At 39.6% G+C, this 70,070-nt stretch overlaps 6 protein-coding genes across 11 annotated transcripts in view; 4 read left to right on the top strand and 2 right to left on the bottom strand.

Moving 5' to 3' along the window:
- The first annotated feature begins 3,468 nt into the window (after nucleotides 1–3,468).
- bnip1b (BCL2 interacting protein 1b) lies at nucleotides 3,469–7,602 on the top strand. Of its 2 annotated transcripts, XM_068332081.1 has the most exons (6): nucleotides 3,469–3,552; nucleotides 4,805–4,897; nucleotides 4,997–5,088; nucleotides 5,460–5,567; nucleotides 6,121–6,239; nucleotides 6,380–7,597. In XM_068332081.1, the coding sequence occupies exons 1-6, from the start codon at nucleotides 3,469–3,471 to the stop codon at nucleotides 6,574–6,576; spliced, it is 693 nt and encodes a 230-aa protein (XP_068188182.1). In that variant the 3' UTR covers nucleotides 6,577–7,597. The 2 variants fall into 2 exon arrangements, with proteins under 2 accessions (XP_068188182.1, XP_068188181.1); XM_068332080.1 differs by having other exon boundaries at nucleotides 4,805–5,088; nucleotides 6,380–7,602.
- A 404-nt stretch (nucleotides 7,603–8,006) lies between these two features.
- LOC137605719 (uncharacterized) lies at nucleotides 8,007–20,732 on the bottom strand. The gene is made up of 8 exons (XM_068330425.1): nucleotides 20,436–20,732; nucleotides 20,086–20,210; nucleotides 19,364–19,571; nucleotides 19,220–19,320; nucleotides 15,534–15,736; nucleotides 14,166–14,308; nucleotides 11,923–12,134; nucleotides 8,007–8,414 (listed from the first exon to the last, which is right to left on the bottom strand). Exons 1-8 carry the CDS (start codon nucleotides 20,580–20,582, stop codon nucleotides 8,117–8,119), a joined length of 1,437 nt encoding a protein of 478 aa, XP_068186526.1. The 5' UTR covers nucleotides 20,583–20,732; the 3' UTR covers nucleotides 8,007–8,116.
- Nucleotides 20,733–20,841: 109 nt separating this feature from the next.
- On the top strand, nucleotides 20,842–25,490 carry htatsf1 (HIV-1 Tat specific factor 1). Its single transcript, XM_068332079.1, has 10 exons — nucleotides 20,842–20,999; nucleotides 21,394–21,558; nucleotides 22,713–22,947; nucleotides 23,194–23,241; nucleotides 23,345–23,499; nucleotides 23,723–23,886; nucleotides 24,059–24,155; nucleotides 24,262–24,351; nucleotides 24,431–24,568; nucleotides 24,985–25,490. The coding sequence occupies exons 2-10, from the start codon at nucleotides 21,394–21,396 to the stop codon at nucleotides 25,219–25,221; spliced, it is 1,329 nt and encodes a 442-aa protein (XP_068188180.1). The 5' UTR covers nucleotides 20,842–20,999; the 3' UTR covers nucleotides 25,222–25,490.
- Nucleotides 25,491–25,904: 414 nt separating this feature from the next.
- Nucleotides 25,905–42,819, bottom strand: nf2b (NF2, moesin-ezrin-radixin like (MERLIN) tumor suppressor b). Of its 2 annotated transcripts, none has more exons than XM_068332076.1 (17): nucleotides 42,535–42,819; nucleotides 42,193–42,295; nucleotides 41,282–41,407; nucleotides 40,821–40,943; nucleotides 40,420–40,503; nucleotides 39,840–39,908; nucleotides 39,604–39,686; nucleotides 39,398–39,473; nucleotides 37,748–37,885; nucleotides 37,257–37,331; nucleotides 37,048–37,161; nucleotides 36,816–36,938; nucleotides 35,774–35,991; nucleotides 30,511–30,613; nucleotides 29,211–29,350; nucleotides 28,957–29,125; nucleotides 25,905–28,185 (listed from the first exon to the last, which is right to left on the bottom strand). In XM_068332076.1, the coding sequence occupies exons 2-17, from the start codon at nucleotides 42,280–42,282 to the stop codon at nucleotides 28,138–28,140; spliced, it is 1,779 nt and encodes a 592-aa protein (XP_068188177.1). In that variant the 5' UTR covers nucleotides 42,283–42,295; nucleotides 42,535–42,819; the 3' UTR covers nucleotides 25,905–28,137. The 2 variants fall into 2 exon arrangements, with proteins under 2 accessions (XP_068188177.1, XP_068188179.1); XM_068332078.1 differs by having other exon boundaries at nucleotides 42,523–42,819.
- Nucleotides 42,820–42,863: 44 nt separating this feature from the next.
- LOC137605880 (methyltransferase-like protein 27) lies at nucleotides 42,864–51,220 on the top strand. Of its 3 annotated transcripts, none has more exons than XM_068330766.1 (8): nucleotides 42,865–42,990; nucleotides 43,138–43,201; nucleotides 43,285–43,389; nucleotides 48,287–48,412; nucleotides 48,702–48,830; nucleotides 49,902–50,037; nucleotides 50,117–50,209; nucleotides 50,948–51,220. In XM_068330766.1, the coding sequence occupies exons 4-8, from the start codon at nucleotides 48,296–48,298 to the stop codon at nucleotides 51,148–51,150; spliced, it is 678 nt and encodes a 225-aa protein (XP_068186867.1). In that variant the 5' UTR covers nucleotides 42,865–42,990; nucleotides 43,138–43,201; nucleotides 43,285–43,389; nucleotides 48,287–48,295; the 3' UTR covers nucleotides 51,151–51,220. The 3 variants fall into 3 exon arrangements, with proteins under 3 accessions (XP_068186868.1, XP_068186867.1, XP_068186869.1); XM_068330768.1 differs by having other exon boundaries at nucleotides 43,138–43,184; XM_068330767.1 differs by lacking the exons at nucleotides 43,138–43,201; nucleotides 43,285–43,389 and having other exon boundaries at nucleotides 42,864–42,990.
- A 12,481-nt stretch (nucleotides 51,221–63,701) lies between these two features.
- Nucleotides 63,702–70,070, top strand: part of LOC137605878 (methyltransferase-like protein 27) — a 13,736-nt gene continuing 7,367 nt past the window's right edge. The window contains exons 1-5 of one of the 2 annotated variants that reach the window (XM_068330764.1): nucleotides 63,702–63,793; nucleotides 63,919–64,046; nucleotides 65,513–65,641; nucleotides 66,510–66,645; nucleotides 67,362–67,457. In XM_068330764.1, the coding sequence (XP_068186865.1) occupies nucleotides 63,927–64,046; nucleotides 65,513–65,641; nucleotides 66,510–66,645; nucleotides 67,362–67,457 (481 nt within the window). In that variant the 5' untranslated portion in view covers nucleotides 63,702–63,793; nucleotides 63,919–63,926. Of the gene's footprint in view, nucleotides 63,825–63,918; nucleotides 64,047–65,512; nucleotides 65,642–66,509; nucleotides 66,646–67,361; nucleotides 67,458–70,070 lie in introns of both variants that reach the window. The other variant, XM_068330763.1, reaches the window with a different exon arrangement.

Genomic DNA, 70,070 nt, shown 5'->3' on the forward strand with positions numbered 1-70,070 from the left:
CAATTAGTTTTCACGTAGCTTTTCCACTGAGGCAGGCTTTATTATGAATCAAAGACTTCACAGGCATGAATCATGACTCACAAAGCAATTTAAACTCTATATTTGAATACTTCATTATATACATGTTTTTGACAATTACATACTGTAATTCCAAAATGTATTGTCTTCTGTCTTTACATAAAAAAGATTTTCCTTATTGCTATTTCATCATGTACCATATATTATATTTGTATATAATTGTGCAATTCCACAGAGACAATCATTAATTCAACAAACAGTAAGACATCCATCAAAAGTAGTCCAGATGTGTAATGATTTACTTTCACTACAGGAAGACAATAAATGAGATAAACCCAGTAAATCTGCATAAAAACCAACTAAATAGATAAATAAACGGATGCATTAAAAGAGACAAACATTTCAAATCAATCACAAAACCCACTGTCCAGTTAAAGCAAAATGACTGTGACATTGTTAATAAAGTCAAAGAAGGAATCAATATTTTGATTGACTAATTATTCCCTAAGTACTTCATTTTCAGAAGAAACAATTTTCATTTGTTTTACCCATTTTATTAGCTAATGTGTAGTGAGACTCATCAAAGATATTGTATATGCCGACACTTGACAGTATAAACAATGAGTTTCTCCCCACATTCAAGGAACATTTCTTTCATGAGAGTCAGATGAGGAAACTGATTACGTTTCTTATCTGTCAAGTAAATATAGCCTCTGTTGAGTTTGGCTAAGCACACAGATTCAATTAGTAGCTTGGTTCTTTCCAAAGATAAAATCATCCTCTGACCACCATGTTTTACGTTGAGTGGTCAATATTTTACATTTTAGATTCATAGGTTGAAAAATTTAAATGTGGCAACATCATATTTTGCAGGGATTACATGACCGACCAGTTATTTGGCACAGAGCGGGGACTTCCTGTTCCAGCTGAGGCTGGAAACACATTTTCACTCATACTCAGTCTTTCCTTTAGTTAGAAGATAAGATGGAAATTTACTCTAACATAAACAAGTTTATAGAAAAAAACTTATAGAATATCAGAATAATTTAAAAATACAACAAAAAGTAGTTCCGGTTGTTAACCATCCTGTTTTGTAATGTCCCGTAACATTATATTTTCTTTGCTTTATGTTCTGCGTTAAAGCAAGTCAACAGACAGAAGCTTTTGTCAGAGATTCATTTTCATTGTGATTTGATTAATTATTGTCTGTGAAGCCATTGAAATATTATGTTGCAGTCAGGCGGGGCGGCAATGCCCTTTAACCAGGGTTTCAAAGAAAACTTCACTGTGACACAACTTTTCTTTTGTCACAACTCTGGACTGAGGATCAGGAGCTCCACGGCCTTGGAGCTCAGGTTAGGAATCGGCTCCCCTGCTCTCTGTAACTGTGGTGGGGGACAGTTTGTCAAATCTGATCAGTTCTCTGGGAAAACTTCACTTGCACGAGATATTTGTTTTTTTTTTCCAGAGGGCTTTGGTTCATGGTTGTCTCGTCAGGGAGCTGCTAAGATTAGCCAGGCTGGTGGGCAGAGACCACTCACCCTCCCTTGCAATGAAAGATGAGGGGAGGTTCATTTCCTCTTCTGCAGACTGATCTTGTTAAAGCAAATGACAACAACCCCAGATGACGAGAACAAACCCCTCTTTCCATAACCACACGTATCAGCATTCTAAAATGCAATGATTTACATCCATCCTCCAGATTTTCCAAAATGCCTGGAGCAGGAGACATTTAACTAAAATTAAATCTATCCTATAACATCTCCTCTGTTTGTTTTTTATGTTTTGATTAAAAAAAAAAAAAAAAACAGACAGCAAGAAGATTTTATAGGAAATCCATGCAAATCCAAACATGTAGAGGATGTGGAAGGAATCGGTCATCCTGAGCTCCACAGCTACATGCCATTGTTATGATGCTTCTGGTATTGTATGGTAACTTATTTGATTAGATCAACAGCATGGGATCTTTCTGTAGTTAGTCCTGTGTGTGTTCCTCTCCCCAGTCTCAGTAGGAAGGCTATACTTCATTGCTCTATAAGTGCTCTAAAATAGATCTTTTGACGGAGTACAATTTCATAAAGAAGCAAAACCTGCAGAACGTGTATCCTGCTGAAACTAACTTGATCCTCTCTTTAGCAATGACGTCTATATTTGTAGTTCACATATATGCCTGTTCAAATACAATATATTGACAGTTGTTATATTTATGTTGTGTAATAAATGTCGTGCTGGGTTTGTACTTTTGTTTTATCTTATTGTTTTTGTTTCACATTGTATTTTTTTTTTCATGGAGGCACAGTGAGTGGCTTTATGCACAGGCATGGAAATGTAAAAGTTTCTGTTTGGTTTGTTCTATAGTGACTCACTCAGTTTTAGAGTTTCTGACAGATTTAGTCTCTGGCTGCTCAACATCCTGGCAAAACCTGCCCCAAATCTCTCTTGTGTTATTGTGCCTCTTTCTTTTTCTTTATTATGTTTTTTAAATCATTTTTTTCTCTGTCGTATCAGCCAGGAGTTGGTACCACAGTTCTGCTTGTAACCACAAGAATAGTCAGATCATGTTTATTGATTTTAATATCAAATAATAAAACCATTAGAACCTGACAGTGACTGATGTTGATTTATTTTTACGTGAGCTGTGGAATTATTAAAATGAAAATCATTTGCATAATAAAGAGGATACATCCTGATGGTTCGTAGTTTAAAAAAAACCCAAGACACAGGACAAGGTGTTGACCTGGAAATGCATAAAACATGGATTATAAAGTTGTAGCACAAGCCACAGCAACACGTACTATGTGGTATACATGTGCATGTAAAAACTGGTAAGTAAATAATGCATATTTTACAAGGTATGAACTAATAAGCTATGAAAATGACCTTCAGAATATTTTTAGGTGAAGTTCAGCATTAAATTATTGTCACAGAAATGCAATAAAAAAAGTTAACGATAGATTTTCCATCGTTCCTCGTCTTTAATTTGTAAAAGACAGCATGTACACTTAATAAGATGTGCGTGAAATATTGTTACAATCCCCTGGTAAATGAATACCGTACAAAATACAAAATATTATTTATGAATTTATTTTAAAAACACATTTTGTGTGATCACAAATGCATTGTAAAATCTGTCGTTGTAACTTGATGGCATTTAAGTAAGAAGACAAAGAATCAGTGTTCAGACATTATTCAGTCAATACAATAAAACAAATCAACAGACAGACACACACACACACACACACACACACAGAGTCAATATTTTACATTTTATTTTCGAAAAAATATTTTGTTAAATTATCGCGCGTTAATTTAATAATTATGCTAACTGATGAGGGTTTTAACTACTTTAATGTTTTTTTCTGCAGTATGATGGAAACACCGTCTCACTGTTGCTTCGCCTTTTCTCGCTCGATACTTTCTGGACCTCCGGGCTTCCATACAAAAACAAACATGGCGTCTTCCGCCGAGGTACATGTCCGAATTTGTGGACAAGAAATCATAAAATATGATTTAGAAATCAAGGCTCTAATCCAGGTAAGAACCGAAACGTTATTTTTCTATGTCTAAAGATTTATTTTTAGTTAACGCTGGTGTTGATTTAATTAGGGTTAGGGTCAGAGAGGTGTCCGTTAAGGCAGAGCAAGTTGCTCGATGTGAACATACTTAAGATTAAGATTTAAAAAGAAAATACAGTTAAATGAAGTGATGCTAAATATTAAGATTAGTTTTCGTACAATTTATTTATAATTTATTTATAATTTAAATCATTATTTGCTAAAAAAAAATGTTGAAGTTTGAAGCTATACGTGTACCAGACTCATGTATTTTTTTGAACAAAAATACTTGATAGAACAAAAACAGGAAGTAAAACTTAACAAAGTTTGGTGAAAAAGTAATTTGAGTTTTTAATTGAGATGAAAAAAAGGTGTTTGCTGTAATCTGTCAATTATGGAAAAAATAAGCTATTTTTAAAAATTTCTGTAAAACAAAAACGAATCAGTGATCCGACTTGAGGTTTGGACAGTTTAATGGAAATTGTACAATTGATTTAAAAAAAAAAATTGGCAGATATCTACATCAAGACACTTTGTATGTAAGTTATAGCTTTAACATTAATTGTGATTTATCATGCTTTATAGAATTTACCTGACACTTTAAAGTACTTTGTGGATAAATAGGTAACAAATATATTTCAAAGAAAGTAATTAAACAATGTGTGTTTTGCAAATAGCTGATTATAGTTTAATTTTAATAAAAATTATGCCAAATATTTTTGAATTAATGGAGAATGAGGGCGGCACGGTGGCGCAGTGGTTAGCGCTGCTGCCTCACAACACTGCGGACCCGGGTTCGAGTCCCGCTCTGTGCGGAGTTCGCATGCTCTCCCCGTGTCTGCGTGGGTTCTCTCCGGGTTCTCCGGCTTCCTCCCACCTCCAAAAGCATGCGCTTCAGGTTGATTGGCCGGTCCCAAATTGACCATAGGAGGGAGTGTGTGTGTATGTTTGTTTCTATGTGGCTCCGCGGTACACTGGCGTCGTGCCCGGAGTGTCCCCTGCCTCACGCCCTGAGACTGCCGGGATAGGCACCGGCTCCCCGCGACCTGCGCTAGCGGATTAAGCGGGTTGGAAGATGAATGAATGAATAATGGAGAATGTATGCTTTAAGAGTCTGTTAAGACTGTTAAGACCGTACATTAGTTTGGTTGAGTAATTGTCTTACATTTTTCTTTTACTATTTATAATTATGTTTATAATTGTGTGTGTGCGCTTGTGTGTTTTACTCGTAGGACATCAGGGACTGCCCTGGACCTCAGTCAACTCTCTTGGAGCTCAACTGCCAGGTCAAACAGAAATTCAGTAAACTCAGACTGAGAATACAGGTCAGACTCACATCCCATGCATATGACCAAAACATAGCTTGTCTTAAGTCCAAACCATTTTATGAGGTTGTGGTGTGTTGTTATTGTTGTTGTTGTCAGGATTTGGAGCAGATGGCCAGAGAGCAGGACAGAGAGACGGATAGATTGGCCATCCAGGCAGAAGCAGAGAGTCAGCGAAAGCAAATGCTGAGGTGTGTGTAAAAACACGCATAAAACTGTATAATAGCTTGTCTGAAAACATTTGTGTTAGTACTCCCTAGTACCATTGAGTTCATCAAGATTATCAATTCCATGTAAATACCAGCATTCGTTCTTAATGTTTTAGTGAGTGAATCCCTCTCATGTCATCAAAATCAGCACTTCCTTTGGTTTGAATGCTTCTTTGGCTTTTCTTACAGACTATTTTAGTCATCCTATACAACAACAGCACAGCATGTCCATATATGAAGTTTGTAAGATGCAAGCCATAAATTAAAATTGATGGGGTTAAACACAATGTACTTGTGTGAGATACAGACACAAGACACCAGATGTTTTGTTTATTTTTTTCTGTGGTTTCCAGCAACCAGACAGTGTGGAGAAAAGCTAACCTTGCTTGTAAGCTAACCATAGACAACATGGAGAAGGACGAACTGCTGTGTGGTGGAGAAAACCAGAGCACCAGACAGAGGTCAGTGCAATTCTACTGAGGCTCTACTTTGTGTTAAAATATTGAGAAGAGATTTCCTTGAGTAAAGGGACTTGATGTTTACTTGTAAAAAGTAAACCCATTATAATTTCCTTTAAGAAAGGGATGTTGTCATGGGGTCAGCCCGTAACATCAAGTCAACTCAAACATGGAAAAAGTAAAGATATTTTCAGGCTAAGAGTGCAGCTCAGCAGACAAGCTGCAGTAAAATCAGGTGATTCTGACTGTAGTAACAAACACATATCATGTGCTGCTTTCATTTTCATTTACGTTAGAAAGAAAGAAAGAAATTCTATTGTCCCCAACTGGGAAATTATGTTTTCACTCAGACTGTACATACTGTACATACATACATATATATGTGTTAGACATGTATACATACAATGTTGTGTACAGGCCCCTAAAACAAACATAACACTCTTAGGGTCTGTAAGCGTGCGATCAGTACAGTAAACAGTACACGTAGAGGCAGAGTGACGGGCAGCAACTTCACAGTGTGCCCAAATGAGCAGCTGGTTTGCTTTATTTTCCTCAGGAAAGTGACCAAAGAAAGTCTGGTGGAAAACAGCAGCAACATCACAGAGAGTCTGATGTCCATCAGCAGGATGATGGCTGAGCAGGTGAAGCAGACGGAGGACACCATTGGCATGCTGGGTAAGTATGATTGTTCAGGTGTTTTTGTAGTGTTTGTGAGTTCTGAGTTTTCATTTTCCATGAACATTTCCAACCCACACTGTTTCTACTCTACACTTTAATTCTCATAATCCTGCTCCTGCTGCTGCTCCTCACTGCAGCCACCTCCTCCAGGACGGTACAGGAAACCAACGAGGAGTTTAAAAACATGACGGGGACCATCCACCTGGGAAGGAAGCTCATCCTCAAGTACAACCGACGGGAGCTGACAGACAAGCTACTAATCTTCCTGGCTGTGGCCCTCTTCCTCGCCACTGTCCTCTACATCCTCAAGAAACGTCTCTTCCCATTCATTTAGCCGCCTCTGTTGACTTTTGTTTGCAATTCCTCAAAGAGGCACTTATTTATTCTTTGGGAAGAATATTGTCTAGTGTTGTTACAGACTACAGCTGCCAGGAGTGGTAGGTGTGGAGATAGAAGCAGAACTGTGACTATTGCACATAGAAGCGGTGTTTAAAACATTCTTGTTTAGCACCCTTGTTTTAGGATTACAGTATATGTATTAAATATGTGGGTTTACAAAATGGTATGAAGGGTTCTTTAAAATCACCTTCTACTGACAAAGGTGAATATACCTCTCATTGCGAAGGTTTTATACAACAGCACTGATGCATAAAAAGCTTCAGCCTGCTTCAAACAAACAAATGTGCTTTTCAACCAGGTGTAAAACGCCTGCAGCAGGAGTCTCCTGTTTAACATGTGAGTGACTTTGCAGAAGCAGGATAGCTATGCACGCTTTCAGACACTGGCTCGTCAATGAACCGGACAGCAGAAGCAGGAGAGCTCTTTTGAGTAGGTTTGTAAAGACCCACTGACTTTCACGCTATTTTGAAAAGCGTAATGAGGCCTTAATACAGCATCTGGGATTCAGGCCAAACCAGATTCCAAGTCAAGGTGACAGTGAAAGTGAGTATGTTCATGTTAGAATGTGTTCTTTTTAGCCTGCTTCGTGAAGCTCTTCCAAAGAAGCCGTCCTAACAGAGTTCACCGTCTGCTGGCCCTTTCAGTTGGACATCACGGCTACTGAACTGGATAGCTTATTTCCAAACCAAATTAAGTCTGACTGTAAATGTTAGTACAGGATGCCTGTTATTAGTTTGTTTAATCCTATTGTTGGACAATTGAGTAGCTAGAAAATTAACCAGCATTAATTCACCATCAGACATTGAGAGTTTGTGTGAAGAATAATTTTATGGGATAGAAGTGACTTAATTCACTCTCTTCTCTCTGCCCAGGGACATTATGGTTTATTTTATTTCCATCACAATGCTTACAAATGTTCTTTTAGATTTGTTTAAATAAAAACTTACAAAACATAGCTTGAAATCTGGGGTTTGTATGAAATATGTTTGTTCAAGTTGAATGTTAAAAAAAAAACCCAAAACAAAACACACAACACATCGTAACCAGAGTGCTTCCCTTCCTGCAGACGACACCCTGACAGCCTACAAGATAATGGTTGATAGTGTCAACTGTATATAAAAAAAACAATTTTCATAAATAAAAAACAGATTTAAATAGATAAAATACTGACTTTGAGCAATGAACTTCAGCTTGATGCATATACAGTAATGTTGGCTCATGTCTGTCCATGCACTTTGCTGGAGATTACAGCTACTATAGTTCACCGTGATGAAGTGAGGTAGATAAGTTTTCATCCTTATACAAAGTCAAAGTTAAGAATATAACCTACAGATTAAATAGACTGCATTATATTGTGTTGATTTCATCAGTGATGCTATAATGAAAATATTTGTTCTACTTCTTTTCTAGTCATAAGTGCATGATCTTTGTGTTTCTGTGGATCCTGTCCGTCTATGAAGCAGCAACGCTGTTTGTCAGACGTGTAGAGGACCAGATTCAGTAGTGTTGCCAATCTTCGTCTTGCTCTCTGGTTGGTTTGTCGTGGTTGGCTGCTGCTGCTGCAGCCCCTGAGCTGTGATTAGTAAGGTCCTGGCAGATGGTGGGGCGGTGGTCGGCTGTGGAGTGACTGACTGGTTGAGGGAGCAGCCGCCGTCGAAGCTGCCGCACAACAGCCCCCAGTGTTGCTCACACTGCCAGCGCAGCCGGCGGCTGACCCACAATCTGACCTCGTCTCCACAACTCAGCAGGAAGTTCATGAGCTCCACATACGGTCTGGTAATATAATAATAAATATATGAATATAATGTGCATTGAGCAATCAAATACTGTTTGATTCACACATCAATCAAGTCATCCCTTTTCACATTTAACACTACTAATTTCATATTTGATGCCTTCTGACAAAAAGACCAATGAGAACGTGCAGAAAGAACGCAACCCTCCACCAACAGCACGGTCACTAAAACCTGAATAATCAAAAACAACTTAATGAGACAATCAGCATTTTCCGTCTGCATTGAGGTGTCTGTAAGAAACTGTCCTTATCCATTTCATTTCCTACCATTGTACACACAATATAGCAGTGGTTGGCAGTCAGGGCCAGAAAGGTACATAACCAGAAATCATGATAATATTTATGATGAAGTAAATTATATTTTAATGCATTTTCCTTAAATAAATGTATTCAAATATATGTATAAATATATACTTATACATTGGGATATAATATTGCACCACTGGGTCAGCGTTCTATTTTTAGGTTAGAGAGGTTTTATCCAATCAGAATTCAGCTAGCTTGTGTTGCCAGGTTGAATGAAATCTGCCCAGGACCTTCAGACTCTAGAATGCAGGTCTCCCTGCACTGTGAGTGACGGTAACATACAGAAAGATATGATAGCCAATCAGATCACAAGTTGGCCTCCTAGGACCTGCTGGCTGGCCCGTGTCCTGTGATTGGATACTCACTCTAAAAAGGCGGCGCTATGCAGATGCTATGCAGATGCTATGCAGACGCTATACAGACGCACATTTGAAGAGAAGCTCTAATGAGACGAGGGTCCGATCCCTGAACTAGCTAACCTGTTCTAGCTAACGGAGTGTTCTTGAGGAAAGCTGGGCTTGCGCTAGCTGATCGCCACTACGCCATAGGTGAAGTAAATTCCATAGTGGCTATGAGGTTTTTTAGCCTGTGTAGCCACAGTGGGGTTATTTTTAGGAAAAAAAGGCTAAAACTTACAACTTTTTTGGACTCACGAAGATCGAAAGAAAATGAGAATAGAGTGTTTTATAGTAGATTATGTGTTAAAATTCTAATTGAACAACAAATGGTGAATGCTGAGAGGGGGTACGAATGGTGACAGACTGATCAGAAGGCAAATGAAAGATATTATCAATACTTTTTTTGTAGTCTTAGACTTTTGATCACTATGACCGGCAGGAATAACCAGCGATGTATGTAAATGTGTATTTACCTCGCTTGCTATTTTTCCTTTTTAAATTGAAATGAAAAATCATATTATCGAGTTTAAAAAACCCCAAACTAAACTATGGTATACCAATGGTGTTGTTGTTGTTGGTGGTGGTGGTGGTGGGGTGTTCCACGGCAGGATACCCCCCCCACACACACACACACACAAACACAGAAAATCATACTATCGAATATTGAGAAAAGAAATATTAGGACAAAACTGAAATCAAAGTGTCTAAATCAAAGTTAAATGTCTTCTAGTCTAAGTAAAACTTACAAGTAAACATTGAGTAATATTTTGTATGACTGTATCTTCACATAGTGAATGGAAGTTTTCAGTTGCTGAATCTCACATTTATATCTGCATAAAGTAGAATAGAAATAAAGATAGTTCAGCTTGAACTGTTCACTTTAGTGTATTTTTGTAGGTAAACTGAACGGAAGATTTTGCCCTCAGAATGTAACAAAACAACCCCATTGTCTAAAAAATTTCCCGGGGGAGGCCACGTTGGCGCGGCGCGGCGCGCTGCTGTCTTTGTCACCGAATGTGGCTATTTGTGGCTTATTCAATTCTTTTACACTGAGCCACAGTGGCTTAGTCATACTACCTCCTAGTGCAAGCCCAGGAAAGAAAGGAGAATGGATTTTGAGTTTAAATAAGACATTGGAACAACTGTTTCGGCGAGTACAAGCATTTCATTTATCTAAGTTTTCATATTTAATGTTCTTGTAATTCAATTTCATTTCTATCAAATCAATTATAACAAAATAAAATGGCAAATATATTAAAAATGGAAAAAAATAATTCTTGCTCTTCTGCAACGTGTGTAAATTATGTGGCACACTTGCTCAGCTGTGTAATTGTAGTGGGAATACACAGAGACTTGTGTCCCTAATGGAAAATAGCCCGTTTTGTACTTGACAGAGGTGATGCAACATCTAGTAGTGTGTTAGTGTATGTCTGTATTTCACTTCTCTAGCAGGTGGTGTCATAAATGATGGTCATTTCAATGGGTTTTGTTCTGTGACGTAGTTGTGTGACGTCTATAAAAGGTGCGGCCGCGGAGTTCCTCTGTGCCAGTATCACTAAAAAGGGTGGGGCTGATGTCGGTTTTTGTCCCATTCGAGAGAAGTTATAACCACCTCAGTCCTGAACGCTCCATTGGTGGTAGCGTTGGGAGCTCCTTACAGTATTATGGGATGTGTTTATTCACATTTGACGAAGGAGAATATTACTGAAGGCCTAGGTGTGAAATGCACGGCCCGCCGGTGCACCACAGTGATGTCAGCATTATGACTTCACTTGGATGGATAAATGAAATCCATTGGAGTGAAACTGTTCAACCACGTTAAACTGTTTCCACCTGTCTCCATGACTGCGTTGTAATATATAAATTCTTCCCAAAACTTAGACTAGGTGGAGTCATAGAGCATCATGAAATCAGCAGATCGACGAAACAATCATCTCGTAAATTCATGTCCTTTCTTCAAGTGTTTTCTCAAATTTGACAAACGTCATCACCAAAGTCAAATCCTGCACATGGCAAAACAATATTTGCTGCTTCGATTCTTTTCATTGAGTGTGTTGCATGTGTGACCATGCCTTAACCTCCAGGTAGACTGTATACAACTGATTTGCAAAAAACTGTGAACAGTAAACATGCCTTAATCCACGTAAGATGATCAACCGCTGTTCATGAGTGTCACGTCACCCACCCACCACAGACAGGCAATTCATGTGTAATGGGTCTTCATTGTGACAACTACATCTTTTTTACTTTAATGTAAAGGAAGATCTATTTTATTATTGTGAAGCTAAAGCACTGAGTTCTGCATGTTTCACTGATGTACAGGCAGTCCTCAACATACAAACACAATCAGTTCTGAGAGATTTGGGGGTAATTTAAAGGCCATTACTACTCTAAATACAAATGTACTATTCCCTAAGACTTACCAGAAGCAGGACAAAAAATACATAAAAGAATAGAATACCTTTGCTTTATCATCCATGATAAACAGTAAAGTATCCAAAGTACAAAGCCTGGCGGGTTAAGATGCTCACAGAGACAACGACAAACATCAAGATGGAGAGTTGAGTGTTGGAGCTGCGTGATCGCAGCGGTGCTGCTCAGTGGGGGTTGTGGCAGAAAGGGGAACTACAAGACAATAGTTGGATATGGTGGCGCAAGTTTATTCATATCTCTGAATGTTCATAAGTTGAATGTTTGTAAGTTGAGGACTGTCTGTATTTTTTGTCAAGACTTTTCCTGAGTGTGTTACTAAAAGCTTGGTGACTCAGAGTGGGTGTCTCACCCTGGGGGAAACATCAAGTGGAACTGGATCAGGTTGGCCAGCGTGTCCATGTGATCTCTGAGTGCCAGACAGAGCTGGTGTTTGGAGTAGCACTCTCTCTGGAGTGAGAACACCATCTCTTTTATGGCCGAGCACCGTCTGCTCACACAGCTGAAGCGCTGCCGCAATCCCAGCGCCATGCATCGCAATGCATCCTTCACAAATGATTTGCCCTGGGAGAAAAAGCGGGATGAGAACAAGAAGAGGAAGAGGAGGAGGACAGTAGCACAGTACACAGTTTTAATATCAATCAATCAATAAATAAATCAAGTTTTATTATTCACGGCAAAAGGCATTTAAATGCGCTTTAACAGACAGAAAAACAGAACCCTCTAGAGCAAGCAAAAGCGATCACCATTCACTGATTTTATAGGACATGGAATATGGATTTTTTGTAAGTTTGTGGAACTCAACGTGAAATTACTTTTGCTCTAATAAGCAACAGCTGCTGAAAAGGAGTGATAACAGCAACCACAACTTTGTGTCTATGGTACATAAGTACCGGATTGTAATTCAATAAATATCTATCCTTGAATGTCATTGGATTATTTTTGGCCATATGGGGGCAGAAGAACCTTAGTATTCCATATGGTCCAAGGTTGCATTGCAGCAGATACTGTAGAACAAATCAAAAACATGGTTTGATTGCTTGAAATGAGATTTTTTATTTCAGATGTAAATATTTTGATGGAGCCCGGGATACATTAGGATGATGGAAGCCGAACTAGTTTCACTGTATGACCCTGGACTCCTGGACTGTGTTTGTGTGACTTTAAAGTGGGGAACACATAACATTAATAAGGCTAGCATAGATCCTGACTGATCCTGTCAGGACGTCAGCATTTTCAACCAACTTATGATGCTGAGTTTCCTTCTGTTTTGTACACAAAACATTATCAACTATAAAATACCATTATTTACACTTGAATAAAAAACTTTTTTAAGGTACAGCGGATTGAGTTACATAACTTTGGAAACTTTTAACTACAAAATGGTTGCACATGGAATTTAAATGTACAGTATTTAATGTTTTCGCCCATTTGGCAGACCATGGAAATAAGTTGTGAACAGTGGGGTATTGTTGATATGACAAATTATTGGCAGGCTGAATATTTACACATCCAGCAGTATCAAATGCTTGATATTAAAATACATTTGAAATCACATAATCCCAATATTCCTTCTCATTTCACTCTTTTTATCATCTCCACCCAGCCTTAAGCTGCTGACTGCTGCATTGTACAACATTACCAGCTGTTCACCAACTGAATCTCTCTGCTGTTTGGTGCACAGCAGGTAGTGTTCAGAGGGTTGGCGAGAAACAGCTGCCTGCTGCGGCTGAAGACACCCCTACAAGTGCAGTGATGAACCAGATAAGTTCCTTTGTGGGTTGGACAACTAAAAAATGAGCTGACAACCCTAATCAAGTTCTGTAAAGCCTAAGGGGGCTGCAAGGCAGTGCAAAATTTCCGTACGATCATAACTTCTTTCATAATTTTGTGTTGTAGCTGCTGGTGCTACTTATGGTGACTCAAAGGAAGTAAATTTAACACAAGCTCCAGAGCAAGCAGAGAGATCTACTTTACATGTTCATGATGTTTGCATTTTAATATTTTTATACTGCAGTATATCATAATGTTTGTTGCTAAATGGGGGGTACTATGTATATATACAGTATATATACTGTATATAGTGATTCCCTCTATATATATGTGTGTGTGTGTGTGTGTGTGTGTGTGTGTGTGTGTGTGTGTGTGTGTGTGTGTGTGTGTGTGTGTGTGTGTGTGTGTGTGTGTGTGTATATATATATATACATTATATATATATTAACTGCAAAGAACGAGGGCGCACTGTATATCCAGTTCCTCACATACTGAACATCATCTCCTGTGCCCGTCCCTGCAGGAGATCAGCTTTCTCATTGAGGAGACAAGCTGATCCCTCTCTCATTGCCCTCAGTTTGTTCTGTAACTGTACTCTACTCCTTTACAAAAAACATTTCTCACAAATGACTGCAACAGATGGGATTAAAATGAATTAAAGCATATTTCCAAATACATCTTCCCTAATTCTACCCCTTTGGCACCCTTGGACATAGACTAACACTGTGCAGGTTTGTTAGTGCAAAAGCGACCACACAGTAAATTACTTCAAGTTGTCATCTGAGCGTATGAAATGACATCAGATCATCTGCTCCTCCCCACCTGTGAGTCGTAACGCCCAGCGTTGTGCAGCAGGGTTAGGCAGATGTGGTGAAGCCCCTGGATTTCACAGGAGTTGTTGTTGAAACACTGAAACATCCCGCAGCCAACATCCCCTGAACCCACCACACAGCTCTGGATCTCAGCTGAGGGACATAAAGAGACAAAAATACCAGCTTTAAGTGATGCACAGAAGCAACTGTCTCCCTAATCATATGCCTTGAATTCTGTTGTACATATAGACATTAAAATGACATCACATGTTGGTATGACCTGGAGGACATTCACACATGTCATGACGTTGCATCAATTTTGCAGAAATAAACATGCAATAATTTAATAATAATTTGGTGTTTAATGCTCTGAGTAAATACGGTAAATTCTAGGTGTGTGTATGGATAAGTGGATGGATAATCACACTTGGATTTCTGTAGATCAGTTTAGGATCATTGCCAACAAGCATGAATATAGAGCACAACTTTACACGCAGCCAGTCTGAGACCTTTTTCAGGGTTGAAACCTTTGGTTTGCTAGGAATTAAATAATTCAAATGTGTTGATCTTAGCGTCGTAGTGTCAGTCAAGGCTAAACAATTTAGCCAACAACTAGTTTAACCTATTTACCAGTTAACAAACTGGCTTGATATTTGTTCAGGCGGACATTTGGCAACACGAGGAGATAGAAAACCCCAGCTTACAGCCCTATGGAAACGATGACTCTGATTAAATAGAGAAATAAGTAATATTTCATTTGCCATAATGTTATCGCACAACTCTCTGCTATGTTTGTTTTTACCCTACCTCACACAGTCACAACAAAATTCTTCACACACAAATATTTGTCCTCACTCTGGGGGCTAGGGGCCCCTCAAAGGTCGGAGCCTCAAACATCTCCTGAGACATGAAGGTCCTGATGTTCCTCCGTCTGCAGGAGGGGAACATGTTGAAGACGTGGACGTCCCGGGATTTGAATCCCAGATTTGAATCAGAGCAGCAGGAGAGGCATCAGTGCTGCTCTTCCAGGACAGACTGTGATGTACCAGTTTAAAATAGTATAACCTCACTCGGACTTATTACCCTGTGATAAACCAGTAATAGCACCATGACGTCATGAGGCCCGTGTACAGTTTGAGTAGTTCTATGTTTGAGCGTCTCATGTCAAAGCTGGACCCAAAGGTGGCAGAAAGACCAACTGCTGATTGGTCCATTCCCATCCTGACACCTGTCAGCGCGCGCTCCACGTGTGCTGCGTTCAAACCACGGACACGTGACCCGACACCCTGTCAGGTGTGAGCATCCGCGGATAAAAACCCATAAATTAGTGGATCCGGTGGGTGACGGATGACAGCGCGCACCTGCCGTGGGGTCTCACCTGTGTTCTGCGGGGAGAGGCGTCTTTTGGCCTGGCTCACTGGTTTCTCCTGGACGTCCAGCGGCTCCGCGGTCAGAACCTGTTGACGCACCAGGAGCACAAAAATCCCCAGGAGCACGGCGGACGGGTGGGCCTGCATGCTGCAGACTGGTCGGGGCTTCGTGACGGGCCTTGCGTTGTGTTGTGGTGGAGGGGATGCGTCGCTTCACAAACGAGGTTCTACCATATGGTTCATCCGCCGCACGAAGGCTGACATATATAAAGCTGCACGTGAGCTGCGCGCGCTCGACGGCCTGAGTTTGAGTCTTAACCAATCAGAGCGCAGCCCCGTGAACACGCGCCCAAAGTTTATCATTGATGAGGCGAAGAGGCGCTCTGCAAAGTGTGTGTGTGTGTGTGTGTGTGTGTGTGTGTGTGTGTGTGTGTGTGTGTGTGTGTGTGTGTGTGTGTGTTAACAGCTGTTTTCTTGGCAGGGAGCCGCTGCATTAAATGTTTCAGAAGCACCCAGACTAGAGACAGACGGAGGGTTTGGTTTCAAAATCTGCTGCATTTCAGAACAAATAAAACAAGTATTTGTCTGACACCCTGATTCAGACAACTCTCTAGTATTATTGGTTACAATCTTAATGCAAATTTAATATAATCTAAATGTGAGATGGCCAGAAAGAAGAGCAGTACCATGTGGAGGGTCAGGTGTGCATCAGGTAAACTGTCTTCACACCTGAAAGGATTAGAGTTTATGTTTCTGTCAAGGAGGTTTTGTTTTGACCTGTGTCCATTTGTGTGACAGTCAGGTTGTTTGTTGGTCAGCAGGATTACACACAAAAAATTGCTAAACTGGTTTCCAAGAAACGTGGTAGGAGGGTGGAGCCAGAACAGATTTATTAAGAATTTGTTGGGGATCTGACCTGCCCCCCCCCCCCCCCCACACACACACACACTTTTGTATCATTAATTGGTCTTTTTCAACATTTTTTAAATTGCTTTGAAAATTGAAACGTCTCTCAGAAGACATCTGCCAAGCTCCAACAGGCTCTTTAATTCAACAAGATTTATCCAAAGTAAACTCCTAGCCCTTTAAACATATTTTAAACAAAGGATAACTTTATGACCTTTTCAGATTTCCAGTTGATCAATTTAACTTGTTTTAAACCAGCACTTGACCTGACCTCACACAAGAGGACACAGACTTATTTGTGCTTTGAGGTCAGTAATGAGACAAGAGCTGTGCTCAGATCTCACCCCTTCTTGTTGTTGTTGTTGTTACATGCTTTGGTTCGTGTCGGTGGTAACCTCTGACCTTTGACCTGCACAAAGGGAGAAGCTGCAGTCACCTGACATGAAGACACCAGTCTGAAAAAAACACCTCAAACTTCTGGTCCTCGGTCTCCTGCATCTTCTGGTTTAACTACGCTTATCCAAAAGGCCTTCTGTGAACATGATTGACACAAGTGTGTGTGTGTTGCTGTGGGAGGTCAAGGTGTGTTTATGTGTGTGTCCATACTGGGGCCCAGTTGGGGACGACATACTCTTATGAGGGGTAATGTTTGGACTTTTGTCGGAGGGCTTCTTTCCCTGACCTTCTCTGCTCGTTCCATCTCATCCGGCTTCAAAACAACATTGGTCACCTGATGACCACCCACACACTGACCCTTCACCCTGACACTGAACACACACTTCTAAAATGGCCCACGAAAGCACATAGTGCACACATGCATATGTCCATACTCTAAACATGCGTCTACACTGTGTTTACTGAACTGAGGAGAAAGCATTGGCACAACCTTTGGGTTTAGGAACTATTTCCCCAACACACTCACAACACTCCAGTGTGCAGACACAAGTTTTCACGCTCTGAGGTTTGGATATATTTGTCTTTAGCATAGTTTTTGAGGTCATTCATTGTAATCCAATGAGAAATACATATTTTTGAGACTAAATATGATTTTCACATCAGTACAACTTCTGGAAGTTACACAGTACCTTTAAGTTGTGTCCAGTGCCTGAAACAATACACGCTTTTTTCGTTTTTTTTTCGTTTAAATAAATTTGATGTTTTATTGTGCAAATCTTTCTCTTTTTTCCCCCCATCAAAATACTGTACCACCAAACACGTAAAAGAAATGAAAAGTTTGTTTCTGAATTGTTAAAATAGCAACCAATAACAATTCATTGATGTTTATAGTGGAAACAATTCACTGATCATTTCAGTTCAGTGCAACAATCAAAGTTTATCTGCCCTCATAAAGATTAATGGTACAAACACTCCCAAGAAGAGCAGATTTACAGACACACACACACACACACACACACACACACACACACACACACACACACACACAGAAATACACCAAACAAGTAGTCCAAAAACAAGTGGTTAAATCAATAGTTACGCAAGCTGTGATGACACGTAGACAAACAGACATAACAGGCAGACTGATGTTTAAGTTTGCTTTCATCACAGCTGAGTGATAGGGTTCCATTCTTATTGCTAGTTGTAAGTGTACTAGTTGGACACCAGCTGTAATTTATTGTTACAAGGCTTTTTTTAGTACATTATTCAAGAATTTATCATATGAATTTTACAATACAGGATGAACACAAATAGCTTGTGTGTACTTGTATTACTTATTGTCATCTTCTGGAAAGTTTCCCCTGCTGCTCTCTGGTTCAACTTTTCAGAAAACTTCTTTAAAAACTGTTAAAATCTTAATGAGATGCACGGTGCATCTACAGTGTGGCACCAGAAAACCCTCAGTAATTCTACCTCCTCCTCCAGTCTATGATATGAATGAAATCCATGAACATGTAAACAGTTTGTTACAAATGTCTTACTTCCCAGTGCTGGTAGATTTGATGTGTCACCATAACTGCACATTGAAACACATCACTTTAAACTCTTATTAAAAAATAGCTTAGTGAAGATTGGACCGTGGATGGCAGAGTTATAACAACTTCCTGTTTCATGGAGGGTAATCAATTTATGCGATCCTCCATGATCTCCTGTTGGAGAATACTATATTAATTTATCTATGAATCTTTCATTGAAATGTATTCAGAACTTTTTCATTCATCCTGCGTACAAAAACAGATCACATCACCTTCTTTAAACGTCACTGATAGAGGAAAAAGGAAGACACAGAGGGTTGTGATGTCATGATGTTTACTGATTCAGATCAATCAATGTATCAAAGGAAACTTGACATGGTGCAATGAAAAAAACAAAAAAACAAAAATGACCTCAACATCCTGAATCTACTTATACACGTCTTTTATAGTCCAAAGAGATACTTCCTAAGATCCTGAAGACAAACTGTTCACCTGGTAAAAAGTCTAGGATATTCTTCCTCTTCTCCTCCTCCTCACGGCACTCAACTCGTTCACCTCTTCCTGAATCAGTGTAGACACAATTTAAAGTTTGATGCATTTTCTATTAAAAAAAAAAATCAACTCAGGATGAATTCCTTTTCCAAAATACAAACAGATTTGTCTGATTTCATACAAAAGAGTAAAAAATAATCATCCAGGTTCGTGTCAGGTTTGTAGAAAAACACGGAGCTTAGAGAGCTCCACTCTGCATCGTCTGACATCTTCAGCAGTAGCTTTGTTCAGAACAGACCAACAATAGAACATCTGAACACAGTAAAAGATCTGTTAGTCAGAGCCACCAGGAAAGAAAAAATCACTCTGCATCCTTGTCCCCATCTTGTCTGACACTGCTTCTCTCAAAAGGCAAAGACAGTCGTACATTATGTGTAGACTTCCAGTAACTGGCCAGCATTTGTTCCTGCAGCAAGAGAAAGAAATACACATTTCCTAAATGCACTTCAAGGGGTTTTGGGGCCAGAGGCAGACGGGGCCTCCTGCGTTTCTGCCTGTTCTGCTGGTGCAGAGTTACTCAAAGTGTTCTCCTCCTTCCTTTCACCGGACAAGAAATCATGGATGGCCGTTTCTATGTGTGGCCGGAACGTGTGGTTCATCTTGGGGTCCACGACCTGAGTGATGATCCTGTCCACACCAGACTCAAGCATACCCGATCTAAAAAGCAAAACTAGAGTTACGCCTGCACGAAATGGAGCGCTGATGTAGAGAAAAAAAAACAAATCAATTCTATTATTTTAATGACATTCCTTCAGCACATGGTGAAGCTGACATGAATCCAGGTGATGACAACAAACTAGGGAGATAACAAATTCCATCAGTCCTCAAATGAAGAGGAAATGAATAATCCATATTATTTACATCACAAAGTTTAAAGCCATCATCTGTGATCTGAATAATACTCACGACGTGTACTTACGACACACGGGTTTTGGATGAATGAATATTGTCCTTTAAATGTCATTTTCAAACACTTACTGAGTTGTTGAAAGAAAAGGCGATACCACACGACATAAAGAGGAATATTCAAACATTCAAATTTAGAATGGGTGTTCATCTCTTACACACCATTAGAAAACCATTGCTAATGGTTTACATCATGTCAAACTTGAAATTGTGATTCTACTCTAAATGATGAAGGTGTGACTTTGCAGTGGAAGGGGAGACTCACTGGACGACACTCTGCCTCAGGCCATTCCTCATCTGGTTCTTGTTGATGGACGGGTTCCAGTCTTGTGTGCTCAGTTGCGACGTGACAAAGTTGTCAACTTTCTGTCGCAGGTTCTGATAAGCAGGCTGGCAGCAAACAAGAGTGATGTCAACACGGTTACACACACACAGCAGGAGCATTAAGTCACAAGGGACAGGTGCACAGCAGTTACACCGCACTCTAGATGGAACAGTTTAGCACCGATCTCACCGGACAGCAAAGCCCAGCGGGGGCTTGATGAACACTGATCAACAGCAGCGGTCACTTTTGAATCGATCCTCCGGGATAGCATGTGTAGCGGCAATATTTACCTTCGTATCCACGTCGGCCAAACAGTCTCTACGGAACTCGTCAAAAAGCCCGCGGTTCTTGAGATGCTCCACAATCATACCGATAAGTTGCGGGTCTCCCGGAGGAAGGCTGGGGGGGCCCACGTTAATATTACTACTCTCTGCCATGCCAAACGGAGGTTAAACCTTAGCTAAATTACTTACTAATCGATAGCAACATTTAATGCTAGCTAGTTCAACTGGTGGCGCTCGATTTAGTGAAACACAGAGGGCGGAGTTATCTTTCGCTTTGGTGTTATGGCAGCTGCCACGGTGAAGAAGGAGGTGTAGCACAAATCAAGCGCTTCTTCAACAGTTGTCGCGCATGCGCAGTAGGAATATGACACAGGAAGTAGTTCCTGGCGGGCTGCGATTGAGAATCGTTTTATTGTAAAATATATTTTTATCATCTGTTTACCGTAAATTAAGCGTTGAAATACAGACGCCTGGTGTGTTCTGTGAATGGGCCTCAAGACGGAGGGGATGTTCATTAACCTTCACATCGAACTACCAGAGTTGAGTTTGCCAGAACTGTCGCTTTAAAAGGTAACGTTATGTTGTTGCTAGCAGGTTTGGCTAACATGAGCTATTGTTATCTACATGTGTACCACCAGGCACTGAGGCGCAGATCATACTAAATATTCATCATATATTAAACTGGTGGGACATGAGATACAAGATTGATTTGAAAACAAATGTTTTTTTATGGCTGAATTATTTTTACTTGCATTGAGTAAAGGTGTTAGTTTCTCATTTATTTTCTGGCAACCAATACAGTATGTCACAAAAATCACGTCACAATAAATGTTTGCAAGATGGAACGTTTCATAATGCTACAAATCTGAATTATTGAATAGGAGTTTGTGACTGCTCAGTTTAAGAGGGCTTTCTCATATGGAATATAATAATCATTAAGTTAATATCTTGCTCTCTGTTGCAGATGAGTGGTGAAAAAGATGGAAACAAGGAGTTTATGGAGCAGCTGCGGATGCAGGAACTCTATGGTCAGAGAAATGAAGATGGCTCAGACCCCCTCACCTACACCGACCCCGAGGATGGGACCGTGTATGACTGGGACCACGACAAGAAGGCCTGGTTCCCAAAAGTATGAATCTTTCTTGGCATTTCTGCTTTTATTTCCTTACATCATATTTTATCTTTAAAGACACCTAACTTCACAAGACATGTACCACTTAATAGCTGGTGTTCTGTATTTCCAGCAGACCTTCACGTATTTACATGCAAGTTGAGCTACTTAAGATGATCTAATAGTATAATAACTTGAATACAGTAGAAAAACCTTCAAGTCCTTCAAATCTAATATAAATAACGATCAGAAAATGAAAAAAATATAACTAGTACCTTAAGATAGAAGTTTTATTTTTTTTCATGACTGAGCTTGAAAGGCAAACAACTCTCAGCTCTCTGGTCTCAGCTGATGTTGTATCCATCCGCCAATAAGCAACTCGAATCTCGTATTTTCGCTTGTACGTCAAAAAGACCCATAATCCAACATGTAACTGGTGCATTCTATTTGTCATGAGGTTTCAGAGACGTGTACCTAAAAAGGTTGTGATCAAATTTTCATTCCCTGACATATGGTCTTACTCACACAGGCCTTCTCCCTCATCTTTCTATCTTATCCGGTTCCTGATCGTACAAAAGTTGAAATTTGACCTTGACTTAGTTTTCTCAAGGTAAAGGTTATCATTTCATTTTCATCCCTTTTGCGGGCCGAGTAATGTGCTTTTTGTTTCATCTTTCTATCTTCAACGGTTGTGAAGATATTTGGCAGACGGACCAACACACGAACACTGACAATTACAATATTACAATACATCACTGCTTCGCGGTATGTAAATATGGACAGAGCAACCACTCGTATCCCGAAAAACTTATATGTCGAACAGCTCGTATCTCAAGGTACTACTGTACAATTTGAAAATTGAAAACACTTTGATAGGAGTCTTTTTGATAGTAAACCATTAAAAGCATCGTAATAATCAGTGGATGAAAGTAAGTAAATGTGAGTGAGTAAATGAAATGTCCTAAATTATGGAAGTCTCCATTACAATGCTTGTACTTGCCTTTGACACAACAACAACAACAAAACATCATCATTGATCCAAATGCAGATTCAGTTCTTCAGCGCGGAGACAGTAGCTAGTTAAATTTGAGCAAGATTGCCTGTAAGGTATGTAAAGATTGGTCACAGCACTGTCTGTGTTAATGTTAAGTAGGTTTGTTTTGTTTCTCTAGATAACAGAAGACTTCATTGCGGCCTACCAGGCCAACTATGGCTTCAGAGAGGATGGAGAACCAGATGCAAACAATGCTGCAGTGAGCAACACTGACTCACCAGCACCAGAACCAGACAGCCAACCTCCAGAAATTAAGAAACCAGGAGACGCCACCCAGAAGCTGAACCCAGAACAGCATGAGACTCCAGCTAAAGACGCGAAACAGAAAGGAGAAAAGAGGAAAACAGAGCCAGGTAAGTTGACATCCGATGTCAGAAAGAAGAGAGCGTAGTGTTATTGCAATAAGGAACGTGCAAGTGGCCATCAACAAATAGTGGTATTGGTTTCTGTTTTATAGAGCTGTCATTACTAATTGATACATGTTTTCACCCTCTGATCATTATCTTTTTTCACACATGGATTGATATGGAAAAGATGTGACTTTAGGTTTGTGCAACAAATCTGTTACTCGATTCTTTTTCTTCCTTTTGTGTCCACAGGATGGTTTGATATTGATGAGGATAAAAACACTAACATCTATGTGTCAGGTTGGTGCCAACAGCGTTTTCTACTTAGGGATTTGCTGTCTATACGTTTCTAATTCTTTATGCTATTTCTTTGTCATTTCTTATCATTGCCATGTTCTGTCAGGCTTACCTCCCGACATCAGCACTGAGGAGTTTGTGGAGTTGATGTCCAAGTGTGGCATCGTGATGCGGGACCCTGTCACTGAAGAGTACAAGGTCAAACTCTACAAGGACAAGGACGGAAATCTGAAGGGAGATGGCCTCTGCTGCTATCTCAAAGTAAATCTGCCCTTCTGTTTCCACATTACCTGCAAAATTTGCAGTCAGCACTTATTGTGCAAACAAATGAACGTTAGGCTGTATGCATCTTAATTCAGTCACATTTACAGGTTTCAGCTGCATATTGAAAATTATATTTTGTGCACTTGCCTTATGACCTTAATAAAAAAATAGTATTACCTTGTGCTCCAGTCAAGTGATATATTTTTATGATTATCTGCAGAAAGAGTCGGTGACATTGGCAATGCGTCTGATTGATGAATCTGAGCTCAGAGGCTACAGAATCCACGTGGAAGCAGCACGATTTGAGCTGAAGGGCCAGTATGATGCCAGCAAGAAGAGGAAGAAGAGCAAAGACTACAGAAAGAAGATGCAGGCACAACAGAAGTAAATCCTATCTTCCATTTTTTTTCACCGAACCGCCCATAAATCCCATTGCATCTCTAGGGATAAATTAAAATCCCTGAAATGATGCTGGAATTAAGAAAAAGCAATTAATAGAATATTTGTTTTTAACACACCATTTGGTTTTCTATTAATTTTGTCTTCCTCTGTGTAGACAGCTGGATTGGAGGCCTGAAAAGCAAGCAGAAGTGAGGAAGAGGCATGAAAAAGTTGTCATCATAAGGAATATGTTTCATCCAAGTGACTTTGAGGTGCGGAGAGACACACACACACACACACACACACACACACACACACACACACACACACACAGCTCAATGAGAGTATTCATCTCAGCTGTCTTTTTTGACATTCTAGGAAGATCCACTGGTGCTGAATGAGTATCGTGATGATTTGAGGTCAGAGTGTGAAAAGTTCGGGGATGTCAAGAAGGTCATTCTCTTTGATGTGAGTTCATTGTCATTTTTGCTGGGTTTATTTTTATGTTAGAAGTGTGTGTAAAGCGCTGGTGTGTCTGTGTGTGCAGAGGCACCCGGATGGTGTGGCATCAGTCTCCTTCAAGGAGCCTGAGCAGGCTGATGCCTGCATCCTGTCGTTCAACGGTCGCTGGTTTGGAGGAAGGCAGCTGTCTGCTCAGCTTTGGGATGGATCGACCGACTATCAGGTAAAGCAAATAAAATTTTATCTAAACCCTTGACATTCAAAGGCCACATTTGTCTTTGTACACGTTCATGAACGCTGAGGTGAGGCAAAACATGTGCATCTGAGGAGACAATGAAATCAAGGGACTCTAAAAGAAGGTTCTGAATTCTGAAATGTTTTTTTCCTGCTGCTATGGCTCACATCAATGCAGTCATCACTATTACTGACACAGAAATATGATCGTACATTCGCTGGTGCTGAAGATTTATGTAAAATACCTGACAAGTTACTGTAATGAATAAATGAGAACAGGCCAAAAGAGCAGTTACTCTCCTTAAAAATAGGTCGTATGGTAGTCGTAGAACTGTGATGTTTTGCACTATTTTAGAAACTACGTCTGGTAACAATTTGCATCCTTCCTGTGAATCCTCTGTGCAGGTGGAAGAGACAACACGCGAGCGGGAGGAGCGGCTGAAGGGTTGGTCGACTTTCCTGGACGGAGGCAAAGAAGGTGAGCATAACTCTGCCAAGCCAGCAGAGGGCGGTAAAACAGCTGAACACACGGAAGCCCCCAGCACCAAGGAGCCTGAGCAGCACCCTGAAACACAACCACAGGAACAAGACGCGGACTCCACAGACAGCAGCCTTGCAGGAAGTGATGATGAGGAAGCATAGAAATTTAAAGGCACATTTGGTCCCCATGGCAGCCAAAGAAGAGAGTTTGGCTTCAAAATGAACTACAGCAAAGCCCCATGTTGAGTATTTGAGGTCAGGGTTTGAATAGTTTTGTAATGTAGAAAAATAAAATGAGATTTACCATTTCATTAGTTTGGGTTACATGGTGATTAATCCTGTACTTAACGGATTGGTAATCTACAGCCTCTCCCTCATTTCAGTGTGGCAGTTGGTGTACAATCATGTTGATAATGAAATACAAAAGCTGAGACTGAAACTGTGTTGTGTTTGATTCAGATAGAAGAAAAAACAGGTAATTGTTTATTTTCTACCTTCTAGCCAAGTCAAGCTACGTTGTTGCTTTGTGTTAACAGTTCAGCATGGTGTGACATCACATCCTGATCGTCGTTTTATATCAGGAAATTTAAAATGAGCATCAAGACAGATTGCAAAATGTTAGTTTTTGTTAAAACGTCAGAAAGGAAAAAAAAAAAAAAAACGTATTGTACATATTTCCTCTAAAACTAATCCTCAGATGCCAAGGCAAGAGTTTCCATTCATTCACCAATGAATAGTCCTGATCATAATGGAAAATGTTCCAATTAATATAATTTCATGCAGTACATTGACCCACCAAAAGCGGCAGGAATGCAGATTTCAGTAAAAAGTAAACAAGACACACATTAAAGAGGGTTTTTCTTTTTTAATGCATATCACAAATGTAACACAAGCGTTGCTCAGCGGCACATTCTGGATCCTGCTTTGACGGCTTTAAGAGGCTTTTGTCGGACTGAAGATGAACAGATAATTTAACTTGTCTTGCAGGAATGTGTTCACTGAACGGGAGTAGTAGATTTGCTGCATTGCTGTAGTTTTGCAGGTACGCTGCAGTTAAGGGTATTTCTGTTGTGACAGCAACCCTTACATTGTCTCACTTGTATCCTACACTCACTGCAGAAAATGACCTCAAAGTGATGAAAACATCAATCCATAGGCAGAACTTGTTGACAAATACTGAGTTTGTAAATATTTGACTTTTATTTCCTCAAGCGGACATCGAATTTTTCAGGTTGGTCACACTACATATTGAGAGGACTGTGAGACCTTGATGGGGGTGTTTGATGCCAGTAACAAACATGTTAGGAAGCAAGGATATAATAGTTTGAGACCATCTGCACCAAAGTTAAGAAAAACTTGTACGATTATATCTAATGAAATGAATAACTTATGGTTGTCCAGGTGTCTCTGTCCTTTGGAACTAAACCTTGTTCTCTGCAAGAGCTGGAATTTGGTAAGAACAACCTAGAAGAGTACAAAACATGACATCACAACAGAATCCCCCACAATAATAGACCTCAAGAAAACATACAGTATGTACAGTACATGTCATTTCAAAATGTATGGCATTAATAAATTAGGTTATAATTGAAAAATGAAGGACTTCAGTAAAGAGCTGATGAAACGTTTTGATTGGATTTGTGACAGTAACATTCACATTGAATTTTATAACACATTCAGGAGGGAATTATTTTTTTCTTGTCACCATTAAGTCTACAACCAGGTCAGTCGAGCAAACCCCTCCAAATACAATACATTTGGAAAAAAAATCTACCTTTTTGTGGATGTCTCAAGGGATGTGGTAAAATAAAAGTTCACTCAGGTAACAAACTTCTATTAAATAAGACTTATTAAAACCAAAATGAAATAAGCATGTTTAAAAAGGTCTAGGAATATTTTTCTGAATGTCTCGGACGAAAATGTGGAGGATCTAAATTCAATGATTGTCTCCAACACTAACCCTGAGAAGTTGATCTGAAGAGGAACAAAAAATGAAAAAGCCACAAATCTGCTGTTCTTTCAAAAATCAGTACGACAACCCCAAACTTAAAGTAGCCCTAAACCTAAGACACATGAGTATAACGGTATCAAATGATGTCAGATCATAGCAGTACAAAATAAAGTTCAAGGCACATCAAGAGTTTATAATACAAAGTAAAAACTTGAAATGACAAAGCTCAAGTCTGTAGCTGTATAATACATTTCTATTAACTAACATTGAGGCACTAGAAACAGTAAAGGCACATTTGCTGTTAACAATCAACAACGAACCGAGTAACAAACAGCAAACACACAAAAGACCAACGCGCTCAAAAACGGCTTTTAACCTTTTCATGGAGTGTCATCTCATCACTGCTGCCTCTGCCTCTCAATCGGCTAGTTTTACAAAATATTCTTTTTTACATATCAATGATAAAGAGTTAAGAGCAGTTTTAGTGTTCAAAGCTACATTTAACAACTTTCTAGAAATTTGGGTGTTTCACTGATCGACTATTTTTAAAAGCCAACTTTGAGAAACACTCCTTTGAAAGAATATGGCCAAAAGCATCCACATTTTCAAAATCTTAACATTTACCTTTCATCATTTTCCACAGGCTGAAAAAAGCCTGGTTTACCCAATGATGTAATACAGAAATTGCTTAAACAGATTTGTGACAAATTAATATGAATATCTGCCCCAAATCTTTCAAAGCATTTAACGTTCAAAGTTTAATTAAGCCATTATCCCACATCTAAAACTAAGCATCACTTTAAATCACAAACTAAAAAGTCAGGCAATCAAAACTCATTCACACATCCATCATCAGCACCATATCCTGAATCAGTGTCACACATGTTAATGTGTTCATTACATACAAAGACAATGAAGGGGCTGTAGTGTGGCCGTTGTGCCAGCAGCCCTAAAGTGGCTGTTAATATGTGGGGACAGATTTGAAGTCTTTCAAACGCTCATAGTCATGGTGAAGGCATGTGACAGTTTGTTAGTATCAGCCAAGTTAAAAATAAATCAAACAAGCATTAAACAAAACCCCCAGTCCACACAGTCGATGTCCTCCATCCTCCTCTCAGACGACTGCATCACACTTCTTCAAAATAGGCCATCTGAGACATGTAGGCAGAGTTTCTCTGCAAACCAAGACAAGAGCTGTGTGAGAGACGCTGAGGTGGATGAGGTCACATTAAAAAATGTGTTCAAGCTTTCAGTCGATGACCCACGACAAGTCTGGATGCTGTGAATGTCACAACTGGGGTTGGAAGTGATTTTTTCCTTCTTCCCAAGCATATTTAAGATTTATGATTTTTTTTAAAGATTTAATATACTTTCGTAATCCCCGAAGGGAAATTAAGAGCATATGGAATAGTAGAATAGAATAACGGAAGAGTGACTGACTTCCTAACTGTCCTTAAATACTGTATGATGTTGTTTTCAGACGTTCAGTTACTCAGACTTTTGGGCTCACAGTAAGTCTGACATAAAGGGTTTGATGCCACATCAAGGTGTTGGGTATGTTCCAGAGTTGTCAACACTACGTTAATATCTCTACATAAGAGAACAAAGTAATGTGATTGCATTTGTATGCAATAACAATTGTGATATTTAGCATCTTAGTACTGCAAACAAATCTAATGACAATGCGATTTATTTAAACACTTTCTTTTTTTAGGGTTATAATGTCAAGACAGTTCATATTACACTTTGATTAATGAATTCAAAGGGCATGTTGTCAGTTAAGGTTAATATATAACCTTCTTCTTATAAATAATAAAATATCACTTTTATTATCACCCATTAACTGGATTTACTGCTTTATTCGCCCTTAGAGATCCTGAAGAACAATGGCTCAGCACCAGATTAACACTGTAAGAGAAATAAGACTGGGGGGGGGGGGCACATACGTTGCTGTGAGGTAAGTAGACAGTCTCCTGGACGTATCCCCTCGCCTCACTGCGGGGGTTGTAGAGGCCGGCCTGCTGCTGCTGCTCCTCCAGCTTCAGAGACTCGATCTCCGTTTTCAGCTCCTTCAGCTGGTCCTGCAGGTGTTTGCTCTTCTCCATGTACTCCAGCCTGAATTCATGCACAGCAACGTGTCAACAAGTAGACCTTCCTGGAAGTGTCCAGTTCAAATAGCACTGACAGCGATTTAAATCACCTCTCCCGCTCAATCTCCATAGACAGCCTTTTCATGTCGGAGTCCTTGAAGTCAAGACGTGTAGATGTTGATTCATAGGCGAAGTCTGGTGCTTCAGGGGGAGCAGGGGGAGGAGGGGGAGTCGAGTAGGCTGCTATAAGCTAGGAGGCAGGGCAAAGGAGGTCATGTAAGTAAAAGTCATGGTGGTAAAAGCACATTAAAACACAGAAAAAAAAGGTTTACCTTTGTGAACATTATTGGGAAGTATTTTTTTGATCAATCAATTTTAATCTATAGAGTGCTTAATCATGTCAACTGGAATTGAACCACTGACTCACAGTTTGCAAGCAACAATGGAAAATGAAAAATGTTTTTATGTAGCTAATAAAACGCCTCTTGGTGGTGGACAACATATTCCAGCATTTATTTATAGTTTTACTTCTCTTACCAGATTCTCTGACCTAAACACACCAAGTGTTTAGGACTTGCTGTAAAGCCTCTTCTCACATATCTACTATCAACCTTTATAAACATCTACAACACATGTATCAAGCTCAAGGCCCGGGGGCCATATGTGGCCCGCCACACAATTTTGTGTCTCGCGAGAGCATAGAAGATCAGAGTGTCTAAAAATAAATAGGTCAAACGTGTGCTCGGACTAAAAACTACATTTCCCACAATAAAGTACGGTAATTAAGCCCATTTTACCTTTGACAAAAACATTTTGAACAAAGCTAACATTCTAACTTGTGTTTGATGTTATTTTTTTATTCACCTGCATAGTTGCAAGTGGAGTTCTGTTAGTTTCATAATGTGACAAGTTAAAAAGATTTATGTTATAACAGAGCAACAAGCAAACATACTTTTTCTATGCAACTGTAATGTTTGTAACTTGTATAAGTAATAAATTCAGAGTTATCTAACATTAAGAGGTAGCTACACTTATGTTACATTACATTGAGTTACATTTATTAGTTACAACTGGCCCTTAGAGGACAGCCATTATGCTGACGTGGCCCTCAGGTAAAAATGAGTTTGACACCCCTGATCTAGAACTATTTTTTACCAGACACAGATCCCCACCACCAGGAAAGCTCTGAGTTCTGTGTCCCATCATAGGTGAACAGACCTGAGTTTAAATATACCTAAAGTGTACAATTTAACCAACTGAAGAAACTAATTACGTGATGCACAGACCTGAAGCCTACAGACAGATCAGGGTAACACCTGTGTGCATCTTTGGGAGTAACGTTAAAAAAGGAGTTGTGTTCATCATCAAAGCATCACAAAGAGCACACAAGAAGAACCATCATCACGGTACAGGGTATGTTGTTTTAGTGATCTCCAGCAGCTTCTGCTTGGCTCTTCGCTCAGCGTCCTTCGCCTCGGTCAGGTCCTGCTTCAGATGATCTGCTTCTTTCAACCTGGAATCAGACGTTTAATCAGGGCAAGACTGACGAGACAGAGGCAGAATTGTTAATGCGCAGTAGTGTTTAGGAGGACTAGAATCAGAACAGTATGGTTTTCTGTTTACAGGGATTCACCATTAAATGGTTTGATTTTCCACTAAACCATGAGATTTTTATTTTTAAACCACAACTATGCAAGGGAAATCGTGGGAACAGTGAAGCTGAAATAATTGCAAGCTGTGTTGATCAAGTGAACCAATAGCAGCAGTCACTGGGACACGTTGGACTGTTTTACAGAAAGTAATAAGTTGTATTTACAAGATGGCCAAACTTAAAGTGTCATAGAATGGCGTCTCAAGTTTCTCTTAAAGCAAATTCTGAGGCTTTTTTTGTGTGTGTGTCTGACAGATTTTCTCCCTCAACAGGAAAGAAAATGCCATTTTGTAAACCTTAATGTGATGCCATCTTTAATAAGAAAACAAAAGATTTTATATATTTAAGTGCAATTAATAAAAATGTTACCAAAAATTAATAATATGTTGTAGTTGTTTGGAAAAGATTATATTTTCTTGATTCAAAAACTAAAGATTATAATTACAGGAGCTAACAGTGCCCACATGCAAACAGGGTCTAAGTGACTGGATCCCACGTCGTCTTTCACTCCCGATTGGATCATTCAGGACTGACCTTAACAGCAGCGACGCAGAAACATTTGACAGACACAGACGTGTGGAGCTAAAGGCGACTGGACTAACCTTGGTAGCTGTTGCTTATCTACGCTTCAGTTGATTGACTCAAGGAAGCATTACTTTCTACAAACACTTTCAACTATAATCTTTGAGGTGTCGATGCTCCAGTTGAATAGCGGGTAATGCAGGTGATACATTTTCACAACAAAGACGAACGCGTTGAATAAAAGAAAAGATTATCTCTGGTGCAGCTGCACTGACTTAAATTTAAAAATATGTCATGAATCTGACATTATAGTTACGATGCTGCCATTTCATCTGAGAAAATATCGGACGAAATGAAAAAAATAGTAATTAACTCAATCGAAGAAGTGCCTCAGGTGAAGTGCCTCAGGCATGCCGTGACCTGCCTCGCCTGCTCGCTGCTCACCTACAGAGATTCTGCTGTTTGCTTTGCTGGGCGCAACTGCAACTCATCCGATTCTGTCTGCGTGTTGGCGTGGATGCAAGGCTCTGTGTCACACCATGGACGGCTGATTCACACACGTTACCGGCCTAACAGCGTGTTAGCATTCAGGGACCGGGGGAGACTCTGTGCAGACACCGGGCTGTGAAACTGCCAGTCCGGGTCGTGGCGGTCGCCGGGGCGGTCGCCGGGGCTCCGTGAGGCCGGAGGACCGGAACTGCTCCTGCTGCCAGCTGGAGTTCGAACGGACCGGTCACAGCTTCATCTGGAGGGCGGTGCACACCTTCACCATGCCGGACACCATTCTCAGGGTCTTCCCGGATTCCAACGTGAACGAAAAGTCCTTCCTGTGTGAGACCTGCGCGCAGACCGTCAGGAGCAAATGTCGGCGCCGGCAGAGCAGGAAGTGGTCCGTGTGGCCAAAGCCCCCCGTGGTTAGAGAACTCCACAACACTTCACGTGAGTCAGATACTGCTGGGTGTTTAAAGATGTCTCTTTTCATCATCTTACTCTTCCTTCTAAATGCCCGGGATACTGGGACCCTTACTACCCCCAGGAAATCTCCTGTTCAAGAGACATTATTACCTCGATTGTCATCCTATGGCCGTGGTACATTGGACTTCACTTTTCCACCTAGGGATGTCTCTTCCCTTTGGACTACAATGTCTGTTGGTCTTCCTACTCGGTGTGGTAACAACTCTTGTTCCATTGTATTCTATCCTGCTATTGCAACAGCTACGTAGTTCCAATTCTGTCATCTCAACCAAGCCCCTAATGAAAGATAATAACTCTCATCGTTTTAGCACTGCTTTTTGTCGTTTGTTAATCATTCTCATGTTGGCCATTTCTGGCAATGTTCATTCAAATCCACGGCCTGCTACAGTTAATGTTAGTCCTACTGCTCCTAGTCTGTCATTTGATGATTTTTGTAAACGGAAATCCCTGGGCTTCTTACACATCAATATCCGTAGTCTTTTACCTAAACTTGATTTGCTAAAATCCTGGATACACACTGCAAATCCTGATGTTTTAGCGATTTCTGAAACATGGCTTAGAAGGAGCATTGCGGATGTTGACACTTTAATTCCAGGTTAAAATGTCTTTCGCCAGGACAGAGCTTCCAAGGGTGGGGGCGTGGCTCTCTTTGTGAGGGACCATCTGCAATGCTCTATTTTATTGTCAAAGACTATTCCCAAGTATCTCGAACTGCTGGTGTTAAAAATCAATCTGTCAAATAATTTTTCTCTTTCTGTTGCTGTCTGTTATAGACCACCCTCTGCCCCACCATGCTCTCTAGCTGTACTCAGTGAACTTCTTGCCCCGTACATCTCCTCTGAGTTTATTCTACTGGGTGACCTAAATTGGGACATGTCTAACCCCCCAGATATGGTCATGCAACAATTTGATGCCCTAAACCTCTTCCAAATTATTTCAGAGCCCACCAGACATAATTTGAAATCTCCATCTTCTGCATCTCTGATAGATGTGATCCTCACAACACCCCTTCTAATTATAAATCTGGCGTCTTTAGTCAGGATCTGAGTGATCATTGTGCTATTGCCTGCATACGCTCTGGTTCCTCAGTTAAACGTCCACCTGTGACTGTAACCAGATGCTCCATGAAGAAGTTTAACCGAGACGTCTTTCTCCATGACATTGCTGCAGTGAACTGGGATAGAATTAATACGTTTCCAACTATGGATGCTGCCTGGTCCTACTTTAAGTTGACCTTCAGTCAGATCATCAACAATCACGCTCCTCTCATAAAATCTCAAATCAAGGATCGCTTCAGCCCCTGGTTTTCCCGTGACTTAGCCACATTAATCCACAAGAAGAACACCTTATGGCGGAAAGCCCGTTCCTCCCAGTCACCTGTCGACTGGCTTGCCTTTAGGCAGTGCAGGAACACATGCACTCAGGCTGTCAGAAAAGCCAAAGTCACTCATTATCTGGACAAATTTGCATCCTGTGGTTCTGATTCCAAGACATTCTGGAAAACGGTCAAATCCATGGAAAATAAGCTTACCCTACCCCGTTTTCCTAGTGCAATGACCTTTGGTGACTCTGTTGTCACTGATAAGTCTCACATGGTCTCACTTCTCAATCAACACTTTGTAAATACAGTCCATGCCTCTTCTGTCAAGTCCCCCACTACTGCCCCCTCATTTTCACCTACACCTTCCAGCTCAGGCACCTTCTCCTTTAATCCCATCCTGACCTCGGAGGTTTTAGAGGAACTCACCAAACTCGACTCTAACAAGTCAGCTGGATCTGATGGGCTCGACCTCTTATTTTTAAAAACTGCTGCTCCTGTCATTGCCACCCCCATCTCGTATCTATTCATCTTATCTCTGTAGCTGTCTGTTTTTCCTTCAGATTGGAAATCTGCCTTGGTCGTTCCACATTTTAAAGGTGGCTCTAGCTCTGATCCCAACTGTTACAGACCTATATCCATCCTGCCGTGCTTGGCCAAGATCGTAGAAAAATTGGTTCATAGACAGCTCAGCCACTTCATTGCTTCAAACGATATTCTGTCCAACCTACAGTCTGGTTTCCAGCCTGGCCACGGGTGCACTACAGCCACTTTGAAGGTTCTGGATGATGTTGTTACCTCCTTGGACTCCAAACAGATCTGCATTGCTGCCTTTATTGACTTATCCAAAGCCTTCGACTCTGTCATCCACTCCATCCTCCTGCAGAGGCTCACTAGCATCGGTCTGTCATCACACTCCTGCAACTGGTTCGCTAGCTACCTAAACAACAGAGTTCAGCAAGTAAAGTCTGTAAATGTCTTGTCTGACCCTCTTCCCATCGTGAAAGGGGTGCCTCAAGGTTCCATCCTGGGCCCAACGTTGTTCTCCATCAACATCAACAATGTAGCTAGGTTTGCCGGTAATTCCAAGATTCATCAATATGCTGATGATACCATCTTATACTCAGAGGGCCCTTCTCTCCACTCTGCAGCATCCACACTCCAACTCAGTCTTACTTCTGTCGAGCAGTACTTTCATGGCCTTCATCTCTCACTCAATTCCAAAAAAACCAAATGCATTATTTTTGACCGGAAACATAATTCCACCACTGCTCCTAAAATCCTCTGTGCCGATGGCTCTGAACTGGAGTTTGTGACCAGCTATAAATACCTTGGTCTCTGGTTGGACTCATCCCTCTCCTTCTCCACCCACATCAAGCACCTGCAATCAAAAGTCAAAGCTCACCTGAGCTTCCTCTACCGGAATAAGGCCTCCTTCACCCGTTCAGCCAAACGCACGCTTGTGAAAATGACCATCCTGCCCATATTCGATTATGGTGACACCATCTATAGGATGGCTTCTCAATCTACTCTTAGCAAACTGGACACTCTCCACCACTCTGCCATCCGTTTTGCCACAGGAGCTCCATTCAGAACTCACCACTGTGACCTGTACAACCTGGTAGACTGGACATCCCTCCACACCAGACGGCTCCACCACTGGCTTCACCTCATTTACAAATCCATACTAGGAAAAACACCTCCCTACCTCTCCTCCCTTCTACACCACTTCCGTCCTGCCCGCAATCTTAGGTCCAGCAAGCTCATCAAACTCTCCATCCCTAAAGCCCGTACTGTCTTTGGTCGCAGTGCCTTTCGATTTGCTGCAGCTAATGATTGGAACAATTTTCAAAACTGCCTCAAACTCACTGTCCCCATATCACTCCCTGCTTTTAAACAAAACCTACATGAAATTGTAGCTGACAGCTGCACTTGTTGAGTGTCTCTCTCTCTTTCTCTTTCTCTCTTTCTCGGCCTCGTTCTCTTGTCTTGTATTTATTTTTCTTATATTTTCTGTATAGTGTATGTCTTTGTGTTTATTTTAGACTTCCTCCCCACCCCCACACCTCTAAGAGCCACTGCTCTTAGCTCAGGCAGCATTTGTAAATAAGAACCTGTTCTTAATTGCTTGCCTGGTTAAATAAAGGTTAAGAAGAAGTAATCACTAACTAGCATAAAAGAGGATAGTACTCAAGGTGATTCCAGACCTTCTCTCTGACTGCTCCACCAGTTTGACAGCAAGCTGCTCTGCTTCCCTCATCTTCTGCTCCATCAGTCGTTTCTCCTCCTTGGTCTTCATGGCAGTGACTTCTAACCTCTGTCTCTCCTGCTCAGCTTCTGCAGCCTTATGGGCCAACAGTTTGGCCTCTTCTTCAGCAATCTGGGCCTTCTCTGCCAGCAGGTCAGCTGTTTCCTCAGATCGCAGCTGGAGAAATTGCATTGGGACAGTATTAAACCAAAATCTTTTTTAAATTTACAAATCAGTATGAGATTAAATGGGTTTTTTTATTCCTTAACATCGATAAAATTGTTCTTTTTCATCGTTTATCCTTTCCTCAACCAGGAATTCTGTTCAGATTAAATATCTGGGCAAACTGGTTGCCAAGATTACAAGAAAACAAGTTGTAAGACAGATAAAAAACTAACAAGGAACAGAAAATAAAATAGATTAATTATAAAGATGGAATTTCTACTGTGCTTCCACTGCTTTTCACCAATCCCTCACAAGTTTTTTGCTCACTCCAAGCATTTGTTTTGTTGCTCAATTACCATTTTTGGCTGCATAGTTCAATATCTGCAGCTTGTAATCCACAGAATATGATTTTCTTTTAGGGGCCACTTGTGCTCACTCTTTCTTAGTCGTCTTTATAAATTCATGTTTAAATTTAAAAATTTTCAGTGTTAAGGAGTAATAGGAGTAGCAGACACTGACACACAAGCCTAGAGCGCCCTCTCACAGCGGTCAGTTTGAAAATGAAAAATATGCAAAATTATATAAGAACCAGTCAAACCATGAAAAAAAGTGTGACTTATAGTCAAGAAAATAAGGTTAGTAATATCTTATTATAAAAATGAGCTTAGGCTTGTTGTAAACTTCTGAACAATATTAAGTAAAAGAAAAAAGCTCATTTTGTAAGTTTTCTATTGATATATTTCTACCATTTCAGTCATGACATTAACAATAAGATAATTTTAACAAACAGCTTGAAAGAATCAACAACTGCCTCGTGTCAACAGAAGAGCTCTCACCAGAGCCTCGTTGGCCAGTCGAGCCTCGTCCTGCAGTTGGAAAAGCCTCCGTTCCATCTCTTCTTTTGCCCTCTCTGCTTCTTCCCTCATCTGTTTTTCCCGTGCCAATATTTGACGCTCCATCTAGACGAGGGACGAGAAACTCGTTTCAAAAAGTCACCCATGAACAAATAACGATGACTAGTCTGAAGTATGACCGTCAATGCTCGATTGGAGTAGAGTGATGACTGACCTTCTTTCTGGCTTTCTCCTCTTTAGCTTGAGCCTTCATCTGCTGCACCTCAATGGAGTCCACCTTCCTCCTCCTCATGAATAAATCATGGTTGCCGATGCACAACTGTAGGATCTTCAGACACAGAAAATACAAAGGTCTTAATTTAGAAAACTCTGACATAACTTGGCTGGAATTTAATCTTTATGTGACCAAGTAGGTAGACCAACCAGTTTGTTGACACGCAGCTGAGACGAGTAGAACTTAAAAACATCTTTCTTCTTGTCCAGGGGTTTAATTGTGAACTGCAAAATGGTAACATAACAGAGGTCAGATCTTCTGCACTGTTGACCATTTTATTTTCTTTGTCTGAACAGACCGGAGAGTTTTGATGCCCTTCTTGCAGCACAGCTGGCAGGTTAGAGGAAAAATTCTGTACTGAGAATATGTAGGTTTCAAAAATAGAGGTCTATATCAACATAATATTACTCACGTTTCTCAGACAGTTGGTCAGTGTTGAGAGCAAAATTAAAAAAATAAAATGAAATATCATTTTCACCTTGACTGTAAAATAAAATGTTTGTCTATTTAGATACAGTATTGCATCAACTTTCCTGTTATTCCAAAGTCAGAAGAAAAGTAACCAAAAATTTAAATTGTGTGACAGTGATCGATAACTTTGGTGTTGGTGTTCCTTTGGTAGTTTAGTGTCTTCAGTTACCTCTTTTTCGCTGTAAGAAATGTTGCGTATGCCACTCCAAGGAAAGGATTTGTTAGGATTGAGTTTGCTGTTTGGGCTGTAGATGTGAAGCCCCTGAGCATCCACTCCAAGCAACAAGTCAGTGTCCCTTTTATTTTGCTGTCAAAACAAAATGAGTTTAAAACAGAAAAACAGACTGTCAGAGCAACGTACAAGGTGCATTTTTCATCGTGTTACAATATACAATGGAGCAATGATGGGAAACATCACACTTATTTAAAACCTTTTCTTTGATTAATTGATAAATGACTTAGATTATTTTTTTAACAATATCCAAGTGATGGACATCCTTTTTAGGGATTAAGCTCCTTTCACTTTTTGCTGCAGGACAAACACAAACCCAAACGTCAGACTTCAAGATTAAACTAAGCTGAGGTAAAAATGTGAAAACCTTATACTCAAAAGTGTCCTGTATGGACAGGATACATTTCAACATGGCAGCAACAATAAAATCTGCAACCCTGTCACATTACAGAATATTCATGATACATGATGGAGGAAGGGATTTTGCAAAATTTTGTATCAGTGGAAAGTTCAAAATGAGGGAACAGCAACACGCGGATGACTCTGGATAAAAATATGACTGTCTAATACAGTGGTACCTCTACTTACGAATGTCTCTACTTACGAAATTTTCTACTTAAGAAATTTCTCAGCAGGAAAATATTGCCTTCACTTACAAAAGAAATTTCGACTTACGTAATGTAAAAACACAGTATCGGCTGATACTTGAATCTCACACATGTTTCTGAATACAACATTCTCATAGCTGCTCTGCCATTGGCTATTATCTATTACGTATCTTCCTGGCCTCCCAATGGCTAAGAGGGATGCCACTCCCAACTCTGTGCGGAGATAGATCGGTGTTTATGCAGTGTCTTCGGCATTCGGCCCTCAACCCGTGACGTGTTCTGATAGTTTTGCGCAAATATAATACGTTTTTGAGGACGTATTCACTATGGACCCCAAGAAAGTGACGGACTAAAGAGGAAAAGAAAAGATGAAGTTTTTTTTTGTCCGTACAAAGCAAGAGATCATAAAAAAGCTTGAAAAAGGAATGCGTTTGGTTGATCTCGCCAAAGAATACGGCCAAAATGCATCTACAAGGGCACGTTATTAAAACAAAAGGAAGTTTAAGGAGTTTAAGGTATCGTGTGGGTTGTTGGAGAAGTTCAAAAGGAGGACTGGAATTCACTCTGTTGTTCGGCATTGTGAGATAGGAGCGCATGACCCAAAGAGGGCAAAAAACAATGAGGACAGCAGTTAAAAGGTAAATGACCGTCATTATTATTCTTTAGTCTGTTTTTTACGTTATGCATATCTCTCATTTATTGTATAATAATCTAATCGTAACATGTATTTGTTACATGTTTTGATGCATTTTTATGCATTATAAAACATTCATGTCGGAATTTTTTGGGGGCTTGGAACGGATTAGGGCATTTGCATGGAAAACGCCTCTCTACTTACGTAATTTTCTACTTACGTAACTTCTTCTGGAACCAATTCATTTCATAAGTAGAGGTACCACTGTACAAGCGTATCTTATTTGTGGTTTTTTTTTGTTTAGTTCCAATAAAATGTCTAGCCCTAAAATACCACAACACTTACAGTAATTGAAAAATAGCTGACACCGTACATCTCAAGGTCTTGAGCAATTTTCAGGTATTCCATCTCAGCCTCATCTCTGTATTGACAATATGAAATAACAAAAGAAAGTGTATCAAAACCTTGATATGTCATACTATAAGACAATTCTGTGTCAGTGTTTATTTGTTTTTACATGCCGGATGTCAGAAGCCTCGTGTCGGTCCTACCTAGCGATGCCTCTGTGCTCTGCATACCAAGCTGTGATCTTCTCCTCCCACATGTCAGCTGTCATTTGGTACTGCATTAAAACCTTGAATAAAAGCCCACAGTCACAGAAAACTCACATACAGATACATAAACACAGAGACACTTTCCAACTGATGTAAGCAATACAAAAAGGGAACACTTCATAACGGGCTTTAGCTATAAACAACCAGATTTACATCTAGTACAGAACACTTACTCTTTTTGGCAAAAGCTCATCTTGTGCCAGGAAACCCAGCTTGTGAAAGTTTGGGTCGTAGTCCCCATACTGTGATTGAGATTGCAGGGTGGAAAAAGAATGGCAGAGGAGAAGAAATGCTTTATTGTTGCAGAATAAAATCAGGCAATATATAGGAAAATAACCGGCAAAACACAAACACATAGAATACATTTTCATAAATGTTTACCCTAAGAATAAGTTTCCCCTCATAAAAACAACACTGATTTTCTAAATAACACAATGTTTGTCTCATGAATGTGGAATTTCTCTATGTGAAGCTGATTAAAACATTTATCTTTTTATTCTTTTTCAAGTTTTTTCACATGAATAATTAACAATGAATTACAGGTGGACTAATGGAAAAGAGACACCAATAAAGGTTTAGAAATCCCATAATCACAAACGCAAACGACTACAAAAGACAAAAAAAACCCAACTACTGTACATTGCTGTCTGCTTTTACAGATTTTGTTGCTGTTAATACCATCAAAGATCGACAGTTTAACTAAAGATAGCATTTCCTCTCCTGCTACTTTTGACCTTAAACATGGATGCTTACCTTGGCTTGGACAGCATATGACGCCAGCAGAACAGAAGCTTCTGGGGAACAGAATATTTCTTCATCTAAAATTTGTTTTTTCACCTATAAAAGTTTGAAGACATGAATGAATGAACATCAATTGAACTTAGGTTTCTTTCGTCTGCCATTCTTCTATCTACACTCAAGATCAAGTATTTGATATACAGTACTGCTGATTTTGGATGTTTTCCCACTTATGAAGCATGTAGACAAGTCTGTAAATTTTTAGCATCGGTAGACTGCAACTATGAGAGATGGAATCTAAAACAAAAATCCAGAAAATCTCATTGTACTATTTTTAATTAATTTTCTTTCTATTGCATGACATAAGTATTTGATCACACAACAAGCAATAAGAATTCTGCTATCAGCTAAATTACCTGTAAGAAGAAGAGGTGTTGTGTTATTTCTTGTACAAGTTCTTCTTCTACTTTTTCTGGGAAGAATTTTGCCAAGAAATGAAATGTTATGGGAGAATCCTTGGGAACCTCCTGGTCCAAAACCTTGATGCCCAAATACAGGGTAGACAAAAAAGTCAAAAGCGCACGTGTATAATATTTAGTGGGTTAGACCAGCCTCCAATTTAAATTCCATACAAATTTACATGACTATTTCATTTACTGATTAAGCAAAAATGAAAATGGCAGAAGTTCTTAACAAGGCACCTCGTATGTGAGGATTTACCTAATTTCACTGAATTTTGGATGGTATCAAGATAAAATAAAAATATGAAGTCACCTCACAAAATATACTGTTTATCAACTTCACTATCAAAATATTTAAAATCATCCGCATTGTGCTGTTTCTGAGTGGTCTTTAACCAGATTTTTCCTTTTCTTACCCGTTTCTCTGGTTTCAGCCAGGCGTAGGTGTCCTTCACGGTGTACCTGAGCCCAAAGAACCAGGTCTCTCTCAAACCAACAGTGCGACACACTAAATCAAACAAGTCTTTGCCTTTCCATTTCACCTGAGAAAAACAGTACTGACAGGTTATAAATATGTTCTTCAGTAGCACCTGTATCCATTTCTTGAAAATATTACAAGCAAACAAAATATTAAATTGTGATTTCTTATATGGAGCCTACAACTAGAAACTTCAGGGCTTAGAATCTTTGTGTAACTAATTGAGATCTGTATATTTCACTGTACATACTTCATCTATATTTTGTTTGTACAAAAGTATATCTTCCTCCTATTTAATATAAGCCTTAATCTTAATTCTATTCTATCCCCAATTTATATTCTTCTTTGTAGGTTTATCCTTCTCATTTTGTTAGTATGTCTTGAATGCTGCTGCAACATGTGAATTACCCGGTTTTGGATTGGCTCTTGGATCTATTGTTATCTATCTGTCTAAATGTCTGTGGAGATTGTTAGTGATCCATCTCATGTCTCTGCTGAATGAAGTTAACTGGACTTCTAGGAAAGTCTGAAGACAATTCGCCTCTCATCCAAGAGGCTTTGAGACCTTTGGATGAGAGGAGAATAATAAAACATCAACATTCAGGAAAAACAAATGGCACTGCTTCACATTTTTAATGTTATGTTTGTAAATGATATCTAGGACAAACTGACTAGAAGTAGAAAGCTCTTGGCTGCTAATGACATCTGCTAAACTCCCTCCTGAGAAACATCGATGGATGCTTTTCAAAGTGGTGTTACATCTTTCCTTTTTGTAAGTGTCAAGAAAAGCCCGTCTTATACTCTGATGCATGTCTTTAAGCTGTAGGGTTAACAAAAATAAATCCCTACCTCACAACTGAACTCCATTTCAGCATCCATTGTGATAACTTTGACTTTAAAAGTCTTCGGCTGTTTCTTCTTTAACCCGAGGATGGACATGTTGAATTTGTTGCTGTTTAAGACACAAAGATAAACCAAGACACGGGTATTCATTTTAAAAATAAAGCACTTGACGTTACAGCGGGATCCACGCGTAAACAACAGCTCATTTTAGAAAGTAGCTGGTAGATAAATAGACGTGAAATGAGTTCTCATGAAAAGATTGTGTGCAGTTTAACGCTCATGAATCACTGTTCTTGTTCAGTCAGAACACAGTAAAGCTGAAATGTTAGGACGTACGTGGCCCTTTACCAGCGAGAGAAGTCCAAGGCGTCTGCCGTCCGAAGGGGCTCGGAGGTGGGAGAGCTTTTTGTTAGGAGACCGATGCTAAGCTAACACCTAAGCCACGAAAACGGACCAAAACAAAGCGTAGAAAGAGTAAAACTCTTGAAATACCGCCATGATAAAGTACGTCGTTTCGAAGTATGTGCCTTTCAAAACACTAAAGTTATCACAATTATCACTTTGAGGCAACTTTGGTAACTTTAGGAGGATTTTTCCGAAGGACTTTTGTTTTGGCTCCAGTTCGCTCTACAGGTGGGAGCGCAAATAGCAGCTCGGGATGACGCCACTGCGCATGCGCAGTAACTAGTCGGCGCAGGAAATGAAAGGTCGTTTAGGAGATATTACAGATACTGCATCACAAATATTACCATTACTTCGGATCCGGCAGTCGTGTGGAAAAATCTCTGGAAAACACAGAGGGAGGTAGGGAATCCAAATCCATCTGGTATAAACTGAATCAACGTGGCATTGACCTTCCTTCCTCTAACGCTATTTTCTGTGAGAATCAGAGCTACATCTTTACTTTTAATTCATTGCGCATTCTTGTAACAAATCTTTGCATTTCTGCAGAATTATGATCCAGATCAGGGAAGAATCTTCATAACAATTTAAAAACTGTGAGGAGAAACACGACGTGAGGCCATTAATTGTTCGTATTAATGCTAAAGTGTGACTGTACATTAGTTTATTTAATAACAGCTGCTGCTTGTTCCTTAGAGATCGGAGCACAGACGAGGTAACCAACATAACAACAGATTCTAAAGTCCTGCTGAAGACAGAACAGGACAGAGGCAAAGAGGTTGTTACACGTAAATTTGGAAGGTATGTTTGTGAAATCAGCATTTTGTAGTGGAAGTCAGACAAAAACAGGTTTTAAACAGCATACAGTTTCAAATATCTTTAACTCATTATAACAACCCTTAAGAGATACTCAAGTTCATCATGTTCATGTGCATTTTTTTTGTAAACAGTCATATTGCAATCATTTAACTCTATTTGATTGTTATTACAATAATTCAATCAATGCGAGATGAGAGAAGTTGAGGCACAATCACTAACAATCAAGGAAAAGGCAGTTTCAGAGCAGGTAAACACTGGCTGTAGCCATTTTCAGAGGAGAGTTTCCTGTACTGCCAGCGCTATGTAAAAATTAATCTCCTTCGGTGGACTTTGTCCGACCTCCTGGACATATACTGTATCAGTGTTTTCTGTCTGCTCCTCACCGATCAGAAGTTGCTTCGTTCAGAGCGAGGTCGTGTTCACTCCCCAATGAGGTCTGACATACGCAAACTTTGTTGCATCATAATCTGCTGCAAATTCTCCATCTTCCTCTGATTCTCCATCCTCTATTCCGTCACTGGATCTGTACTGTTGTTCTCTTTATTGTAGGGACACATCTTCTGTATGTAGACTAATTGCCAATTTAAATGTGGTAAAGCTACTTACATATTTATGTTTACAAGGAAGGTTATTAACCAGTTCGGGAACTATGTTGCTTTGTTCTAATTGGTTCAGGAATGGCAGTTTATGGGTGGAGGGTAAAAACGGGAAACGTTATAATACTGTATAATGATGAATGTTATATATAGTAATAATATATAGTCAATAGATGCTTGAGAACAAATATAGAAGACAAAAACCCAGGAGTCAGTGAACGCAGACTGATATACCCGTCTCCACTTCAGCCGCTGGATCAACACTCCCAACTCTCAACTCCAAACAGTGACTCAATCTGATCTATATGCCAATCTCTCTCTCTCTCTCTCTCTCTCTCTCTCTCTCTCTCTCTCTCCCTCCCTCCCTCTCGCTCCCTCTTTCTGTCTTTCTCTTTCCCTTGTCTTTATGGCCATTGGATTTTTTTTCCACCCAACCTGTTAAGGCGGATGACCACCATCCAGAGTCTTCCTGGAGTTTCTTCCTCAGTGAGGGAGTTTTTCCCCGCCGCTGTCTCTTACGCTTGTTCTGGAGTGTTCTGTCAGGTTTCTCTGTTTTTTAAAGCACTTTGAAATGTATGACGTGATTAAGCACTATCCAAAATTAAAGTTCTCATGTTCTTCTCGTCACTGCCAGTCAACAGCACGTTTTGTACCCAGAAAAAATGTTTAAATTGTTTTTACAACAAACTAAAGGCATGAAAGGTCTGAATCAGGAACAGTTTTTTCCTGACAAATTAATTTTTTATAATTTGGTGAAACAACGTATTACAACCAGAGCCACGTCAGAACTCAGTGACCAAGAGATATACCGACTCAAAAAGCAAATGAATGAAGTCTGTAAACAACTGAGTTTTTAATTTTGATGAGGCTGACTGTATTAATATATTTCCTATTTATTTATTTTAAGGTTCTTACTTTTAACTTCTCCCTCATCATGGGTTCTTTTAGAGGGGGGACGTTAAACGTAAATGGAGCCAGCGAAGAAAAGAAAAGGGCACTGGTTTTTGACACAGCAAGGAGAAAACTATTGATGTTCTGTTTTTACAAGAAACACACAGCGATGAGAACAATGCGGTGGACTGGATGAAGGAGTGGGAAGGACAGGTGGTCCTGAGCCATAACACCACGCTGAGTGGTGGAGTGGGCTTCCTGTTTTCTAGAACTTTTAACCCAACATCTCTGGAGATCGAGCATGTCGTAAAGGGGAGGTGTCTTTTAGCAAAGGCACATTTTGAGCACCGCACCCTGGTTTTTATGAATATTTATGCTCCAACAAACGGTACAGAGAAGAAGAGCTTTCTAGATAAAATACAAGCTAGACTGGATTGCTGTGGCTCAGAGGATTTTTTATTCTTGGTGGGGATTTGACTGTAATCATGCAGATCCTCAACCAGCATCCCAACACATTCTGAAACAGCTGGTCTCTTCTCATGGCCTGGTGGATGTGTGGAGGAGGATGCATCCAGACTGCTGACAGTACACTTGGTCCCACCTGTAGGAAGGTAGGGTGTCTTTAGCCAGGCTGGATCGTCTTTACTGTTTAAACAACATTTCAATGTTTTTAGGAACTGTAATATAATGCCAGCTGTTTTTACTGATCATTCTTTGGTTTTATGTCGCGTTGTGATAAGAAATATTTTACCCAGGAGTGCATACTGGCATTTTAATTCAGTTTTAGCTTTAGACAGAGGCTTTAGAGAGGTTTTAAGTTATTTTTGGAGCACTTTTAAACAGGGCGGAACCGGTTCATGGAACGAAAACGAAACCCAAAACTTTATATTTTTTAATGTTCCGGAACAGAATCGGAACAGAAAATAATTGTAAACCGGTTAATACTGGGGGTTTTTCGTTCTTGAAAAAAAATTTTTTGACCTGATGTTTCACTTCCTGTCATTCACTGGACGCGGGATGAGAGCAGAGAGAAGTAGCGGCTATCAGCAGCAGTTAGGAAAAGGGAGGTCTCCCAGTCACAATTTAATCATAACAGGTAAACACTGCAGTATGTCAATCTGAAAATGTAGGATTTAGACATTAACTCATTGGCTGCAATCATTTGCAGTGCAGTGTGTTCCCGTACTGCTAGTGCTTTGTAGTAATATTGAGCTATGGGAGAAGAACAATGAAGATCTGTTGTTCAGCAATAAATGACATGGTGGAAGTTATTCTTGTCTTATTTCATGTAGTGTCTAAGTAGGAGGCATAAGCCTTAACTACAGTGATATAACTTTCATAAAGCAGTGGTGTAGTGCAGTGGTACTGTTTACTGTAGGGTAGGGGCATATATATAATTATTGTCTATAGTATATAAACCAATTGCTTTAGTTGCCAATTTAAAAGTCCTTAAATTCCGTATTTTGCGCACCATTCGGCGCATTTTATAAAGAGGCGCAGTCTAAGTTACGGAGTTTATTTCTGTACTTCGATGTGCTATTTTCTATGTGCTGGTGCTTTCTGTGTTTTGTGTACTTACTATGCTGTGTGCGACTGAGAAATTAAGAGATAAATAAAGTTATACTCTACTCTCTCTACTTTTACACACGGCGCACATTATTGTTCGGTGCATGCTTGATAACGGAAGCAAAAAGGTGACTGTGGTTGAACTGTGTTGTACTACGTATTTAAAAAAAATACACCGACATTATTTTTTAAATATGTTTTTATTTCTTTATTTTTTGATAAATCTGTGCTAAATCCTTTTTTCGAAGTCCTCATCTTCGGTCTACATTGAATAGCTCGGGAATTTCACTATCACTGCCCGTCTGATGCCGGCTTTAGCGAAGCATCGGACAAAAGTCGAAGCAGACACGTTAGTCCAGGATCCACAATCCACACACATATTGTGGTGTAACTCATGGTTTAACTCGCTCGGCACTGACTCCAGTCCTGGTAAACGTGTGTTCACGTCTCTCATCCATCGCTCCACGCCGCACGCAGTTTAACTTTAAAGGCTCTGTTTACACCAATGTCCAGCAGTTGTAGCTCTTTTGTTAATCCTCCCAGCAAGCTTGATGCCAAGCTCTGAATTGTAGTGGTTTTTGACAGAAGCAGTGGTGTGGGCGTGCATGGAGTCACAGATCAAGAGAGATGGCGAAGCGTGAAAAAAGCCACCTCTTTACGTGAACCGGAACAACCCGATCTGGCGGATCGCTGACTAAAGTCACAGAAAAACATTTTTACAGATTTTGGAAGTCAGTGTACACAAAAGATGCTTAATGTTAAAAAGCGCAGCGTTGATTTTTGAGAAATTTTAAGGCTTTTAAGCGCATCTTATGGTGTGCAAAATACAGCACCTACATATTTATATTTACAAGGAACGTTACGAACCGGTTCAGGAACTTTATTTTTTGTTCTAACCGGTTCAGGAACGTCAGTTTATGGGTTGAACGCAAAACCGGAAAAGTTATAATTCCGTTTCTGTTCGGAACGAACCGATTGGCAAAAAATTCTGGTTCAAAGCCTTGCTTTTAAAAGCAGTTCAGGAAAAAGCTCTGACTCTCTGTTCTGGTTACTGAAGGAACCACTAGTGCATGGAGATGACTGAAAATGGACCTGACCCTCAGTGGAGACTTTCATACAAACCTCCCCTCAAGAAAAAAACAGCCGACCTCCAGTGGAGGATTTTACATGGTGCCATCTGTTCCAATGCTTTTATCTCTGTTTTTAACCCTGCTGTGTCCAGCCAGTGTCCCTTCTGTCCCCTTCCAGTCTTTCATGCTTTTAGTGAGTGTGAGAGAGTTGCAGTGCTCTTCACTCTTTCAATAAATGTTTTTAATCTGTTCAGTGAAAATTTTAATATCAGAAAATGTATTTATGGTGCTGGGTGCAAGAAATTGAATCAAAAAAAGTGTCAGCTTTTAAATTTTATTTCTGGAGAAGCAAAACTCACAATTTATGTGACCAGGAAGAGGACAATTGAAACAAATACCGTTCAAGAAGCAGCTACTGTTGTACTGTACTGTTTGTTGTAACGTCAGATGTCGCTTACAACCAGAATTTGGTTTTTATAAAATGACAAAAGACCTGAAAAACTTTAGGAACATCTGGTGCCACAAAAATGTCTTATGCACTTTAGTTGATAATCAACTTAGTTTTGCAAATTTCCTGATGTAATGCACTGATTTTTGAATTGTATTTATTTTTATTAATGGCTTTTTAGTATTTTTGAAGCACTTTAGCACTTTTCATATAATGTAAAATTGTAAAATGAGTGTAATTAAAGTGTTTTTGTAAAAATAAAAAAAACCCATCTTCTTCTTGTCTGTGTCCTCTCTTCTTTGGGACAGATCTAAAAGATGTCAGCTGTCAAAACATTTGAGGAAGTGAGAGCTAATATCTTATCATGTCATAAGAGCTCCACATCAAAAGAAAAAGTCAGCTTTTACAACTCCTTTGCTGAGAACTACAACATGGTAAGAGAGCTTATTTACCATATAAAATAATAATGGTCTTTCAATTGTGGTTTAATTGCAGCCTTCACGCCTTTTCTCATACTGCCTGTGACATGGGCATGAAATCACTTTAAGATCGTAGGAATATTTTACACGGTCTTGTAGGATGTAGTCAGAGCATCATATGATGAGCTACTTTATGTATAATCAATAAAAATGTTCAAATGCTTCCTTGTGATCATTTCCTTCATCAGTGCCTCGAGCCACTGTTCTTTCTTTATTCATTTCCATTCTAAAACTCGTTTAATAGGATGTGGCCATTCTGGACTATCGTGCACCACGTCTGGCAGCAGATGCCATCTCCTCCCATTTCAACGGTGATCGTGCAGCAGCTGTTGTGTTGGACGTGGCCTGTGGTACAGGGCTGGTGGCAGAACAGGTAAACTCACATAAAGGACGGCGTTTTTCTCCTTGCCCTCTTCGGTTCATTTCTTGGTGTCTGAAAGAATTACCACAAAACTTTTAAGTTGGTCTCAAAATCAAACATTTGAGAAAGAGTTTGAGAGTGAGCCCTGAACCACAGTACGCTATACATTTATGGGAACAGGAAGTTTCACCACATAAGGCATGAGACAGACAGCCTCACCTCTCATAAAACACACAGACAGCCACTCACACAATCCCTCAGTTTTACACAATAAATAGGTTATATCAAAGTCATACAATTCATAATGAAATTGATTAACAGTATTAACAAAGAAGCGAAAATACAGAGAATATAATGATTATTCTAACTAACACAAGGCAATCAGAGACGGCGACATCTCGCGACTTACTCTGACCTACATTCAGGATAGGTCGGGGTACCCTTAAAGTAGTAACTAGTACATAGACTAGTGCATATGGAGAAGGCCAGTGTGAGTAAGACCATAGATTAAAGCTGGTGCATATGGAAATCAAAGTACTAGCTTTGATCTATGGTCTTACCCACACTGGCTTTCTCCCTCGTCTTTCTATCCTATCTGGTTCCGAAGTGTACAAAAGTTGAAATTTGACCGTGTCCTACTTTTATCAAGGTCAACATCATCATGTCACTGTCACCCCCTTTGCTGCCAGAGTAATGTAGTTTTTGTTTCGTCTTTCATATGCAATGTTTGCGAAGATATTTGGTGGACAAACGAACGAATGAACACACGAACACTGACAATCGCAATACATCACCGCTTTGAAGCGGGATATAATCAAATATTTCATAAAACTTATTTTGGAAATCATTTTTCTCTTTGATTAATAAAGTTTGATATTGCTTTTTTTAACTGAAAAGATTAAATTATTTCAAAGCAATTTCTGACCTTTTGAAAATTTGCTGGATTAAAAGTTTTGCTGAAGGTCCTTCCCATCTTAGTACTGTCTTTGAGAACGTCACAGACCCTATGGGCTTTTAATGACCTTGTCTACTTTATTTGACCTGTGTGACTGATTATAAACTGCATGTGTCTCTGTTGAACAGTTAAAGACACGTGGATTCAGACATTTTTTAGGTATTGATGGAAGTGAGAGAATGCTGGAGTTGGCCAGAGAAGGTGGGTTGTACCAGGAGCTGAAGCAGTGCCTGCTGGGAGAGGATCCACTACTTGCCCAGTGTGGTAATTATATACAGTTGATTAATTGATGAAGCTTGTTTATTTTCTTCACTTCCATCTCACCCCACTTCATTTTCTACAGGTTTTTTTGATGTGGTTGTGATTGTTGGAGCACTGAGTGTTGGGCAGGTCCCGGTCCATGTGGTCAGAGAGTTGTGCAAGGCTGCCAAAGCAGGTGAGAATATGTTTAGTGTTGTTATGGTATCACAGCTTAAATTTTGTGGCCTCATTTTTCAAACAGCGCATAGCTTAAATCTGAAAATCATGTGTACAAACTGTTGAGGTGCACAGCTATACATAATATTCAGTTGAATCAGTCTGCATGTCAATTTTTGATATGGATATTTATACATGTATAAGCTATCATTGAAGAGGCCACATCATCATCTCACTTTCACCCCCTTTGCTGCCCGAATAACGTGCTTTTTGTTTAATCTTTTTATCTGCAATGGTTGCAACGATATTTGGTGGACATATGAACGGACGGACGAACGAATACACGAACAATGACAATTACAATACGTCACCGCTTTGAAGCGGGATGTAACAAAGTTCTGTTGACTGCATTCATTTTACACACACAACTTACAAACAAGAACCTATAAATGGTGTCTTTGCCACAGCATCTTCTGCAATTCTAGTTTGATGTTACCTTGGGTTTCTAGAATGACTGTTTATTTTCATCAGTTAGTTACTATACAGTCTAACCCTCTTACACTCTGCATTGCAGTGATAAATGTAATACTGAAATTTCAGAATCAAAAGGACTTAACGGATTATCGGTCACTGCAAATATAAGTACAAATGATATTGTGTTGTAAATGAGCTCCCAGCCCTTTCCTTGTAAATGTATTTTCTGTATTGTTTTCATTTGCTCATTGACACCAGTGCACTGTCCCCTGTTACACACTAGGTGGCTACATTTGCATGACAACCAGAGGCAACCACGATAATGCTGAATACAAAGTTGACCTGGAGAATGAGCTGAAGCAAATGGAAGAAGAAAAACTGTGGACTTGTGTAGAGGTCATTGTGGAGAAGGACTGGGAGAGAGCAGTCTCGGAGCATGAGCATGGCTACATCTCTGGTTCTGTGTACATCTATAAGAAACTATAAATAGTACAATTCATGATTCTGTAGAATTGGCTCCACATCCACAAAAAAATAAAAAATTTTATTCAAGAAATGCTTTGTTTGAAAAAGTGTGTCTAAGTTGTTGTTTTTTTGACATATCAGTCTCTGTCAATGAAGCTACATTTCTGGCTGTAAATAGGCTCTGCAGGTAGTCCTCAGCATACAAACACAACTGATTCTAAGAGGTTGTTTTTAAGTTGAATTGTTCGTAAGTTGTTATCCATTAAATTTCAATCTATAATCACCAATTGAGGTCATTTAAATACCATTGCTGCTCTAAATACTAAAGTACTATTCTCTAAGACTTATCAGAAGCAATTACAGGACTTGGAGGTGGCACCTACCGCTGCCAGTTGAGACACTAAACTTTTAGGTCCACACAGGTTTTGAACCAGCCACCCTCTGGTCCCGTGCCCAAGACCAAGTGGACTGAGCAAAAGTAGCAAAGACAATATTATGCGGATCATTCAAAAGGCTGGTTTTCTTGAACATACTCATAACCTGAGTTATGGAGGTGGCGAGGTCAGCACGGGGTTGAATATGGATTTAATTTAATTTAATTTAAATTTAATTTTATACTGTTGTGTATATATATATATATATATATAATTTATTTATTTTTTATCCTGTTTTATATTTTAATTCAATTTTATACTGTTTAGATTTTATTTTATACTGTTTATATTTTAGTTATAGTTTAGTATATAAGTCCTGTTAGTGCTGCATGTGCCTGTCTGTTAGTGTAGTGTATGTCTTGTGGTATGTCCTGTGATGTCAATGTTTCCTTTTCTCCTGGTGTTTATCCAGTATTATTTGTTATGTAATGCCTGAGCAGTGGATATATGCAATTTCCTCCGGGATTAATAAAGTATCTATCTATCTATCTATCTATCTATCTATCTATCTATCTATCTATCTATCTATCTATCTATCTATCTATCTATCTATCTATCTATCTATCTATCTATCTATCTATCTATCTATCTATCTATCTATCTATCTATCTATCTATCTATCTATCTATCTATCTATCTATCTATCTATCTATCTATCTATCTATCTATCTATCTAACCTGTTTATGCAGTCAAAGTTGCTAAAATTTCACGATCTTGTACAATATAATACAGCAATAGTTTTATATAAAGCATTCAACAAATTATTAACACCAAACCTCCAGTGACTTTTTATAACTCCAGTCAGGGCTCATAACCTGAGAGGTTTTGGATGTTTTTTATGGCCGAGAGCTCAAGCCACTAAACGTTTTTGTTTGTCTGTGTGCGGAGTGAAACTGGAACAATATGGACTCACAAAACAAGGAATGTCAAAGCCTATTTTGATGCCATCATGATGCAATTATTGTGTGGTTGTCCTTGAATGAAGTAGCAGTGAACCTCTGTGTGTTGATCTCTGAATCAGGAACTGGGGTGGGATTACATAAGTTTTCTTCTTCCCACTCCCTTTCAGGCAGAATTATTGTATTGTTGTATTTTGTATTGTATTGTTGAGTTATGATCTTTGCTTATTTATTTGCTTATTATTGGGGGCGTCAGTGACTCAGGCGTCAGCAGGCAGTAGAGCGGGTCGTCCAATGTTCCCAAGATTGGCGGTTTGATTCCCGCTCCCGCCTAAGAACACCCAGAGTGTAAGCTGACAGTGGGAGATGTAGTTATAATTGCCAGTGGAGAAGGTATATCCAGATACAGGTTTCAAGATCAAATACAGTATTCCTAATAAGCAATCACCAAGGGAACTCCAGGGAAACACTATATGCAGATGACCAAACCATCTTCGCAGAATCAATAGAAGAGCAAGAAACCATCCTCTATCTTATCCAGTTCCTGAGTGTACAATAGTTGAAATGTGACCTTGACCTAGTTTTCTCAAGGTCATCATTTCATTTTCATCCCCTTTGCTGCCCGAGTAATGTGTGTTTTGTTTCATCTTTCTGTGCAACGATTGCGAAGATATTTGGTGGATATACTAACTGACGGACAGACGGACGAACAAACACACGAACACTGACAATTACAATACCTCACCATTTGAAGCGGGATGTAATGAAATGAAATGAAGTGCAGGTACAGGTCGTTTCAAGTTAAGTCATTCACAATTATACATCAGTTTTCACAAAAATAAACGGTAAAAATAAAAATGAAGTTCAGAGTTCATTTTATCTCTAGAAACTAGTGCACCCTACTTCATGATTTGCACCTGCAACTCCTGATTTCTAACTTCCACCTCTTATATGTGCAGAGTCAACCTGAGCTCCTCTGCCGTAATGCCAGTTTTCACTTGGAAGGCATATCCAAACAAACTCCTCTCACAGTTTTTTCAACAGATGTTCTTTGAACTCCTGCTTCCTGATAATTAGTACCAAGGACCAAGTGTCTCCCATGTGCTGGTGTCAAATGAGACCGTACATGCACGCTATTCGCTGACAGCGTTTGTGTATGCACTGCTTTCCTAGAGTCACGGTTCCTCTGCAAGTTTACTTTTGAATTGTGAGGTGGAATTTTTTCTTTGTGAAACCATTGCAATGACTCCCAAACGTGCTGCTAGTTTAATATCAGTATGGGGAAGGTTCATAAATGTTTAAATTATACGTGAATAATAAAATAAATATTTGGTCCTGGAACACATTAACCGCGAGTAACATGGGATTACTGTATTTTAAACTCCATATTTGCCACCACCACAAAAGAAAAAAAGGGCCAACGAGTATAGACAATTAGGAAGAATAGCAGACAAGTTTAGTGGACACCATAAAGCATGGTCAGACAAAGAACATACAAGCCCCAAAACCCTGTTGTGCCCCAGCCTAGGGGAAACCTTCGCACAACGTGTAGTTGCTTTCATGTCTTCCCACTACAAGGACAAGGAAAGGCCTCAGCAACCAGTATAAGATAAAATATAGCAATTTTTATTTTAACTTCAAAGAAAAAAAAGCCAACACAGAAGAAGCCATACATCTCATTGTATATGTAACAGATGGAATATCTGCAGAAGAATTTGCCCTTTGATATTTCATAACCCAAAGGTCTTTCTTAACACTATCTACTGTAGATAAATTTGCTTTATAGTCATACATAGTAAGAACTCAGCATACATTTGTCCTCATGCTACAAAAATGGTACAGCCAGCATGCAAAAGACTAATGTTAGAGGTTATCTCTCACTGCACTGTTATAACTAGTGGAAAATTCTGCATGTACCTAAAGACAGTGCGGTCATGTTTAACCCCACCTTTTGAGTTAAAATCAGTATTGACTTTCAGGATGGACATGAATAGAAGAAAATGCATTGTCAACAATAGAGTTGTGAATATGGCTTGGACGTACTTTTTCTAAAAAAGTTATGATGATGTGTGACCTTATGGCCATTCAGTTAGTTGGGCAGCATTTCTGTCTTAACAGAAATGTGCATCATATGGAATAGTAACAGCTGCTTTTCTTAAGGAGTGAAGGACATCCAAAGACATTTAAATAAATGGATAAAAATGATTTGGATGAAGGAGAACCTTCACAGAGGAGTCAAGGAAAGAGGGTATGCCATAAATTGCTCCTCGTTTGAGTGGATGCTAAACTGTTCTGGGTAATTTGTAACATGCAATAATGACTCCATGTCCGAAAAGTTGAACTGGAGCACTTACTTTCTCAGAATCATTACCAAGCTGTAACTCTCATTTACTCATCGTGTCACTAAAAATGTTTTATGCAGATAACTAAGCTTGCTGTACAGTGTCCTGGGATCCTATTTAATTGATTTCAAATCTTTGAGGGCCAAGAAGTTTTTAAACCACTATACCAGATCATGTCAACAATCATGCATTGCTTTATCTAGAGAAACATTGAGAAACAGAGTCTGAAGAGGGTAACACCTTGGCTTCTGTTCATGTTTCTGTTCTGTCACAATTTCAGACAACACATTTAATCCAGGGCTCTGAACCGGTTCATGGAACGAAAACGAAAACCGGAAACTTTTGGTATTTTGTCAGGAACGAAAATGAAACGGAAAACTTTATATTTTTCAATGTTCTGGAACAGAATCGGAACAGAAAACGATTGTAAACCGGTTAATACCGGGTTTTTTTTTCATTCTTGAAAAATATATTTGACCTCATGTTTCACTTCCTGTCATTCACTGGACGCGCGATGAGAGCAGAGAGAAGTAGCGGCTATCAGCAGCAGTTAGGAAAAGGGAGGTCTCCCAGTCACAATTTAATCATAACAGGTAAACACTGCAGTGTGTCAATCTGAAAATGTAGGATTTAGACATTAACTCATCGGCTGCAGTCATTTTCAGAGCAGTGTGTTCCCGTACTGCCAGCGCTTTGTAGCAACATTGAGCTATGGGAGAAGCACAATGAAGATCTGTTGTTCAGCAATAAATGACATGGTGGAAGTTATTCTTGTCTTATTTCATGTAGTGTCTAAGTAGGAAGTATAAGCCTTAACTACAGTGATATAACTGTCATAAAGCAGTGATGTAGTGCAGTGGTACTGTTTACTGTAGGTTATGGATATATCTATAATTATAGTCTATAGTATATAAACTAATTGCTGTAGTTGCCAATTTAAAAGTCCTTAAGTTACCGTATTTTGCGCACCATTCGGCTCATTGTACAAAGAGGCGCAGTCTAAATAATGGAGTTTATTTCTGTACTTTTACACACAGCGCACCTTATTGTTCGGTGCATGCTAGCTAACGGAAGCAAAAAGGTGACTGTGGTTGAACTGTGTTGTACTATGTATTTAAATTTTAAAAAATACACCGATATTATTTTTTAAATATGTTTTTATTTCTTTATTTTTTGATAAATCTGTGCTTAATCCTTCGAAGTCCTCATTTTCGTTCTGCATTGAATAGTTGGGGGTGGCTGTCCAGTAATGATGCCGGCTTTTACGAAACATCGGACAAAAGTCGAAGCAGACACGTTAGTCCAGGCATCCACAATCCACGCACATATTGTGGTGGTGTAACTCGCGGTTTAACTCGCTCGGCACTGCCTCCCAGTCCTGGTAAACGTGTGTTCACGTCTCTAATCCATCATTCCCATGCCGCACACAGCTTAACTTTAAAGGCTCTGTTTACACCAGTGTCCAGCAGTTGGAGTTCTTTCGGTAATCCTCGCAGGATGAAGACAAGCTCCGAATTCAGCCACTTGACATGGTTTTTGACAGAAGCGGTGGTGTGGGCGTGCATGGAGTCACAGATCAAGAGAGATGGCGAAGCGTGAATAAAGCTACCCGGTCTCTTCACGTGAACCGGAACAATCACGGAACAGAAATTTTGTGTCGTAAGCGTGTCTCTTCGCTGACGTCATTGTCGGGGGTCTTTAGCCAAACAAATGTGGTTAACAGCATACCTGCGGTACAGTACTGGCATATACTGTATACCGGTACCTTCCGGAGGTGTGCCGGACGTAGCCTCACGTCATGTTCTCTAATTGGTGTATCGCTACCGGCGTACGTAGTGACGTACTACGTCCTATGTCTGCGGACAATGGCCGATCTAGTGGATCGCTGACGAAAGTCACACAAAAACATTTTTACAGATTTTGGAACTCAGTGTACACTTAAGACGCTTAATGTTAAAAGGCGCAGCATTGATTTTTGACAAATTTTAAAGCTTTTAAGCACGTCTTATTTATATTTACTGTACATTATTAACCGGTTAAGGAACTATATTTTTTTGCTCTAACCAGTTCAGGAACATCAGTTTATGGGTGGAACGTAAAACCGGAAACGTTATAATTCCGTTTCTGTTCGGAACGAACCGATTGGCAAAAAATTCTGGTTCAAAGCCCTGATTTAATCTGGAGCATTTATTCCTACATTTTGTACTAGAATCCAACCTTTACCCATCTAAGCTGTCCCTCTGACACAAGAGCAGTGCTCTTTGGGATTCAGGAGCTTGATAAGGATTGTTTGTGCTCATAAGTAAATTCATCTTATTTGGATGAGGAAGAATACGCAGCAATCTGAAGAGCAGAAGGTGTGTTTAATGTGTGCACTTGCTTAGTCAGGCGTCTTTCTCTGAAGTCAGCCTGACCTCCTTCTTGCATCCACAAAACTGGTTAAAATGAAAAAGGCACTTGCTAATATATGCAACATGGTGGAACTGACCTGGTCCGAGGTCAAGAAGCAAATCAATAGAGTAAAATGATGAAACTAACGACCCATGGCTTGACATACTAGGTCACCATGTTGTCCTTTGCACTGGATGTGTGAGTGCCAGATTGTCTGCCGTTATCAGCGACAGTTACTTTGGTCTTGGCTCCTTACCTTTTAACACGCCTGTCTGAAAGCTTCAGACAGGAAAGCTCATTTGAAAGGATATTTGTGTGCTTCAGTGCCTTACCAGGGCAGGACTTCAGCTAGCCGAGGTCTCCTGTGCACCTTGTTAGCTCCCAAGCACAGACAAAGACTCCTTGTGCAAATGAATAAAACTGGAATTGCCTTAGTACGACCCTTAAATTCTTTTAGGGGATTATTATTCTCTCCAAACCCTAATGCTAACCCTAACCCATGAGTTTTCTGATCATTGCTATTTGTTTTCACATTTTTGAAACCAGATGTCAACCTTTAATAAATTTTACTCACACTGTGATCTTTTCAAAGTAGAACCAAGGCAGTTTTAGATACCCCTGAATTCAAAATTTTACCCTGACCTACTTGGATAGGTCAAAGATCAAAGCCAGTGCTCCGACCTACTTTCATAGATCGAAGCACTAGGTTTGGTATATGGTCTTACTCACAATGACCTTCTCCCTTGTCTTTCTATCTTATCCGGTTCCTGAGTGTACAAAAGTTTTAATTTGACCTTGACCTAGTTTTCTCAAGTTCAAGGTCATCATCTCATGTTCATCCCCTTTAATGCCCGAGGAATGTGCTTTTTGTTTCATCTCTCTATCTGCAACGGTTGCAAAGATATTTGATGCACTAACGGATGGACGGACGGATGGACGGATTAACACACAAACACTGACAATTACAATACATAACCACTTTGAAGCAGGATGTAATAAATCCACCAAGCTTTGTGAGAAACAGACATCTAAGCCACTTGGGTATAAGTACTTTATGTCATCTATACTATGCATTCCACAGCAATGTCACTGGCCGTGGCTCAGTGGTACAACGGCCATCTACTTATCATTAGGTCAGGGGTTTCATCCCCATTTTGTATTATCCTTGGACAAAACACTAAACCTCATATGCCTCCCTAATATTGTCCACCGATGTGCTCCTAATGAGCGGGTGGCTAAAGTAGTCCTGGTAAAAAAATCCACTATTGTGTGACAAAATGCAGTAGACCATTTAACACATACACGAGTTGTTCATTAAATTTCGGACATTTATTTATTGTTACATGTGGTGTATTTTACAGGTTCTGCTGATGTGGTTGTCAATATTGGAGGACTCACTTAATGTTTTCCAAGATTTTTTCAAGGCTGCCAGACTCGGTGAGACTATGTAATGGCTTAACTTATAACAGCAAGAGTCTACAGCTTGTTTTAGCTAAAGACACTAACTCAAGGATTCCTTCACTTTTTGACACTGGTTTCACTCCATGTCTACTTAAACATCAACACATATTAGAAGGCAATCACAGTACATCATTCATTGCTTTAAGATAAAGCTTCTACTATTATCTAACTTTCTATGACTGAACGGACTTGTTCTTCTCCTGAGAGAACACAGAAGAGTAAGGCCACAAAATTACACGTTGACATCTTTTGTACTTTGCTTATTTTCAGTCTGTTAGAAAACTCAAAAAGTTTTAATGTTACTGTTGTGTACCTCTGGTGTTGTTCTTGGCTACATTCCATCCCTGGTGTAATTCCTTCAAAAATGTAAGTTTATCACATTTAAAATTGTAATTATTTATTCAAATGAATTATCGTATTTAATCTATATCAAAGACTTGATGCCGAATGTGAATGAAAACCTTTGATTTACAGATGACTAAATTTAGCTAAATGAGTAATCTGTGATTAAGTGGTCTTATCAATGAAGTATATTTCCCAGTTGACTGAGGTGGTGTTACTAATAAATGATGAAAACAGACAGTCAGATTTATGAAACCATCATTCATAAGTATGCATGATTATAAATCAAAATGCAGATCGTGGAGGAGTGAGGTGTTAAAGAGCCTTATGGGGGTTTTTCTATGCATGTGATTCATAGACCAGTTAATTGTTACAGGGGCATGATTGCTAATGATGATTGGGTGGATTATTGATTACTTGTATTCAATGACGACTCTTCTTATCCGCATCTCAGGAGCCTAAAGGATACAAAAACAGGATACAAAAAAAGTGGATGAGAGTATTTATTTAGAGTTTATCAAGATGCAGCGTGATTATTCTCTGAATGCGCAACATCAGCTTCTCTCCTTACCTGACTTCTACCGGGGCTTGGAAAAGGACACGTTTCCTCTGATGTGACATTACGTACAGGGCTCTGAAACTGTTCATGTCAATGTATGTGAGCAAACATTTACTCTGTTAATGCTGAACAAAATGACTGACCTTTACATCTCAACTTTATCTAGACCTGTCAGCCATCTTCCAGTCCAAGGTGCGGCATTATTGCTCACGATAACTGCAATGCATCATCCATCCATCCGTCTGTCCGTCCGTCCATCCATCCATCCATCCATCCATCCATCCATCCATCCATCCATTCATCCATCCATCCATCCATTTTCTTGTAGACATGACCACAATGTTCTGCAAGAGAAAAAACTCGACACAGAAAGGAGTCTAACCGGGAACCTTCATACTGTGAGGCAACAGCATAACCTATTGTGCCACTATGCTGGCCCTTAGTCGTCACATGTGACTTGTGTCAACCTCATAATCAGCCCTCCAGAGATTGGGCAACTGAATATATAAATAATCCTCATTGTTATTACCAGCAGTTGCAGTAGTTGTATGTATTCCATATTTATTATCCTCAATGTCAAAGAAATGGAACTGGATATAGGAATCCATTCCGTTTATCCGTTATATTTTGTTTCTGGAACTTCACTCAAAAACAACGATATTTTAAAAAAAAATTATTAATCATGCTGCAGCATATAGTGAAATATATTTTATTAACTTTCAAAGTGCATTCTGTCAAAAAACATATGATATTTCTATATGTATATTGTTATGTTACAATTAAAAGGGGAGTATTATGGGGTGCATTGTATAATTGTTTGATTGTAAAATTATGCTCACTTATTTTCTACACTCCTCCACATCACATTCTAAGGTGTTAGACGTGTATTAAAAACCGTGGTTGAAGTAGAGAATCTAATCAGTGTATAGGTTTAATGATTATGGTTTCAGTTACATGTTAAACAACTTAAGAATGAGCACAGTCAATGTTAGACTGATGAACAGTGCCAATGTGTTTGTGAAATCATGAGCCTTAATTATTTACCTTTCTGTACTTATAAATGGACAGTTTGAGTAGTCAGTATTCATTCATTCAGTAGTCAGTATTATGTTTCCCTAATTTCAGTCAGAAGAAAGAAGTGAATGAATTGTTTACTACATGATTGACTCTGATTAGCCTGTCAGAAAGTTTTGGTACTTAGACTTAGTGAAGATTTTGACTGAAAAGTCATGACTTCTGATGGTGTGGCATCATCACACCAATTATACTTAGACAAGAAATAATAATTATACTACAGACATTTATCTAAAATGACATTGTAGCTGAAACTTTTAACTGACTTTAATAAGTAGAGTACCATATTTTCCGCACTATAAGGCGCACCTAAAAGCCTAAAATTTTCTCATAAACCCGTAGTGCGCTTTATAATCCGGTGCATCTTATATATGGATTAATATTCATATTAATATTGGTTAAAAACATGATCGCTGAAAAAAAAGCCAGCAGTCTGGCCGCCAGTCATGCCGCACTCCGCCACCAGAGGAGCCCCCTCATTAGCCCCTTCTATTAATAAAGTTTGACTGACTGACTGATCTCAATATTTCCTAACTATTTGGCGTCGGAAATAACCCACTTTAAACTTAATTGGTCTAAAAAATTCCATTGTGCTGTCATCTGGAATCTAGTGACGGTCCATTCTATTAGTCTGTGGAAACACACAGAGAAACTGGCATAAAGGTGAATGAAAGACCCCCAAATCTGAACTTCCAGCCTTTTCTGAAATTTCTAGAGCAGAGTCACTGCTAGACAAAGGTGCCAATGGGTGTGCTGCATTGATTTACAAATGTAGTTGATAGCTCTGGGCGGGGGGCGGAGGGGCGCATTCAGGCTTGTGTATTCTGTCTGCAGCGACGTGCGGTGAGATTCACGGCGGTGAGACATCAACGTTAAAGTCAGTTCTAGGAGTAAAACAGCTTCATATTTGCCAGTAAACTAGCAGCCTGACATTAAAAACTAGTTAAAAAATGGTTTAGGACACACAGCAGGAAATAGCTGCACCTCACCTCTGACTGGACTACCGAGGTCGAAACAATATTTAATTAATAAACGTCGGAGCTTAAATATCTGCTTCGAACTTCAGATCAGGAAATAATCCGCTCTGTTCGCACTGACTGCACTCGTAATGAATTTAACCAGGTTTAATGTCAGGTTTTTTAATATGCGTGTTGACTTCTTTCTAAGATGGCAAAGTGATCAAGTGATCGATCTGAGGCCTGTACCATAAAGCTGGATTACGGTTTAGCGAGATAACTTCAGGCTTAATCCTGGCTTTTCGATACCATAAAGGTGGCTGACTGTCTATCAGGCTACGTTGTCATGGTAACCTATGCTGAACACATAACCTGCTCCGGAGTAGGATAAATTCAGGATAAGGGCTCAGCAGGTATAACAGCCCCACCTACTGACCAATCTGAGCTCAGCGGGTATAACAGCCCCACCTACTGATCAATCAGTTCTTTTGGAAAATGGGCTGTCCGTTTTATAAGAACCCAGTGGATCTTGGTGCACAGCTTGTGCGAAGTGCGCTCGGGCGCGAGAGAATATTTAGAGATCGCTGTAATCCGTTCGAATTGCCTGAACAATCACTGTATGAAAGGTGTAGGTTTTGGGGAGAGGGGTTACATTACATCTGTCAGCTGCTGGAGCCTTACATCAGTAATGTAACGCACCGCAACCACGCACTGACAGTCCCGCAGACAGTGTGCATTGCACTGAGGTTCTTGGCCACAGTTAATATATTTCTTAGTGATGTTCGTAATTATTATGATGTCCTTAAATCCCTCGTTGGATGGGTTACAAGCAATCCACAGATAAAATACCATTAATCAGTTTTTTGTTTAAGTAAATCATGGATTGATTAATTCATTCATAGGTACTTTTATGTATTCTGTTGGCGATGCCGAAAACCTCGGGAAGAACACAGTATGTAGAGCTATTCATAAAGTCGCGGGGGCTACAATCACATGCCGTTACGAAAAATGTCGTACACACATAGATTTATGGAACACACAAATGTTACTATAGTCAGTTATACAACTGCAGTCATAGTGGGGAAGTAAAATTATAATGGAACTAACTTCTGCATTGACACAGTCGGCGATTTTGTGCCAGCGATCCTTGCGCCGTTTGGCATCTGCAACTGTGTAGCTTTTTGCCTGGATTATTGATTTTTATTGCTCGTATTTATTAATTATTATTGTTTGCTCCTCCATTGTGAAATATGCGGCTCGGGCCGGTTTGTTGCATGTTTGCGTTTGGTCGCATGCAGCAACCTCCGCCCTCTTTATGTGAGCGCGCACAGATCTAGAGTGGACAGGCCTGAATTGAATTAGTGAGTTCATAGCCGGCTTTATGGTACCGAAAATCCGGAGGGCGGATGTCTCGGTAAGTGAAGCCAGATAAGTAAGAGGAAGCCCAGCTAGGTTCATCAAGCTTTATGGTACAGGCCTCTGGTTGCCTTGATGAGGCTCAGAATGGCTTATTGACATAACAATAGGGGCCATTCAAAGGTAGTCAGGAAGTCATGAATGCCATCATTACTGCCTGAGCAGCGCGGCTCTATCTAGTGGACAGATTGCGGATTATAAAACAAACAAATTATTGAGGGTCCGCCTTATATTCCAGTGCGCCTTAAAGTGCGGAAAATACTGTATTGGGAATTATTTTGACATTGAAAAACATTTTTATTAATGGTTGCTGTGGAAACATGGGGGCCATATGTTGAAATACCTTTTTATTTGAGTTTTCAAAGCTAGCTATTCCAATATTTGATGTAACATACCTTCTAAAATGAAATCTTAACTCTATGATTACACCTACAGGAGATTTCATAAATTAATGTTTTTATTTTTTCTTTTGCTCATTGTGTCCCATTTGACATCAAAAGTCAATGTTAATTTATTATTTTAACTTAAGCCAGTGTGGTTACCTACACCCAAGCATTTTTATTGCTTAAACCCAAACCAAACTAAAATGTAACTGAAAAATGACAAATTACCTAAACCTGAGGTAAACATTAACCTAAACTACACACCCTTTTGAGTACAAATGTCTTGACACAGGTGTCATTTCCATGTGTGTAACCAAAGAGTTAACTGTAGCTTGAACCTCTTGTGACACATAGTCTATTAAGTCTGTTCTAGAGGACCGGTCTGATACAACAAATTCATTCTCAGGTAATTAACAGAGATATCAGGTGATTTTAAGGTAAGGAAATCATAATGTGTCTACTGATAAATTTTCAGATATCTGTTGTTTTTATCATTTGAAAACATTTATTTCTGGTTCTTCTGTGCAACAGCTGAAAAAATGTCAACTGTCAATCAAGCCTATGAAGATGCAAAAGGCAATATTATATCAGCTTTGAAGGGCTGCACAAAAAAAGAAAAGGTAGCCTACTATGACACCTGGGCAAAGACCTATGATGAGGTAAGAAGCATGAACTACTGTACATTAAAACTTGATAAATACTAAATGTCGTATTCATATCTTTTCCTCATATTATTAATGACTGAAATCTAAAATCATTAAATACTGATTCAAAGAATTGCAGGAATTACTTAATTGCCTCACACATGGAGTTATCTTGTCAGTGTCCACACTATTACAAAGACTACACAATAACTACAGAAAAGTTATGGATTAAAAAATGGATATTAAAAAATATGGATCAAGGTAAGATTTAGGTGTAAGTTTACATGATGACAAAAGTTTAAGGCTATAACGTGTCACTGTTTTCACATGCGCGGTGACCTAAATTAAAGACATCTATTTTCTTAATGTTATGGAATCTAGCTGAACAATTGTCGCAATCTACCAGAACTACCATCGTGATCAATCGGTCAATTGCAATTAATGCATTGTGGACCCTTGCTCTAAGGTTGTCTGAATGTCTGGTGATCAATTGTAGCAAAGGCTGCACTGAGATTTAATAAGTGCAGCGATAATTCCATTATCAGATCCTTTTCAAAGGTCATTTATGACTTTCACTAGTGCTGGCTCTTTGCCATAATGAACTTATTGTCCTGTAAAAACTCACACACCCTGAATGTGACTGAAAGGACTTTTGAGAAGAGATTTAATTAATAGCAGTTGTTTTAAAGAATTGTATAGTCAGTAGGGAAAGATTAATGATATTTAAAAATGGGATCTTAATTGAGGGAAAGACTTCTTCAAGTCGTTTTGTTGGGACTAGGTCTCAGTGACAAGTACATTAGTTAATGAAGAAGTTGATGAAATCATCATTATTGAAATCTGCAGGAAAGGAAGGATCGGTAGAGCTGGAGTTTTGTCTTAACCATTGCTCTTCTTCTCTATTAGGGTTCAGTAATAGGTTGCTCTGTCCTTGCAGAGGGCCTCCATTTATGTTTTGAGGCTGTTAATAGAGTTCTCCAGTCTAGATGAGTGCCATATTCTCTCCAGGCTTCAGGCGGTTTGCTTTAATGAAGTAATTTGGAAATCAAACCATGGAGACAACCTTTTTGGATTAAATTATTTATTTATTCATTCATTCATTCATGAAGTACAATCGGAGTATGGGCCTGGAGGATGGTACAATATAAAAACCTGACTGGCTGGATTGATTTCCAGGTTGGGAGTGATAGCCTACAGATTATCTCTACAGCCAGCAGTTGAATGACGACATGCAGCTGAACAGCAAAGCAACATGAAAACAAACACTCATTAAATTAATAAAATTATTTTACACTGTGTCCGAATAATTTATGAAGTAAAAATGGTTTCTGATGCAGGTCTCATAGCAGTTCCTCAGTGAGTCTAATAATGCGATTGTTTAATAGTATGGTGATGGCTATGTAATATGTTCAGACACCTGGTCCAACTTTTCTTCATCAGCTCTTGAAGTCATTTTTAATCTTTAAATGTTGTGTGAATAGGATGTGCTTGCTGTGGACTACCGTGCTCCAAGTCTAGCAGCGAACCTCATCTCCTCCCATTTCAGTGGTGATCGTGAAACAGCTGTTGTGTTGGACTTGGCCTGTGGTACAGGACTGGTGGCAAAACAGGTAAACTCACATGATTAAAAACAAACACAAAAGGCCAAAGTAATGCCAAAAGAAAACTTAATTAATATCGAATAAAACCATAGTCAAAACATTTTTACATCGAACATGTTTTGTTTTGACTAGCATCCATTTACCCTTTAGGTTGCCGACTACGAATTAGAAAATAACAAATAAAAACTACTAAACTGTTTCCCATCAAATTTTGTGGGAGGTTTGTGCAAGATTAAACACAATTAAACTTTGGTATGGTTCTGAATGAAAGGGTGGATCAAAGCCTTTGTTCTTTGAGTGTTATGAAATTTTAGCAACTTTTTTTCATTTCTGATGGAACAACCTGATATAAAACCTTGCATGTGTTGAGTTGTTTGGTATCAGTTTGTAGAATCTGTTTTACCTTCAAATAAAAGTCTAGGCCAGATTTGGCAGAGGAATCTGCTGTCCTGAGTGTCATTCCAGGGCTCGAAATTAACTTTTTTTCTTGGTAGCACTGGTGCTCCCAATTGTAGAACTTAGTAGCACCAGCAAAGACTTAAGGAGCACCTACCCAAAAGCAAGGCAGTGACGGAGCGATAGAAACGCTCCGTCCATCTCCGTTCCTCCTCTCTCCCTCGCCCAGGAGAGCAGCCGCAACTGCGCTCTCATTGTTTACTGGCAGGACAGCAGGAGCGCGGTCTCACAAAAAAAGGTGCACCAGATTTTTTTCCCCCTAGTTGCACCGGTATTCCCAAATATATTTAATAGTCGCACTGATAAAAATTTGGGCGCATATGTGACCAAAATGGGCGCAATTTCGAGCTCTGAATTATCGTTCTGTAAATGTTGAGCTGGGTCTGTGACTGACTAACAACCAAATGTGTTTGTTCTACAGATGAAGAAACATGGATTTAGAAAATTTGTGGGCGTTGATGGAAGTGAAGCAATGTTGAAGTTGGCCAAAGAGACTGGGTTGTACCAGGAACTGAAGCAGAGCATGCTGGGAGAGGATCCACTACCTGTCCAACAGGGTAATTCAATGGTTCATTACATGGCAATTTTAGGGTTATATTAAAAGACACGTGATATACCGTAAGTGTTTTGCTTTTAGGCCAATTGAAGTTTAAATCGACTCTCTCGTTATTTTAATGAACTCATCAAAGATACTGCTGTAATACATCATTAGTATTATTCATCATTATTATTAGTATTATTAAATGTACACAAGCAGACTGACATACAATCATCAGTTGAAAAGAATACCAGATCAATGAGTCAACTTCAGCATGTAAAAGTAAATAACAGTTAATCAGAACTTTGATGAAATCTTCATTGAGTTCCACTGCATATTCTAAACAGCATAGGCAGTGTTTTAGACCTGCTGAGATCCAAGTGCTTCTATTTTGTATTAAGCACACTAAGTGCCTTTTGTCAAATCTTGGCACCAACATTCACAAAGTCCTCATGTGCACACTGGTTTTGAAACTAAGCACACCAGAATTCTCAATCATACATATCTAATACAACTTAACACTGATCCATCCACATAGGTGATCCTCGAGTATTTTTTTTTCAGTTTTTTTGTCACGACAGTCATCATTATTAACATTGGATTTGAATAACTTGGGAAAATGTGGGTAGTTTTATTATAAACCCTTAAAGTGTGTTTGTTTCAACATGATAAATTGAATATATAACTAGTAATAACTAGTAAATATTAATCTTCACTCCTCTTTACTCCCTATAGATTCGTGTGATGTGGTTATGATTGTTGGGGCAATGAGTGCTTACACTAAAGTCCCAGTTAGTTTGGTCAGAGAGATGTGCAAGGCTCTGAAACCAGGTAAGATTTATTAGTTTTATGACATTTCCACTGTTGCTTTGTCCGTAAAATAGCAACCAGGACGATTTTGTGAGCACATACTGTAACTGCATAGAGTTTGGTCTTACAAGTTATTTAATGCATTATTGATGCACATAAATCTGGCACGACAACGCAGATATCCAGAACGAAAACGCAACTTTTTTAAAACGCTGGCCGAGGTGGATTTTTAAAAAAATGCTGGGTCTGCGTTGTCGTGTGCACGGCGTATCCGCGACTTTTTAAAAACGGTGACGTCTTGCCTGCGACGAAAACCACGGTGACGTCATATTTATGTGTGTTGTGACGACAAAACACGGAGGATTCCTATTGGATAAAATTTGACTCAATACTGCCACCACATGGTTTGGCATGCTTATAGCAGTCTTTGAAAACGCACTGCTGCGTTTACCTGTGGACGGAGATTTTTTTTAAAAACGCTGTCGTGTGGACGGGAATCTATTTTCGATGCGTTTTTAAAAAGTTCCATTTTTAAAAAAATCCATTATCTTGTGGACGGGGCCTGAGTTTAGATACCGTTGACAAGCCGATATGGCGAGTAGTGACTACGTCAGCAGTAATGCTATCTTGACAAATAAAGGCTGCTTTAAAAGTAATAAAAGTCATTGGTGCTAACATGAATAACAATGTTCCTAGGTGTATTGGTGGAGTGTTTCTGACTGCCCTTATTCTCCCTAGCTGATATCAGCACCCTGAGATTAGCTTCTATGTCCGAAGCTCTGTCCCCTGGTTGATAGCGTACTGTTGCTGGCATCGCTAATCTAATATTACGGGTAATCGAGTCGCTGATGAATAATGTGCTACGCTGTCTAGGCTGACCGGGTGGAGTCAGGCAAAATCCCAGCCAAGTGGAAGGAATCAATTGTAGTCCCTATACCAAACCAGGGAAAGACCAGTCAGACCAAGCAAGTTATACTGTAGACCCATTGCACTGACATCTCAGTTGGGGAAAATAATGGAGCGAATGGTTATGGAGCGGCTAAATTACTATTTGGAGAAACCTCATGTCAAAGTACCAAAGTGCTTTTCGCAAAGGAAGAGGGACTATGGATAATGTATTAGTGTTAGAGTCAGAGATTCGAAAAGCCCAAGCTAATAACGAAATAGTTCTGGCAGTCTTCTTTGACATTGAAAAGGCATATGGTATGATGTGGAAGGAAGGTCTCCTCATGAAAATGAGCAAAATGGGAATCACAGGAAATATGTACAACTGGGTGTTGAACTTTCTGTTTGAAAGGAAGATTGAGGTGCGGGTGGGTACAAATTACTCCAGACAGTACAGTGTAGAGAATGGAACTCCCCAAGGAAGTGTGTGCAGTCCATCATTGTTTAATATTATGATAAATGATATCTTTGAGCAAATACAACCAAACGCAGGGAAGTCGTTATTTGCGGACGATGGGGTTCTGTGGGTTAGGGGACAAAATATACAATATTTACAGCAGAAACTGCAGAGTGCTATTGGGAGAGTAGAACGGTGGGCAGAGTGCTGGGGATTTAAATTTTCAGGGAGCAAGACACAGACAATATGCTTTGCAAGAAGACGTAAGGAAGTGGAATGATATCTATATGGCCAAAAAATAGAACAGGTTGAAACAGTAAGATTCTTGGGGCTGTGGGTAGATGAAACACTAACGTGGAGACAGCATATAGACAGGCTTGTTAATAAATGCAAAAAAGTAGATTATTTATTAAAGTGTGTAGCTGGAAGGGACTGGGGAGCATCAAGATTATCACTGTTAGGGATATACAAAGCCGTGATGAGAGCCACATTAGACTATGGGTGTATAGCATATATGTCGGCCGCAGATACTCATTTGAAGAAATTAGAGGTGCAGCAAGCTCAAGGGTTGAGAATATGTTGTGGTGCATTTAAAGCCTCCCCGGTGGCAGCTATACAGGTAGAAGCAGGAGAACAGCCACTGAGAATTAGAAGAAGTAAAATCATGTTAGCATATTGGATTAATAAAAAGGGGCACGGAGAGGATCACCCCATAAAGAATATCCTGAGGGACTGTTGGGAGTATGAAAACAGCAGTGCAGCCATCTTTGGTAGAATTGGGGATGGAGCTGCAGAAAGGGCAGGGTTAAGCCAGATTCATGTAGGTAAAACGATTCCAGTATCAAAGATTCCCCCATGGTTTTTTGTGATGCCAGAAGTAAATTGGGAAATTAAGAAACTTCTTAAGGAAACGAATAGACAAAGCACAGCTGGGTTCATAGCCATGAAATACTTGGAAGAGAAATATGACAATAATCAAATGATATTCACAGATGGATCAAAAGACCCAGATACTGGCCGAACTGGGGCTGCAGTATATATCCATACAGGAAAAATTAGAATAAAGCATAGGTGTTCAGATCACATATCAGTGTATGCAGTAGAAATAGTAGCGATAATAATAGCATTACAGTGGATAAAAACGCATGGGAAGGAAAAGTCAGTTATAGCATCAGACAGCTGGGCAGCTCTTTCAAGCATACAAACAATGAATTCATGTAGACAAGATCTAATATTTGAGGCACACAGTAATCTGTATGAAATCTGGGAGAGAGGGCTGGGGGTGAGTTTTG

The sequence above is a fragment of the Antennarius striatus genome, chromosome 13 (assembly GCF_040054535.1).
Source record: "Antennarius striatus isolate MH-2024 chromosome 13, ASM4005453v1, whole genome shotgun sequence".
NCBI classification, from domain to species: domain Eukaryota; kingdom Metazoa; phylum Chordata; class Actinopteri; order Lophiiformes; family Antennariidae; genus Antennarius; species Antennarius striatus.

Coding starts and splice junctions, on each gene's coding strand:
- bnip1b (XM_068332080.1), top strand. CDS start 3,469: ATGGCGTCTTCCGCCGAGGTACATGTCCGAATTTGTGGACAAGAAATC. Junction 3,553..4,804: donor AAATCAAGGCTCTAATCCAG/GTAAGAACCGAA, acceptor TTTTACTCGTAG/GACATCAGGGACTGCCCTGG. Junction 5,568..6,120: donor AACCAGAGCACCAGACAGAG/GTCAGTGCAATT, acceptor TATTTTCCTCAG/GAAAGTGACCAAAGAAAGTC.
- LOC137605719 (XM_068330425.1), bottom strand. CDS start 20,582: ATGGCAGAGAGTAGTAATATTAACGTGGGCCCCCCCAGCCTTCCTCCG. Junction 19,572..20,085: donor CTGAGGCAGAGTGTCGTCCA/GTGAGTCTCCCC, acceptor TTTGCTTTTTAG/ATCGGGTATGCTTGAGTCTG. Junction 14,309..15,533: donor CCTCTCCCCGCAGAACACAG/GTGAGACCCCAC, acceptor TATGTCCCTCAG/CTGAGATCCAGAGCTGTGTG.
- htatsf1 (XM_068332079.1), top strand. CDS start 21,394: ATGAGTGGTGAAAAAGATGGAAACAAGGAGTTTATGGAGCAGCTGCGG. Junction 21,559..22,712: donor AGAAGGCCTGGTTCCCAAAA/GTATGAATCTTT, acceptor TTGTTTCTCTAG/ATAACAGAAGACTTCATTGC. Junction 24,569..24,984: donor ATGGATCGACCGACTATCAG/GTAAAGCAAATA, acceptor TCCTCTGTGCAG/GTGGAAGAGACAACACGCGA.
- nf2b (XM_068332076.1), bottom strand. CDS start 42,282: ATGTCCATCCTCGGGTTAAAGAAGAAACAGCCGAAGACTTTTAAAGTC. Junction 30,614..35,773: donor GTGGAGCAGTCAGAGAGAAG/GTCTGGAATCAC, acceptor GTCTGATTCCAG/GTTGAAAGAAGCAGATCATC. Junction 28,186..28,956: donor TCTACTTACCTCACAGCAAC/GTATGTGCCCCC, acceptor CTTGGTTTGCAG/AGAAACTCTGCCTACATGTC.
- LOC137605880 (XM_068330767.1), top strand. CDS start 48,296: ATGTCAGCTGTCAAAACATTTGAGGAAGTGAGAGCTAATATCTTATCA. Junction 50,038..50,116: donor TCCACTACTTGCCCAGTGTG/GTAATTATATAC, acceptor CATTTTCTACAG/GTTTTTTTGATGTGGTTGTG. Junction 50,210..50,947: donor GTGCAAGGCTGCCAAAGCAG/GTGAGAATATGT, acceptor GTTACACACTAG/GTGGCTACATTTGCATGACA.